General features: G+C 34.4%; 1 protein-coding gene and 1 long non-coding RNA gene across 5 annotated transcripts; one reads left to right on the top strand and one right to left on the bottom strand.

The window, feature by feature from the left end:
* Positions 1-24,955: 24,955 nt before the first annotated feature.
* On the top strand, positions 24,956-60,233 carry LOC113104996 (eyes absent homolog 2-like). 4 transcript variants are annotated; one of them, XM_026266176.1, is made up of 16 exons: positions 24,956-25,212; positions 39,005-39,058; positions 39,135-39,175; positions 39,992-40,111; positions 40,198-40,314; positions 43,181-43,257; positions 43,763-43,943; positions 45,011-45,147; positions 46,078-46,161; positions 49,266-49,355; positions 53,673-53,731; positions 55,059-55,219; positions 56,347-56,461; positions 57,549-57,670; positions 57,754-57,854; positions 58,841-60,233. In XM_026266176.1, exons 4-16 carry the CDS (start codon positions 40,009-40,011, stop codon positions 58,919-58,921), a joined length of 1,428 nt encoding a protein of 475 aa, XP_026121961.1. In that variant the 5' UTR covers positions 24,956-25,212; positions 39,005-39,058; positions 39,135-39,175; positions 39,992-40,008; the 3' UTR covers positions 58,922-60,233. The 4 variants fall into 4 exon arrangements, with proteins under 4 accessions (XP_026121961.1, XP_026121960.1, XP_026121962.1 ...); XM_026266175.1 differs by having other exon boundaries at positions 24,959-25,212; positions 39,997-40,111; positions 45,008-45,147; XM_026266170.1 differs by having other exon boundaries at positions 24,960-25,212; positions 45,008-45,147.
* On the bottom strand, positions 35,163-41,682 carry LOC113105071 (uncharacterized). Its single transcript, XR_003292291.1, has 3 exons — positions 41,369-41,682; positions 37,486-37,588; positions 35,163-35,691 (listed from the first exon to the last, which is right to left on the bottom strand). It is a non-coding gene; the product is annotated as an uncharacterized LOC113105071 (long non-coding RNA).
* Positions 60,234-72,089: the final 11,856 nt, after the last annotated feature.

Below are 72,089 nucleotides of genomic sequence, written 5' to 3'. Positions count from 1 at the left end.
TTCGGTTTTTGACGCCTTTGGAGTGAGAATGGGTTGCATATACTGTTTCAAGGAAGCTTCACATTTACAAACGGGGAAATAACAAAAGCTAGCAAAAATATTATTATTCCTGAATGTTCTCTATATGTTCAAAACATCCTTTTTTTATTTTTTTTATTTTCTTTTGGCGATAGTGTTAAAGACTATTTACACTAAGTGAAAATAGCATATTTTCATAGCAATAGATGCTATTTACATTAAGTGCAAAAAGCTATAGTTTCTATTTACACGGTCACTACTATCTATACTACTTATTGCAAATAGTCAATTGTCTGCACCTCAGTATTGTAGCACATTACAAAACAGTATGCAATAATAACTTATTGAGTGTAAATGATAATTTGAATTCAAATTAGTAAATGGGTGCCACTTTATTGGGACAATACAAGCACTCCCTACACCTTTCCAAACGTACCCCATACTTTATTTTCAACCTTTTTATTATTTCTTTTGATATCAGACTTCCTGACATTTCGTGTGATAGGAGAATAGAAAAGGGAGGGAAAAAAGCTTGGCAAAAGGTGTATTTAAACTCGAGTCATTTGCATCAAAAATGCCAATGGCACACACTTTACCATTTTCACCACTGGAACTGAACTGTCTTTTGTAGTGTTGACTAGCCCAATCACACGCTGGGGGCGGAGTCAATGTAAATAGCCTTTGCCAACAAGGTGGCTTATTTCCACAGTGTTTGTCGTTGTTTTGTTTTTGGTTATATAAACATTAAGGGAGCGTTCCATTTAGTTTTAACATTATAGGAACGTTACCCTGAAATGTTCTGAAACAACTAGTGACATTTAAAAAATGTTGGATGAATGTCTTACTAAAACATTTCATGAATGATGTATAAATAATATTCTTCGTTTCATAAAAGAACCATTTTTGTAGATGGAGATCATTTATGAAATGCAGTGAAACGCCAGTGTAGACGAGGATTGTTTTCATTTTAAAACGCCATTTTAAAATGAAAGTGCACTAGTGAAAACAGTGCCTTAGTGGGAAGAACAGACATTTTTCCACTATAAAGAACCTTTTGATTAAAATTAAAAATTAAATCAAATTTATGCATTTAGCAGACGCTTTTATCCAAAGTGACTTACAGTGCATTCAGGCTATCAATTTTTACCTACCATAAGTTCCCGGGGAATCGAACCCCCAACCTTGATACAACGCTTTATAACACAATGCTCTACCACTTGAGCTACAGGAACACAGGATTAATGGAAAAATTCCATGGATGTTAAAGGTTCTTCACAGAACCATCAATGCCAATAAAAAAACTTTATTTTTAAGATATTATACTAACATTGAGGGAAGTCTCTGAATATAAAAACCTGGAAGGAGGGATCTGTTGACTTGGGCCAGTAAGGAACCACCTAATCACTGTGGTCAAATCTTGCACGGCAAACACTCTTTTTATTTCTTTGCCTCTTCCTCTCGTGCTCTTCGCCAGCACACATTCTCCATTTACTTGAATGCACAGTAACCATAAACTACAGCCAAACTCAAAGAACACAGCAAGCAAACACATCACTGCAGCGAGTGCAGCACAGCGGACACCTCACTAAATCAAACATCTGTCTTTACCAATTAGCCTCAGCTCTCGCCGTGTGCCCTGGAGGAGGAACGCCAGCATATGGGGTTTCATGCCCACCATCACACCGCTGCCGTCCAGCCGCTCGACAGAGAAGATGTCATGGTGGAACAATGAAGAGGTCTGCGGAACTAGACAGCGTGCAAAATTATTATTTTGAAAGGTTTGATGGCCTTGATTTCGGAGAGCCTATTTGCCGCCCGTCTCTCTCTCCCAACAGGCTTTGCAGTTCATTTGCTTTGGCAGTCGTCTTGGGTTTGTGGTTTATGTGTGTTCAGGCTCTCAGGGCATCATGGCTGTGCCATGCTTTCAGAGCGACATGATGCAGAAACAAGCTTCTGAGATGAAGATACAACTTGTAGTGAGTTCAAAATATATAATTAATCAAACAAAAATATGCAAATTCAATAAACATTTTAGCACATGCTATTTAAATGCAAATGCATGCATTTTATTCACTGATCGCCCTAAGACAAATAAAACAAGGTGCTAAAAAGCAGATTTTGGTAGCATCAATTTTCAAATGTTCATGGGTGATTATAGAATGAAATGCATTAATGCAGTTAAATAGTTAAATAGCATGTGCTATATACACATATATATATATATATATATATATATATATATATATATATATATATATATATATATATATATATATATATATATATATATATTAGTGCTGTCAATCGATTAAAAAAAATTAACTAATTAATCGCACAATTTTTTAAAATTAATCGCGATTAATCGCGATTAATCGCAATTAAAAGACTGAAACTTTTTGGATATTTAAATGTAAAATGTAAATAATTGATGTAAACTCAAGACAAAGAAACTATTTAAATTCAAAATATGATTGTTTATTGGAATTTTTGTTTAACTTGTAACACAGATTTTCTCATGTAAACAACATACCTGCAATAAACCATCAATATCCTCCAAATTAACTGTTGGCTTGAAAGCCATATTTATTACAGAAATAAAAACACAGGCATGTAAGTAGCATTTGAATTTCAAAACAATCAATGCCAATAAAAAACAAAAATGATTTCCATGTTGAATTCTAAGTGGACTGCAAAAAAATTCAAAAGTATAGTCATTGCCAGTGCTTTAAGTGGGCCAGTACACACAGGTACTCAGTACCACCACTTCCAAATATAGCTCTTGAGCGTACCGCCACCTCTCCGTGCGCCCAGAACGTGCTTGTAGCGTACCGGTACGCTCATTTGGACATCTGTTTTAATAGAGGTTTTAATCTTTTACCTGCACTGCCGATTTTCAGAGCGCCCTTCACAATGCAAGCTTCCTAATTCATCCCACCCAGAGCAGAAACTACATTACCCATTCACCCTTAAGTTATACAAGTGAATAGCGCAGGGTCTGATAGAGGTCTGATTTACACACTGTTACAGTCATTGTTTTTTTTTATTTTTATTTAAACAATAACATTTGAGTTCATGATTTTAATGTTGCTGTTTCTTGTGGCAGACTAAATGAAGAGTAATGTTTCTTGTGGCAGACTGAAGAGTAATCCGGCAGAGTTTTATACTGAAACTTTCCGTCTAAAAGTCCTTCCTTGGTCTTATCCATATTTCTTTGCACGTTGAACACACATAGGCCACAACTGGAAATAAAAAAAACTGCAACCGCGTTAATTGCGTTATTTTTTTTTAACGCGTTAAATATTTCAAATTAATCGAATGCGTTAACGCGCTAATTTTGACAGCAATAATATATATATATATATATATATATATATATATATATATATATATATATATATATATATATATATATATATATATATATATATATATATATAGTATAAAAAAATTATATATAAAAATATTACAATGAATGTTTACATACTAATAAGAGAAGTGAGTTCAAAATTTGTAATTAATCAAACTCACTAAATGCTTTATTTTAAGTGCGAAAACATGCACTTTATTCACTTATCACCCACTAAATTAGTTTCTTCTGTGCTGATATAGCACAGTGAGTATTTATGTCATTAATGTCCTAAATTATAATTCCTTACTTTTGCATTAATTCATTAAGCAGATTCTTTTCTGGAAAGCAATATACAAACAAGGAATCCAACAAACTAAAATTGCAATTATCTTCTATGTAAATTAAACTAATTGACTGCCCTTATGTATTAAACACATTCAGGCCACCTCAGTTTCCTATTTCTGTTTCTATCATCACATCAACAGTTTAGCAAAAGAAGATCAAATGGAAGAGAAGCGAGCCGGTCTGTAAGATGAGTAACTGTGTCATGTTATCTGCATTCAGCACTAATTTTGTGGGTGTGTTTGCACTGTCACCTGATTTGCATAATTCCTTTAGTCAATAGAATGCTAAAACAACAGACAGCATGAGCAAAACAACAACAACAACAAACACCGCTATTAGATTATTTCCCTCCAAAGCCATGAATGTCAACAAAACCAAACACTCACTTCATGACAGGGCCATTTTATCACTGCATTTTACTAGAAATTATCCTTAAAATATTTCACAGAATTAACATAAAAAGCATTTGCAAACCAGTTAAGTGTTTAAGTATTATTAAATATATTTTTTATTTATTTATTTATTTATTTTGTATATTCATATGTGATCCTGGACTAAAAAAACTGTTTTAAGTAGCACGGGTATATGTATTTATAGCCAAAAATACATTGTAAGAGTACTTTTATTCCAAAATCATTACGATATTGATAGGATATCATGTTTCATGAAGATATTTTGTAAATTTCCTATTTTAAATATATTAAAACTTAATTTTTGGTTAGTAATAAGCATTGCTACGAACTTCATTTGGACAACTTTAAAGGGTGCTTTTCTCAATATTTAGAATTTTTTTTACACCCTCAGATTTCAGATTTTCAAATAATTGTATCAAATTGGTCAAATACTGTTCTCCTAACAAACCATGCACCAATGGAGAGCTTATTCATTCAGTTTTGTGGTCCAGGGTCACATATGATATATATATAAATGTGTATGTGTATATATATATATATATATATATATATATATATATATATATATATATATATATATATATATATATATATATATATATATATATATATATATATATATATATATATATATATATATATATATATATATATATGTGTGTATTATTTATTTATGAATTTAGGTTTATTAAATAAACTTTTTAAATTAAATATCAGTACATTTTAAATGATGTATTATATTTCACGGAATCAGTACAAAGCATTAAGTGTGATATGACGTCCTTCCACTGGGAATTTGATTTTATCCATCAGTGTTTAATTAGAGAGTGGAAAGCTATCAGCTACATTATTACGTAATGTCATTAAGCAGTTTAGGTGGAGAACATTTCATATTTATTTGAAAGAACATGATTTCTTGAATTTGTAAAAAATAATTTGCACTTATGAATTTATTAAGAAAGTAAAGAAGGTCAGTTTTGCTTTTTCATTTCTGTAAACATCTGTGAGGTTCATCAGACGGCACACGCTGATGGCAGCCAGCCTGTTTTCAGTGTTGCATGAAGAGCATTTGCCAGCAGACCATCATCCTCATGGCCTGTGATGTGTGTTCACTAGCTGAGCTCAAGGGGTTTTATTTTTCATCTGATTGTGGACGAGGGTACCCTGTTTTTGGCATTCCACCTTCCAAGGGTGTCAACCCGAGTTTGAGCTGCTACGTTCTTTCAGTTGGCATCAAGACTTCTTCTCTCACATCCATCGATTAATGACCTCACTTATTCAAAAACAAACAACGGCAACTTCCTCCTGGTATTCCAGTCAAAACACGCCAGCCCGGCCGTGTCCGCAGCACCCCGGCAAAATCAGCACCAGATGTCCCTAAAGCAGTTTTTTCTCTTCCACCATCCCTCTTTCCTGTCTGGAATTCCACATTCCAAGAGGACTGGGATCTGCCGAGATCTCTGAGATTTGGTCTGCTGTTGAGAATTAGATGAGATCTTAAAAAACCTGTTACATAGTGAGGTTGTGAAATGAGACTTGCATGTCAGTCATGCATTGCTGCATTAACACATGCATGCACGCACAAGTATTTAAGCATTAAACGTTGCTCAAACTGCCACATTTCTCTTAAACTGTTCAAGACAATAAAGTACACTAACACAAAAAGCACCTGCACCAGGAAGCAATAAACTAATGTCTTCATGCATTGCTGCATTTACACATGCATGCATGTACAGACATTTAAGCATGCGAAATTGATGTGTCAAATATACAATATAACTCATTAACAGACACATTATTAAGCACTATTAAAAATCATTATTAAAAAGCATTATTAAATCTCATGCATGCATGTACAAACATTAAAGTATGCATAGTTGCTCAAACTGATACGTCAAAAATACAAGTCAATATAGCTCATACATAAACACACTAACACAAAAAGCACCTGAACTAGGATGCATTAAACATTTAGTGCCTCCATGCATGGCTGCACGTAAACATGCACACATGGACAAACATCTGCAAAGTTGCTGAAATTGACACGTCAAATATACAAGCCAATGAAATGCATACATATGTATACTAACACAAAAGGTATCCAGAATCGGATGCATTAAATATTTAGTGTCTTTACGGATTGCTGTACTATGTACACATGCACGCACAAACATTTAAGTATACAAGGTTTCTCAAACAGATACATGTTAAACACACATAGGAATATAGTGCATACACACACACATTAACAAAAAAACACCAGGAGGAGGATGCATTAAACATTTAGTGCCTCCGTGCATCAGTGCCATGCAGCTCTTTGAAGCCGAGCACATCTCAATAAGGGCTGACAGTATGCATCAACTCCTGCCAAAGAGACAGCAAATCGGCCCATTAGCCCATCCAAATCTGTCCAATACCCTGCCTGTCGACACACACCATTCACACCGCTCCTTCAGCCAGGAGGGAAGACTAATTTACTTTTCCACTTCATTGCAATAAGAAAACAACAGCCCTGCAGTGCCTAAACAAAAGAGCCACTTGAGAGGTGATAGCAGCACCACTGGAATCTTCCATGCTCTCAGATAAAGCCTATTTAGCAAGAGAGCAAACACATACATGCACTGTCTCTCTTTCTTTCTTTCTCTTTCTGTATGACGGAGTGTAAATAGCTCCCAGTGTTGTTTTTAGGGCTCAGGAGGACCCCAGGGCTCTGTGCTGGACCCATTTAAAGAGTGAATCAGTGCGTTTGAAGTCTGAGACGGGTTGATGGGGCTCTATTTATTGCTGTCTTCATCTCTCCTTACCCCTTTCACTGACATATAAAGAGGCCCTAGATGTCTGTGAGGAGGTGTGGATAGGTTTGTGCTAATAAAGCGGCCTGTAATGTACACATTTAGGACCTTTTAACATTCAAATACTTTTGCTTAATGTTACATAATTTTTAGCACCTATCTTCACCATGAATTGCCTATATGATGCTATTTGTATTTGCACAGTGTACATGTTTCAATGCAATTTATTAGTAAAAATCACAGAACTGATGTCGAATTAGGAAAATGAGTTAAATACATTAATGAATGTGTTAAAAGTTATGGCATTAAACACAATAAATTTATCAAATTACTATACTTTATTATATTTTAAAATATTTATTATTAATAATGTTCACAGAAAATAAAAATTTACACAAAGCGCTCAAGGAGAAATAATTACAATTCAATAAAATTACCATAATTTGTTTTAAATAGCATGGTTTTGGACACCACAAAATGGTAATAAGTGTTATTCTCTTTGTAAAAAATAATCTGAAAATCTAAAATGGGTACTTTTCTTGCATTGGCCATGTAGCTGAATTCTCCCAATTTTATTAAAGTCTTGTCACATTGACGTGAAATCTAATGAATGAATAATACTGCATTGGTCCCTGTATTACTCATCCACACTAGAACATGGGACAGCAGACGAGTCCTGGACGGGACAATGGCAGGGGTTTTGAAGGGGAATCTTGTGGGAAGGAAAAGCTCTCATTGCTTGGGATCTGCTTGTGTAAACAATCGGGTTAATGAAGCTCACCACTCCTAATCCCACCTCCTCCTCCTGACCCGCCCACCCCTTAATCCCACCACACAACCCCAACCTGTCAATCACACTGCCCCGGGGATCAAGGTGAATTTCAGAGCCTGAATCATACTCAAGCCCAGTTGAGGGCAAAGAGGAGCACAAGTTTAATCAACTCCACATGAATGTGTTTCCAGCAGAATGAGGCACTTCGGCGGCGTTACAAATACTTACAACATGACCTGCTGCTCTGGGGCTCCAAATCAAGGCATTTATGGGCTTTATTAAGGGCACATATGAGTTAAGCACAAGCCACACATGATGGCGTGCATGAGGGAGACTTATCACCATATAAGATAATGCAATTATTTTGGATATTATAATAAAAGTCATTGCACATTTCCTATGTGAAATAATATGAAATAATAATTATATATATATATACCTACAGTATACCTAACTGTTTTTTTTTTTTTTTGTTAGAATTATCCTAAAGGTGTTTGCATCCATTATTTAGGAATAAGTACATGGACTTTCTGTTGCTGTAACCTCGAGCAAAACTATTGTTATATAACTATACATTATGGACCCTGTGCCTCTCGTTACCCCGGGGCTGCAAAATGGGTGTTAACCAGCAACACCTTCTCTTCCTAAGAAAGTGTTTGCAAATCTGTCCCCTACTTAAAAACTTAAAACAATCCTTAAGAGCAAACAGAGCTGTGAGATTTAGGAACAGAAACAAATCTGGAGTGTCCGAGGACATTCTTTCCATCCCCAGAGAAATAACATTTATTATAAGCAGAGCAGAACGAGGCGGATACATTACACCGTCATCACTTTCATCCTGCCTGTTGGTTTCAGAAAAACACAAATCATACATGTGCTGTGCAACATAGAGCCAAAGAAATACAGATTACCTTCATGGGATCATGTTGACTTCCGTGGTCATTATGAACTGTAATTAAACATCAATATTAAATATACTGTAAAATCATTTAAAAATACATTTTTAATCATCAGTATCAAGACTCACATTATTTGGTGTTTCTGTGCAGTCTATCTATGTTTTCATACTTCTCTTTTATCTTTTAGTCATTGTGTCATCTTCCTTTCTCTTTGTCTTTTCCTGACATTCATTCAGAGAAGGGTGCATTATTACAGTCAGATTGTTCTGATGATGATGAGTTATGAGTCTGATGTCTCTCTCTGTTTGTTTTCATTCTCATTCATCAGACGAGTGGAGGCCTCTGGCGTGAGGCCCATCATGGCAGACAGACAGACACTTTGAGGCACTGAGAAGAGCTGAAATGCACCAAAACCACTGTTATTTATTCATCATATAAATGTATTAGCACTGTTCACCACCAACAACATGTTTTTCTTTCCTCCTCCCCTCTGCAGTGTCAATATATGAACAAAGTGACAATTAACCTCCTTCCCGTGTCTTGGACAAGGGACCCAAGATGTTCAGCGTGACTTGGCTTCAGAGGTTTATATGAGTCAATTGACAAATTAACTGCAATGTAAGATCAATTTACTACCTAAACAAAAATTACACAGTCATTGATCATGCACCATCATTTTGATGGTCACATACTATGGCACTCTGAAATATATGTATATCATTTGTATACTTACACTTCCAATTATAGCACGCCAGTACCATAGTCCAAAATACCTCAACAGGTACCATGGTACTTGATATTACAGTATAGTAAAGATATCAGATGTCAGACATGGTCATACCATGGTATTTTACTGTGGTATTGAAATACATGTACCATAGCACTCCAATACAATACATGTCATAAATTACATATCTTTCAAAGTGCTGTGTGTATGTACCATTATGTGCAGTACCATATGAAAACATGTAAAAACCACTGTATATTTAGAAATATCGTAGTATGATCATTCGATACATCACTATACCATGGTACTGCTGTAGTACTTTTTGGAAAGATCTTTTAAAATTGTACAAAGTTGAACACACTGTAATTTCCACAAAGATTCTGGAAGCCTCTTACACAGTGAAAGAAATCGCAAATGTATTTATTATGGTTGAACAGTAACAGCTATTCTGCTGGAACCCACAGTTACCATGGTAGACTTGTATATGAGATTAAATAATCTTGTTATCTGGGCATATTTCAGTCTGAATTTAGAGAATTTTAGCTGCTTGTTCATCTGAGGGAGAGAGAACAAATGGAGGTGAGCGGTGAAGGTGAAGAGTAAGGAGGATAAACGGGAAAATAACAGCCCTGAAGCAAGAGGCAGAGAAGCAGCCGTGGTTTGGCGCTCTCCGTGATGGAGCGAGCGAGCTTTTCCGTGCCATACGGGAGTCCTGTGCCCAGATTGCGGAGCGCCGAGGCGCTGACTTCAATGGCATTGCGCCAAAACCAACATGGCAACTTTACCCAAGCCATGCGTTTGGCAGAACCGGGGGACGTTCGGTTCATCCCATCATCCCCTGTGTCAGGGTGGTGACATGGGCCGCCTGGAAGGCTCTGGAGCTCCTTACTACAGGCTTTATGGAAGACCCTGCCGGTTATTATTACTATTACGCGGCGTTTTATTCTGCTCCAGATGCCAGCGCTCGCTCTCCACAGCTGGTTCTGCTCAGACGGACCGTGTTTGCTTTACTTAAGAGCTGCTTTGCCAAATGCCGTTCTGATATTTTTCTTCATCCCCTCTGGTCTCTTCCTCATCCTGTCAGTCTTCGTTTTTGTGTTTGTGGAAGTGATGCCTTTTACCACGCTCTTGTTTGCCTTTTCTGTTTATTCGTTTTTTTTTTTTTTTCAAGAGGTAGTCAAATCATCAGAAATCATCAGTCTGTGGTGTGACAGGTGTTTTTTCTTGTAAAATAAATGAATATTGTTATAGAAAGATGCATTTAAACGAAGAACAAAATCACATGAAACCACTTTTGATCTAAAACATGTTATTATTATTATATTTAAGTACTTTATTGGAATTATTGTGTGTAAAAGTATTATTGTATACTAATAAAAAAACAAATGAAAGTATTACAGTATTACAATAACATATATAGGCTGTCAAAGTTAAGAGATTAATAAAAAAAATATTAATGAGTTAAAATAATTTTACACAATTAACACAAATTACTGAATCACTGAAATTGCATTATTAGTCACGATTAATCGCGATTAAAAACTGTAATCTATTGACAGCCCTATGCCGTAATAAGTGACCCTGGACCACAAAACCAGTCGCACGGATATACTGTATTTGTATCAGAAGCCAAAAAATATATTGGAAAAATCATTAGGATATAATGACGAAAGTTCCATGAATGCATTTGGTACATTTTATAACATAATTATATCAAAACTTAATTTTTGATTAGTTACATGCATTGCTAATAACTTCATTTGGACAACTTTAAAGTTCTCAGTATTTAAATTTTATTTATTTATATTTTCAGATTCAAGATTTTCAAATAGTTGTATCTCAGCCAAATATTGTCCTATTCTAACAAACCATACATCAGTGGAAAGCTATTTATTCAGCTTTCAAATGATGTATAAAACTCAATTAAAAAAAATTGACCCTTATTGTGGTTCAAGGTCACATATAGCCTATTTTAGGATACATGGTACCATAATACATGTCTAGAAATAATCACATTTTCATCAAAAATGAAATGCAATTGGCATGGTACATCTCCAAAAACATGGTATCACTGTGACATTTTTTGCTAGTGAAGCACAAACCTTGTTTTTGTATTCACTCACAAAATCAGTCAAGACTTTTTATGAAACAACAATGGCGCCCACTGACTTTTCACAGAAGAAAGAAAGTCATACCGGTTTAGATCAACATGAGGGTGAGTAACTGATGACAGAATTGTTATTTTTAAGTGAACTGGCCCTTTAAATCATAGAGTCTCTGTAAGTTCTGTATCTCTCATGTAGTTCAAGTAAGCTGATCTTGTTTTAAGGACATTTAAATGTTGTTACAGAAAAAAAAGGCACGATAAGAAGTCTGATGTTTCTGTTGGTCTTGTCTGACAATAAGTTGTTTTGACAGTGACATGTAAAGCTGAACGTTTCACGCGACGTACAGCTGCTGTGATTGACAGGAACATTTAAACGTGGAAAACATTGTAACACAATATAACAGACCTAAACCAGACTGACAGACCTTTTCACTTGACTTCGACCGCAGATTTTTCTCACGATGAGCCACAATTCTGCATTGTTGAGGATGAAAAGTGAGAGAGCAATGAAAAGAAGATTTATGAATATCATATTGAGATCTCTAACTGTTATTGCAGAATTTGGGATTTTGACAAATCTGAGCACATTGTTGAGATCTGAAACTTTAAAGGAGATACATACGAGACATTTCCTCATAAGTCTCCATTTGTTCTCCATTGAATTTCACTGCCGTCTTGATGAAATTTCTGCGATCTTACAGAATTTCATGTGCGATTGTTCTTTCCTGTGGGTATTTTCCCAGTCGCTCGTGTTGTAAAACATATTTTGTGTGTTTGGGACACTGCCAGTATTCTGTGTATGACAATATAACAATGGGGAAATTCCCCAAAGTTTTCTTTCCGGACATAATGATAGTCACCCGAGGAGGAGGAGGAGGAGGAGAACAGCAGAACTAGTTAACATCAACCACAACTAAAACGAAAATGCTCAAAAATACTGTTTTGGGGGGCAATGGACAGTAAAAAGTGCACTGGGAATGAAGTGTGCAGTGAAAGATTGTTCAGTTGTATCTGCATGAGTCCAAAGGATAGTAAACATCAAAAACCTTTTGTTTTGTTCAATAACCACCCAGAATTCAAGTCTTTCTCCATCTCAGGGCTTGAACTGCTCAGGGGTCGTAGGTGAATAAACATCTCCACTGAGATGATAACACTCCACCCTGAAATCTCTGTTTTTCTGTCTTTCATTCTTTCTTAAATCCACATCATCTCTGCACTGTCTCAGACTTTTGCTCATTTTGGAGGAGGATAAAAAACACTGGTCTCATTGGAGTTCATCAAACTCTGCAAACACTCTGGAAAACAAAGCTTTACTAGCTGTGAACTGTGGTCGAGAGGTCGGTCAGACTGCGTCCACCAGCCGCTTCGTCTGGCAGACAATTAAAAGTTGTTTTGATGGTTTGGACCTGATTGAACTCATACAGTAACAACTTATTGTTATGTCTGGAGCAAAATATGAAAATAAGCCGTCTTTGAGGAAATTAAATTCACTGTGAAGCCAGAAAGGCAAGGGCACTCACTCCCTTTGTGAGCTCATCAGAATGAAAATGTCTGCTGTGGTAACGTTTTCAGTGGGAAACATGAAAAATACTAGTTAAGAAAATGATTTTTACTATATATAGACCGCTATTGTACCTTCTAAGGGGGCATCCTAAGTAGGGAACTTGTAATTATTTGCAGTAGTTACAATATGCAGCAGTGTTACTGTTGTTGTTAACTAAAATAAAATTATTAAAATATTTTTTATTCACTGAAATAAACATATATTCGATGAAAAACTTCAAATAATAACAAAATGTATATTAAGAATGTAAAAACAAAAGACAAATGAAAAAAGTGCCTGTGCATGTGGCCTGAAATAAAAATGTAAAGTTTAATTACTAAAATGACTAAAATCAATTGCATTGCTAAAAACTAGAAACAAAATTAAAATTAAAGCTAAACAGTAATATAAAACAACTAATAAAAATGACAAAAATTTAAATGAATAGTGAAAATATAAAAATCCACAATATTAAAAACTATAACAGTATATAAATTATATCTCAAATACATAGCACACAAAAATAGTGGGTTGTGATTTATTATAATATATATTTTTTTTACATTTATTCATTGCTATTTTAGATATTTTTAATTAAACTATTTTATTTAAATATAAACTTTAATTGGAATGTCTTTGAATGGAATGAAATGAATGATCATTATTAACACTACATGCAATATTGACATAGAATTCGTCTGGTTTCAATCAGAAGTATACTAGCCTGTTTACACCATGGAATAGCTTTATTATTATTTTTTTTTATCTTGCAATTTTTATTTTTCTGTTTTGTTTTGTCCATGAAAAAAATAAATAAATTTGGGACTGCCTTCATGTTGGAAAGCACATATAATGCCTATAATATATATGCAGCTTATAGTTTTGGGTTCAAATCTAATGTTGTCAATACTAGTGAATATGTCAGAACCGTGGGTCAGTTGGGGTGAAAGGTCACATGGAGGTCATTAGCTTAAAGCATTAATATTGATCTTAAAAGCGGATTGGAGAGAGTCAGGGGAGTAAGTTGATTTCTGACAGTGTCTTATAAAGAAGCACGCCTCAGGTGGTTTTGGCACGAGTCTGAGAGAAACTCAAGGAAGGGGGAAAGACAGAGACCGTAGACTATTTTTGTTCTCACACACAAGGAAGGGCAGGGCAGGTGAGGGGGTGTTCGACGCTTCTCTACGCCCGGGGTCACGAGAGAAGACAGAGGTGTGAGAACAAAACAAGAAAAAGACATTCTGTGCATTTCCTCTCCTGTTCGCCAACTGGCTCTAGGCTGAAGATTTCCCAAACCCTGCCCCTCTCTCTCTCTGGCCTTTGCTTGTCACTCAAACCTATGTGAAAACTCCTCCCACTGAGGCTTCTCAACGCCTGCACACCATGAGAACCTGTGTCAGGTACTTTCTTTCTCCTCACTTTCACCTGCAGTTTGCAGTATAAATTTTTCTGTCTGTATGTAGAGCATGACAGAGTTCCCAAAGTGAAACTTCCATTCATTGTCTCCATAAATAACTCAACCAAGAGCTCGGAGGTTATTAAATGATGATATACGCTTATGCAAAAGACACAAGTCAATTTATTTCAACTTAAATAATTAAAAAACGTTGGAATCACCAAATTCCCAATGCACAGGGCAAAAAATAAAAATTAAAAAATTAAAAAACGTCTTGCTCAGTATTTTTGACTTTATTTACAGTACAAATATGTAAATATTTTAAATCAATACATTTATTTCATGCCAAATTATGGCAGATATGTGTTATTGTTCTAGCTATTAATTCACTTAATAATTATATTTGATTAATAAAAAAAAAAAAAAAAAAAACACTTATAAAAAATAAGAAAGCATGATTCGGATACATGCATAAATAAATTTAGTTTATTGTTTCCATAGCCTACTTATAATAAATAAGTCAATAGTTTTATATTACATCATGGTTTTTATTTGATTATGTCATCGACAATACATGTTGTGAGGAAGAGGAGTTCATTCAATTGTAAAATATGGATGGAAAATTATGATTCAAATTAAAGATTTTTTAAGATTGCGATCAGCTGATTGGTTCAGTTGAAGTCCTAAAACCTTTTGTTATGGGTTTGTTTGTTAGTTTTGTAATTCCTATGGAGAAAATGAATGTAAAAAAAAAATACTGGAACCAAAGCCAAGTAAAGTGCTCACTTTATTTTCCAAATCATCCTTCAGATACTGTATAAAAACGAACGATCCCAAATAAAAAATAAAAGAAACAAATTACATTGGCGTGCTGTTAAGCTAGCACAAATGTGGACAAATACAGCATTTGTACCTTTTTGTCTGAAGGTGTATATAACAAATACAATGATGGGTAAATTGGTCCATATATGTAGAAAATGTACATTCAGACATTAGAGTCATGGGTGTAGTTTCTGAGCTCCATGTTCAAACACAGTTTGTCCTTTGAGCTTTAACAGGGCATGCGTCTCCAGTAGAGCTCTAGTCACGCTCTGTGACTTTATATGTGTGTGTGTGTGTGTGTGTGTGTGTGTGTGAGTGTGTGTCAAACCACATGTAATTAGAACAAGACTGCCATGACCAACACATCTCCAACCCGATTTATGATTTCTTTCAAGTTTATCTTATTTTAAGATTTTCCCTTTGTTCCTGGGTTTACCACACATCTCATAAACGCCATCAACCCTCACACAGAAGATTTAATGAGAGCAGTCAAACATTATATTTTATTGTCATTTATAAAGAAAGTGGGGAGTGTTAACATTGGTCAGACCCTGACTTACATCTACTAAAATACATATTTCTTATTATTATATTATTATAATAGCACAGAAATACACAAATAAAAATTTTAATAAATAATAATAATATAATTCAATAACTTATTTATCATTTATAAATAATATATAATACATCAAAATATTTTTTTTATTATTACACATATCTTGATAGTAAAAAAAAAGAAAGAAAGAAAAAGTGATTCACTGCTGATTCAGCCCACTGAAATTGAAAGATAATATAAGTTATGCTAAAATTATTTTTGGAATATATGAGAAATTGTGTATATTTTTCAGCTCTGATGATTGCTTAATTAAATTGATAAATGTCAGAAGAAGTAAGTGGCAGATGAATTAGCACCAGAATATGTTTTTATTGGATGCACAGCTGCACATTGGTAATAAATGATAAGAGAAGTGTCTTCTCCTCCCTTTGATGTGATTCATATTGAAGGACTGAGAGATTGTTAACAAATGAGAGTCTAGGTTTACATCTGTTTCCAGCTGCCAGATGGGTGATCTATTATTAATAATTCCCCAAAGCTGATAGGAATCCAATAACTTATCTATCATTCATGACACTGTAATCAGGCTAACTTAATTACAGGACTAGTTAAAAGGTTTAAAGTGTCCAAGTCTTTCTATTAATGCAGTCAGATTATTGATACGCCAGAAGGATGCTGTGCCAAAGATCACCGTAGATCCACTGATGATAGAGGCTAAAACTATTTTGAGGGAACAATGTGTGATTGATCAGCACTGAAACTCAGATTGAGTCCAAGAAACTAAAAACATTTCTCATCTAATGATTCTACATTCATATTACAGCTCTGTACTCTTACTAGATGACACTTATTGTCTCAGGTATCTAGTTTTGGTTCTTTTTAGGAATTTTATTTTCTAGTTAATCATTAAAAATCAAACTGATAATCGATTATGATATTATATGACATAAGTTGATAATTTAATGTTACATAATGGAGTAGTAAAAGACCAACCTCTGAGTACAATTCTTTTTTTTTTTAAATAAAGTCAAATTAATAAAATAATACATTAACTATACATTAAAAAAAATTATAATAAATAATTTTAATTTGCTATGCGATACAAATGTTCAGCATAAAATGCACCAACAGTTTATCATAACATTTATGTAATTATTAATGAAATCATAGAATGCATTATACTCTGTATTACAAGGCATCATTTTTCAAATGGATCAAAAATCAAACTGATTATTATAATGTATAATAAATAAAATAAATAATAAAAATACAATAGATAACAAAACATTTTATATCTTAACTTTCCATGTGATCTAACTGTTCATCATAAAAATGCACCAACAATTTATCATAACATATATCCAGAATTAAAACGGAGTTGCATTAGCGTATTAAATAACAGTATTTGTGAGAATAGATTGCGAGCTCTTAAATCCAGGTTTCCGTCGCAGGCCTGCGCTGCTGCTGCTGTTGTTTGGCAGCTCTTAAACAGAGACGTGCGAGTGTATTGTTTGGTTAACAATGCTTCAGCGCCTGTGGCCAGCGAGACCAGAGACCCTCCTACCTACACGCAGCTTACACTGGGACAAACAAACAGAAACACAGAGCTATTGAGAACAGCCTCTATTCACTTCCTAACAGTCGCCTCTGCCCGAGGTATGATACAGATACATCCACACACACACACAAAATAAAGATTTCTTCATCATTTATGCCCCCTCTTGTGCAATGTCTCTAACTAACAATAACATTTCCATTAAGTTACGGTGTCACATGGATTATTTTACCGATGTCCTTGCTATGTTTTTGGACCTTGATCGTAGTAATTACATTGCTGTCTATGGGAGTGTCAGAAAGCTCTCAGAATTCATAAAAAAATACCTTAATTTGTGTTCCAAAGATTGTCTTAGGTGTTTAGAATGACATGAGGGTGAGTTATTAATGAGAGAATTTTTGGGTGGACTATCCCGTTCGAAGCAGAGTCAGATAACTTTGAATGAATATTCTTTTAATGTTCTTTTTACGTTGCCTGATTGTTCTGAAAACGTTCCCTGTTAGCTGGTTCAGTGTTCTTCATGAGGAACACAAAAGGTGAAGTGAAATGAACACACTACATTATACAAGACTGGAAGGCATTTTTGGGTAAACTGCTCCTTTAAAACAGACAAAACTGTCTATAAAAAAAACACACATCCACTGGCGTACAGAGATATCTGTGCTTCTATGGACAAATGAGACAGAAGATGTGTTTTACTGAGCCCCACACACACATATCTAATCACGTTGCCTGATACTTCATAATATCCAGCAGCATAATGGAGACAGTAAAGCATGCATTAGTCACGGCTGCTCCTTTAAGAGCAAAATATTTTTAAAAAATCCCCCAGTACATGAGCCCCGGGGTCAGGTGCATTTTTGACTGCCATGGGAACAACAAAATGAAATGTGTGAATGTATCCGGGCTGGGAAAAGAGAAGAGACGCGCTGTGAAAGACACACACTCACACTTTCACACAGTCCTGATCTGTCGGAAAGCATTCAGACTGCTCGTGGCCCGGCTTTATTACAAATCATCTGGGGCCTGTTCATTTTAACAGGTGCCAATCAAATGTTGTTGCCAAAAAAATGTGAAAAAAAGACTAAATGCTTAAATACAGAGCCCCAAACACAGCATGTCGTTCCCTCGTTTTATAAATTGTGTGCACAATTTACTAATTCATTCTCTCGATTTGCTATATCGTGCACACGAGAGAACTAATAAGTGAATTGTGATTACAAAGTAGTAATCATGTGCACGTTTTAGTACATTGAGGGAACAAATTAGTAAATTCTGCGCACAATTTATATTTTGTACGGGCTCCATATTTAACAAAAAAAATTTTTTTGCATAATTTTTTAATATTAATATTATTCTAATTGCATTATTTAATTGTTAAAAATAGATTTAGAAAAGTTTATTAGAAAAGCAAATCCACTTGAAGGACCAACAAAGGTTAAGATTGATGTCTGACAATGATTAAGGTTTTAATTTTAATCATTTCCTGCGTCATTAGTGTCTGTTGTGGGTGTCCTTGTTTTTTTACAATGTTTCATTCCAGAATGGCATTTTCACATCATTCAACAAGACAAGACTGAATACTAGTTCATGGGATAATAGTGCTGTTTGTATCAAATACCTTCCTGCAAGGCACTGTTGAATCTGTGCATATTTGACGGAACATACCTGGAAACATTTCTTCCGTTGTTTTTAAGCTGCACACACCGGAAGATTTGGACACACCTTTCACTCAGATTTCTGAGAAAATACATTTCCTAAATGAACAGTTCACCCAGAAATGTGTACTCAGCCTCAAGCCATCCAAAATGTAGATGAGTTTGTTTCTTTATGGGGACAGATTTGGAGAAATGTTGCATTAATTCACTTACTCACCAATGAATATCTATGAAAAGTCCATCCTGTTGTCTTTCACATCAAAATCTATCCACATATTTACATTTATTCATTTATTCATTTAGCAGACGCTTTTATCCAAAGCGACTTACAGATGAAGACAGTGGAAGCAATCAAAAACAACAAAAAGAGCAATGATATATAAGAGCTATAACAAGTCTCAGTTAGCGTAACATAGTACACGTAGCATGGGATTTTAAATAATATAATAAATAAAAAGAAAACAGATAGAATAAAAAAAGAATAGAGCAAGCTAGTGTTAGAGGTATTTACACACACACACACAATTGCATAATAAATGAAAAGAAAATAGAATACAAAAAGATTAGAAAGGTAGTTATATATTTTTTAAGAATAGAATTAGAATAGTGAGTGTTAAAGTTAGAGGGTCAAATAAAGATGGAAGAGATGTGTTTTAAGCCGATTCTTGAAGATGGCTAAGGACTCAGCTGCTCGGATTGAATTGGGGAGGTTATTCAACCAGAAGGGAACATTTAACTTAAAAGTTCGTAAAAGTGACTTTGTGCTTCTTTGGGATGGCACAATCAAGCGACGTTCACTTGCAGAACGCAAGCTTCTAGAGGACACATAAGTCTGAAGTAACAAATTTAGGTAAATGGGTGCAGAGCCAGTGGTAGTTTTGTAGGCAAACATCAATGCCTTGAATTTTATGGAAGCCAGTGCAAATTGATAAACAGAGGTGTGACGTGTATTCTTTTTGGCTCATTAAAAATGAATCTTGCTGCCGCGTTCTGAATTAATTGTAAAGGTTTGATAGAATTGGCTGGAAGACCTGCCAAGAGAGCATTGCAATAGTCCAGCCTGGACAGAACAAGAGCTTGAACAAGGAGTTGTGCAGCATGATCCCAAAGAAAGGGCTTGATCTTCTTGATGTTGATATATTGGGATAGAACTGTTTTTGCTTGTAAACATGGTTTGATCTGTGCAGATTTCTCTGCTGATTCAGACCAGATTACTTTTTCACTGGAGGAAGCAATATTATGGATTATGGACTTAACAGTTTGAATTTAAAACTTTTCGCTTTCTATGTCATTAACTGATGGACTGGAGTGGTGTGGATTACTTGTGGATTATTGTAATGTTTTTATCAGCTGTTTGGAATCTCATTCTAATGGCACTCATTCACTGTAGAGATGTAATGCCAAATTTGAATAGATTGTAAGCAAATTTTCACTTTGTGTGTACTACTCCTTTAACCCCATTACAAGAGCATTTTAAACTCTGGGTTAAGAAATGTTTCACAATTATATTTTTCAAGGCTTATGAAGCCATTCTTTAGAGTTACAGCTGTGCAAACCCAAATCACAGCGTGCAGGTTTTTTTTAAAGGTAAAAAACAAACATGCAAAAATTACTATTTTGGAAAGTGTAAGTAAGCTTGGCTTTTGTTGTGGCGGTATGTAGTGAAGATGGGCCTGTCGGGTCAGTGAGGTCTGCGGAGAGATTGCTTCTATCTGAACTTTATCGGCTGAAACATCTGTTGTAATTTCTGTCAAATGAAACTTTTATTACCTGATCATTAAAGTCCTGGCGATGGAAAAAACAGATGTCGGCGCTGTTCTTATGACTGCTGCGTTTTACGGTGTTGGTGAAAATTGAACCAAAGGGAGGCCGCCCCTCCACCTCCATTATAAAATTAAGGGGGAAATGATTTCCACATTCCACGGACAAGAGGGGCACTGGTGGGGTGCTGAGAGACGAGCGGCCGGTGTGTGACGGGTTAGCTGAACTACTCACAGAACCACCACAGACTGAGAGTTTATTAGTGCTGGGAAGGACTCTACTGTGTTTATTGGTGCCGCACCGAGACTCGACTACATTAAAAGAAATCTGTTTATGACCAACTGCAGTCTTGTGCAAAACCTGCCATCATTTTGCTAGGGTGTTGCTATGTGGTTGCTAAAGTGTTCTGGGTGGATTGTACAAAGCAGGCTATTTGCAATTCAACACTGAAAATCAACACTGATATAGGTCATCTACTTGAGCTTTTACTGAAGGCGAAGTCGTCAATGAGCTCATCATATTATAACTAAAACATCAATGAACGTTAACGTTATTTTAATGTCAAAAAACAAAAAAGTTTCACAGGATTATGAACATACCTGAAAGGGATGCACAGGCTTCATCTTGAGCATTTTTACCTTTACCTTTTCGGCGCTAGACTGCTGGCATCTTTTTTCCGGGTGTAGTTGTCCATCAGTTATGATCATTTGTAGTCAGCTGTGAACATGAGGTGAATGCAGGTGTAGATGCGAGAATGGCGCATTACATGTGCTTTGCCTACTGCATTCACCGTAAAATGAATTTTTTTATAATTATGTATATATGCTAATTTTATTTGTATTTATGTACTGTACATGCAATATTAATATTAATATAGAATAAGCAACTAGGATGGTACCCTATGCAAACTGTGTACTCTGCGTATAGGGAGCAGTGGTACTGTTGCTAAGACACAGAAATGTGATTATTATAGTATTGTGCTTTTCTGTTACCGTACTTGGATTGTGGCTGCACTGCCAAGTCAAGTCAAGTCACCTTTATTTATATAGCGCTTTAAACAAAATACATTGCGTCAAAGCAACTGAACAACATTCATTAGGAAAACAGTGTGTCAATAATGCAGGATGACAGTTAAAGGCAGTTCAGCATTGAATTCAGTGATGTCATCTCTGTTCAGTTGAAATAGTGTCTGTGCAATCATTTGCAATCAAGTCAACGATATTGCTGTAGATGAAGTGACCCCAACTAAGCAAGCCAGAGGTGACAGCGGCAAGGAACCGAAACTCCATCGGTGACAGAATGGAGAAAAAACCTTGGGAGAAACCAGGCTCAGTTGGGGGGTCAGTTCTCCTCTGACCAGACGAACCAGTAGTTCAATTCCAGGCTGCAGCAAAGTCAGATTGTGCAGAAGATTTATCTGTTTCCTGTGGTCTTGTCCTGGTGCTCCTCTGAGACAAGGTCTTTACAGGGGATCTGTATCTGGGGCTCTAGTTGTCCTGGTCTCCGCTGTCTTTCAGGGCAGTAGAGGTCCTTTCTAGGTGCTGATCCACCATCTGGTCTGGATACGTACTGGATCCGGGTGACTGCAGTGACCCTCTGATCTGGACACAGACTGGATCTCGTGGTCACAGTGACCTCGGAATAAGAGAGAAACAGACTAATATTAGCGTAGATGCCATAGGGTGGTGCTATGCAGTTGACAAGGTGTCCTGTGATGTTGGTGGTGCATTTCTATATGTTTCTAGTTTTAAGCAAGTTGCTATGTGGCTGCTAGGGTGTAGTGAGTGGTTGGGATTTATACAGTATGTGGTGCCTTAGGTGTCCTGAGTATTTTTAGGATGTTACTAAGGCATTTCCAGGCAGTTGCTAAAGCGTTCCAAGTGCTAAGTGGCTGCCTCAAAAGTCGAAAATGTCCTCAAGTTGAAAATCATCTGAAAACGAGGTGAAAGAGTCACATTTTGGTAAAGTAACAGAACAATTACTGTGTGTCTGGTGTACAAACACTACAGGATGACGCAAACATTAGACTTTATTGCCTAGTGTTAAAGATTTCATTAAAATATGAGCAATGAAATGTGATGCTCAGTTTTCCCCCTAAATATATTCACTACCGCTTCATGGTTTTAATATTAGTATTGGCATCAGCTGAATGCAGACTTAAATAGAAACGAGCTTCATCTCTTTTGGGGAATATTTACATGATGTTTTGGAAATGGGTTCTAGTTCTTTGATTGTGAGGGATGGCAGACAGATCTGAATAGAGAGGAAAGTCTCCCTGATGTCTTGCTGTTCACAGCGTGTTTGACCGGCTCAACAAAACTCCAAGAGAGGAATAAAGATAAAGACAATGGCTGCTTTTATTTTCTTCATTCCACAGAAAGCGTAGAGATCGGCCACCCTCCTCGGAAAATGAATCACGGCCAGACAAATTCGTTTCTGGGTTGCGTTACTTAACTAGAGTCATAGGTAAGGTTACCAGATTTTTCCTCATCCGTGATCTCGCTCTCCTGCATTCAGACTCTTTCTACCTTTCTGTCTCGGCAGCCAGACTGTTGCCATCTCTGGAAAGAAATCAAATCTACTAGCATATCACACACACATCTGATTCACTGCTTATTGTATCCAGATGATGGTCACCGTTGTAATGTTTCTTTTAACATTAACGAAGTGTGAACTTGATTTGACCCCCAGATGTAGAGTGTTGCTACAACTACAAGTACCACAATCTGATATCTGATGCTTTAATTTTGATTGCAATAATAGACGGACCAGGGTTGGTTGTCACATTTTTTCTTTAAACCCGCAGACACAAAAGTTAAACTCTTAACTGCAAAAACAGATACAAAACATCAATTACGGAGTCCGAACCCAGCACAGTGTGACAACTAGCCCTGTCTTCCTTTTGTATTTCCTTTTGTAAATGCTTCATTCAAACATCAGCTTTGTGAGAACTGCCGACAGAATAAACATACAACATACAGTACAGTATAACAACAAGCACATTACTGTTTGAGACGCACACACAAATCTCTTATCAGATTATAAGAAAGAGGAAATGTCATTAACAACTTGATTAGCCTGAATGTTTTGTTTGCATCACCTATTGTTTACGTAACATAATATCTGCAACAAAGAATACAAGTTAATAGATTTTTTTATACATTATCTTAAAAACACACAACATTTTATGATGCCTGTATTCCCCCCAGGGAATAAAATGATAATAAAAAAGGGAATTAAGTTAATTGGTTATTAATTTATAAAGAAATCTCTTTACAAACACAGAATTGCGAGATGTAAATTTGTTGAGTTAATAGCTCACAATTCTGACTTTTTATTCATGCAACATCCACATGTAGGTTAGGTTCCAATGACAATATGTATTTTATATAGAATACAATTTTTAATTTTGTATTTCATAATGAAGTTATATTTGCATTTAAGTACATATGATGAACATGGGTTTGAATGAGGATGAACATGAGTATAATGAAACACCACTACCCTTCTAATGCAAATGAAATGTACACGTATACTGTAATACCTTTTAAAATGATCCTTTGGAAACAAACTGTCACTGATTTTCAAAGGAAACTAGCTTGCTCTTAAAAAAGTGAACTCTATAAAAGAAGAACAAAAAAGGTCTAAACTATTTAAATTTGTATATAAACTAAACTTCTATTTTGACTACAGGTCATTGTTTACATCACAGTGTGAATGTAAATCTGCTGAAACAAACTATGAACACTGTGCCTTCATAATGAAGACATAAAACATCATTTAAATGTGATCATCAGCATTACTCTATAAAACATACATGAATAACTTTTCGTAGAGACCACTGAAATAAAGTTTCAGAAAGACACGTTTGTTGTGTTTTCATACTGAACTAAGTAGCCTATATTCTGTCCCAGGCCCTTAAACGCACAAACCTTCTTGTAATCATACATTTCGAGTAAGACATTATTTCGTATGTTTTTGAACAATGTATTCCTTTTTATATTTTTTAAATGATAAATACATTATACATATGGCTGATTTATAAAGCATCAAAGAGTAATTAAAATACCCTTTATGCCTGTTTTTCACGTTTCGCTATATTTGTCAGCTTTTAAACGCAACACAGACAGGCATAGATAAATGCGCGTGCACGCGCACACAGAGCAGGATGGTCATTGTGTTGGAACTACGCGCGCGCGTTGAGGACTGAAGCAGTAGGAGGAGGAACTTCAGTCGCTCATTTATTGAACGTTTCTTCACATTAGTGCTCACTCGAGTGCGCCACACACGCAGGGAGCGAGACACACACTGCAGAGCTCTCGGTCACAGCGCGCGCAGCCGGATCGTTCCAAATTTAAAATTCGAATGTAACAGCAGCGGCGGGATGCGACATTATATCCGTCTGTCGGCGCTTTGATCAACGCACTACCCGAAGGATGGAGAGGAAACTTTGCTGAACTTACAGCTGATTTTTCATTTACTTTGCTTCAGACATGGTGAGTGCATCATTTCCTCACTGATATTGTCTTCTTACGAGCCGCTTATATTTCCTTTCTTTGTAATATAATGCATTATTTCTCCTCCATACTATGAGTTGTGTCGTTAGAAAATTTCTTTAATCGAGGACAGTGCAGGAGGACGCGTTTGTTAACATTTTGAGAAGGTTTAAAGGATGGTCAAAGATGCAGAAATCTAAGTACATTTTTAAAAAATAAAACAAGTTTAATTTAGGTTATAGTGCTATGTCATAGGTGAAGCTTTTTATTCTTTTCCCTTCCTTGTGCATTAAAAGGATCTGAAGAACCAATAAAGAAACATCACTATTTTAGAACCATATAGAAATTCACGAACCCTGTAACCCTCTTTGCAGATAAAATAAAACAAGACATACTGTATGTAGTGCATTGAGTGTTTCTGTTTTATGTAAGAACAGACACATTTTCATTATTGTTTGAATTCATATTACATTTTGCATAACACCTTAATCAAACAATATAGAAATGCCTACGTTTATTCATGCTATAGTTTGAACTGAATTAAAAATTCTACTTAAGATTATTAAGTTCATACTCTTTAAAATAAAGATGAGGCTCTTGAATAGTTACTAGCTTCAGAACTTTCTGCTATATCAAGAACTATATTTGGCAATGTAGGGTCAAATAAATGTAATAGATAGATGAATAAAGCTAGAAAAAAAAATAGATAAAAACTAAATCTAGATGCATTTTTGCATGTGATTTAGATCAGTTTTTTGCTTACAGAATTCCAAACACAATGTAAAAAATAATTATTTGCCAGTCACAGTTTAGACAAATTTAATAAACAAAACATTTAGCTGTTAAGTGAAATATTAGTTCTCCAAATCTGGTAGATGTGTATTTTGTATTTGTAATAATTTGTATTAATGTAGTACCTATTTTTAGACTGAAAATGAAGTATCACACTGACAAAATGCACAAAAGAAAAAGAAGAAAAAAACTATATGTAGACTTAAGAAATTATAAATGATTGTCCTTTGTGGCCTTTTTCCATCAAAACTAAGGTGTGACTAACTGCAATGAATTTTTTTTTTTTTTTACATCATGGTAAGCTCGACGTGATTAAAATGCTAACATGATTGTAACTAATTCTTTTGGGTTAAAGTGCAGTGAAATCTTTTTTTCTGATCACTATCTGACCTTTAAAATGCAGAAATTGAAATGTCCCCTTCTATTATTTAAAAACCAAATACATTTTAATTAATGCTATTCAGAATAATTTTCCTAAAAGTGTAGAAGGTCTTTTTAACAGAATACTTTGTTTTTCAGATCTAAACATCTGTATCATTCTTAATTTAATGAATCTACATTGCTTCACTCGGTACCATCATACTGAGTAATGAGTTTTACTCTCAGGTCTTAGTTTATGCATACGTCTTTATTCACACGAGCAGCTTTTTATTAAAATAGTATGTCTGTTTGAACTAAATCAATGCTGGAGTTCACAGAGCTGGATGATTACTCTGAAATCGCTGAGGCGATGTTTAAAGTCAGGAAGCTAATAAGGTAATTTTAGGGTGCCTTGCTAAGCATTTTTGAAAGAGAAGCATTCATCGTCCTTGAGAAGCTCTCACAACCCCCTGCTCAATACATTCAGCGCTTTGTTTCACGAGAACGCAGGTCACTGTTGCACAATTCCAAATTATTAACAATCCAGGTCCACAGAAGAGACCAGGAATCAGACACAGAGATCCAAAACCAGTTGCAGATGTAGTACTGATCCTAAACGCCAATGCTTTCTTTCCCAAATGCAATGATTCTAACGCCACTATGACTTTGCAACTCCAAAACAAGTCCAAGAAATATTGACTCATGCACGGCAACTTTTTTTCTATCTTGACGATGATATAACATCTGCACAAAAAACAATGCAACTATTTTTGTCTTTGGTAACTTGAGATATTGTGAAAAACATTGTAATATGATGAACTTTTATCTGGTGTTGGTGTGTGGTGTAATTCCTTTTTTTAAAGAACCAAATTCAGTTCAGTACCACTGGATTTAATCAAATTCAGTTGAAGTGGCCACTTCAAATTCAAACGTTTTTAAAAATGTATTAGTAAAAATGAACCCCTCTGTCTTTGCATTCACATTTTACACGCTTTGAAAAGGTCAGATCTCTTATTCTCAGTGTCTCAATGTAGATTTTGAGGATGTGCGGTACTCCATTTTAAAGTATGCAGATATTTTTTCTTAATTTAATTAAAGCCTTTTGTGGATACGTCAGATCACAGATTAATTAGACTGAAATCAGACATAAATGCAGACTTATTTCAGTTATTTTTGGAAAATGTTGGATGCACATCAGAGGTCACGTGCACAGGGGCAAGTTTGATTTAACGCTCTCGTTTTCAGTGTATAATAACATCAGGTCTCATTCTGAGCTCTCTTTCCTTCATGGTTCTGATTACTAACGCTAATAAATTGTGAATAAGCTGCACAATTCCTGCTCGAGGAGGCAAAGCGAGGCCCGAGTTCCCCATCCTGAGACCCCCTCTCTTAAGAAAACACAAATTAATTCCTAAAGTCCTCTGTAGCCAAAGTTTTCTGGAATGATAAATATTTTCATAGGAAGCACAGCTCTTCCTGAGTTTATCGGCGCTCGGTTCATTACGGCCCAGCCCACGTTAACCCCTCGGTTTTAGGGTGAGGCTGAAGGCCTTGAACTCCGCTTCTGCTTTGAATTGTCAACTGATCCTCTGCTTCCAGATGGAAGATGACCTCGCTCGTAATGAGCAAAATATTTAGCTAGCGCCCATAGAGGGATTCCCGAAAGTCTCGTGAGTCTTGCACAACTAAATGAGATCGGTAGCGAAGAGTTTAACACTTTGCCACATCATCATCAGTCGGGTCTGTGGCTTGGAGTCAAGGCCAAGGAATTTTTCACTGCTTATGATTAAAGGTATGAAAAGCCTATAATGCAAATATAGTAAAAGAAGCTTTCTGAACAAACATGAATTTTACTAGTGCAACTTTCTTTATAACACAAATAGCATCAAAGCAAGCATCACTACTATTATTGATCATACTTGGAGAAAAATTTGCTTTGAATTTCTATTCAGTATTTTCCCAAAACAACTGTTGATTTGAGTCTACATGAATGCTTTAGCAGCACAGTTACAGTCAGAGGCCCAACGACAGCGAGCTGAACTTCACATAAACTCTTCGCTTTGATCAGACGACGCTCGTACAGTCTTTGATTACAACTTCTTTTGTAAAGTGAAGAAGCTGGTGTGCTCAAATGTTGAATATTTTGGGTGATTTGCATTACTTTCAAAGGTTTAAACACTGACTGATGATCATATTTGGCTTTCCAGAAAATAAAAATCAGATAATTTAAAAATTGTGATCGGGAGGTCCTTTCTGTTGTGAGTAATATTGTATTCTGAACTGTATATAGAAAAGCAGGATCAAAAGGTATATATAAAACAACCAGCAAGATAGTTTCATCTTGCGTCCAAATTCATGTAAGTCTGTTGGTTTTTCCACATCAATTAATTTGTTCAGATCATTAACCAAAGACATGGTCAACACTGATAGTAATGCTTGACTTCACAAATGATAGAATATAGTTTGGAGAGATTCTGTATGTTAATGTGAATAGGAAGCAACGCAGTTTTGGTAGTTCCCTTTCAGTCTGTCGCTCTCTCTCTCTTACACACACACACACACACACACAGTCATCCGAACCCCTCCTTTTCCCTACAGTCTCATTCTTTCACCAAACAACAGCTGGTTCTTCAGCTATTGCCAACCTTATCTTATATCTTAACGCACACACATACACACACACACACACGCACACACACACACACAGACAGCCAGTGTCACATGCATCACTGTCATAAAGCAAACTGCTGATTATGTGTGATCCAGTGCAAATGAAAGGTGCTTGATCTTATTATTTTCCTGTTTTTGTTTGGAACTAACTTTATGGATGCAAATAAAAAAATAACAAGCATGCAAGTAATGAAGGATGATATAAAAATAACGTCATTACTGCTGATTGTCTGATAGCACCCAAGCAAAATTGCAATATTTCTACCATCACAAAGTATATACCGTTATACTCTCCAGCACTGATGCAAATAATGTTTAGGCCTATATTAGGGTTCTTTATGACTCTAGCTCATAGTCAAGAACAACAAAACTGAAAACTTCAGTCAAAAACTCAACATAAGTCAACATGTGAACGATTAAGAGATTTCATAAGATTAACTATATTCTCTCTCTCATAATTGATTTCCAAAGGTGGACCGTTCCAAACTTGGACCGTATACAATGTAAACAAATTAGTTCTCTTGAATAAGCTGCAATGTTCCTCGTCTCTGCCACTCAGGCGCGTTTACACATGCTAACCGCCCTCAGGGCAAATAAGCAGGAACTTTTTCTACAGGTTTCTTTGATAAAGTCATATATCTTTCAGTGACTGTCCAAAACAATGTAAGGCGAGGATGTTAGCATTTGCAGCTACCATGTTGCAAGGTAAAAAGTTCAAGCCTGCTAACTGAATAAACTACTTTGTCTTCCTGGATTGGGCATACATAATGTAGACGTCTGTTTTGCAAGTCATGCGAAAGCTCAGGGTTTTAAATCCAAGTCAAACAAGCAGCAAACTCAATTTCAAAGGAATATTCTTGGATAAATACAGCTTAAGCTCCTTTGAATAGCATATACTTAGGGTTAGTGATTTGAACAAAGCTTTAAACCAAAGTATAGCATTTTTCCTAACTCATCCTGCATCATGTGTGCCAGGTACTTGAGGTGTGCATACTGGCTGATGGTTTTCACCTAAAACTGGAGAAAAACTGAATACCATAGAGACTAGTAAGGGGCTAGTAAGAAACCACCAAATCTCCACTTAAACCACTTTTAATTAAGTAAAACCACCCAGACAACCTTAGCAAATGTAATGCAACACACTTGCAACGTGTTTCGAGTTTTGCACATTCAAAAGCCACTTAAAAACTTCATAACTAATGAAAAGTTTGCAAGCCTGATTGATATTTGATTATACCCTTGAGAAAAAGAAGTACACTTCAGCATATGTTTTAAAAAAAATACTTATATAAATAATATACTATACATTAAAATATGTTAACTTAAATGTTTGAAAACTTCAATGCGTTATTTACAATTAAATGAAAATGTATTAAATGCAATTACATCATGCATTATGCAAAATTATATTAAATTAGTTGACTGCCCATAAAATAGGACTAAAGTATATATTTGGTATGTAATTTCATAATACCTTCTGTTGAATTGAAATTTGGTTAAAGTGTACTCTCAAATATAGACTAAACTGTACTTAAATTTAATTTCTACTGAAACCTGTATGTCATATATTTAAATATATTTAGAATTTCAAATATCTAATAATAAAATTATACTTTTTGAAATTTAACTTTAATGTTATATCAAATAACACACAAGTCATGTGTCTCAGTACATCAAAATAAGTTTGCTTCTTTAAAGTGCGGAAAAAGAAAATAATAATAATATATATTTTTTTAAAGTTAAAAGATAAAATTGTACATTATTACAGTTTGGTTTGTTTTTTTAAGTGTGCTTACGTAAGTGTGTTATATAACAGTTGTGAAAGTGTACTGTGGCCTTTAATTTAATCTGCAAGTACAGTTTACATAATTAAAAACATAGTTTTTTAAAGCATCAGTGGTGCACATTTAATACAATGAAGCACACTCCTTTTTCACAAGGCCAGTCAGTGAAATGGTATCCTAGAGTAGTTGCTCTTTCGTTGTGCATCTGATTTGCATGCTCTGAAAACACGCAGCTCTCTCTCTCTCTGATGCACTCGAGCGGGTTTAATGCAGTCTGAGCCTCCTGACTTCAACAGGCCAGATGTGTTACCTGACCGATCCCCTCATAAGACGGATCCTGGGAGGTCCACCAGCTGTCCCCATCCATGACCCACGCTCCGGGGGTGAAGGGTCCAGCAGACCTGGAGGCTGGCGGCAGTAGGGACGAGGGGGATGGGTCTGATGAGAAATTGGGAACCGATGGGGCAAATGTCTGAACGGAGGGGGTCGATTACACATAAGTCGGGGGTTTTTGGGTGGGAGAGGGGATCCTTCCATACAAGCTGGCATGAAAGGTGGCTTTCTCCTCTTGGAAGCTGTCATGTGGAAAGCAGAGCCCACCATGGCAGGCGGTTAGTGTTACACACAAACATGGTGGCCAGGAACGTGCGGCCGAGCCTGGGCTGGGCTTTTTAATAACAGAAGCCAATAAATTAAAAGTCTATCTGCAGGATGGAAAACTGATAGCTTTCCGAGGCCTTTCTGCACTGGATTTTGTCCTGTGCTCATTTGTTTTGCACTGTTCTTTGCTGTATTTTCTGGACAACAATTTCTGAACAACTATAGAATAGATTGTTTTTTTCTCAAACAGAATTGTTTGATAGTTTATATCGTAAAATAGTAAAAATGTGTAAATATATACTTTCCATAATGTGTGCATGCTAGTTCCTGTTACACTTTAATTTCTTCTCTTTGTTCTGGCTGATTTACAAAGAGGAACTTGGAAAGAATACAATGTTTTAGAAAGGATTCAGTTTGAATACAGACTTGTATTATAGTTTATATTACAGCATACAACTGTAAAAATGTATAAATATGTATTTTGTGTGTGTGGAACCATTTGTTTTACTGTATTTTCTGGACAAGTGTTGTCATGATTTGGCTGAAAAGCAAAGAGGAACTTGAAAAGAATAAAATGTTTTAGAAATGATTTAGTCTAAATGCATACTTGTACAACAGTTGTGCAAAGGTAAAAACTTAAATATAGATTTTCTGCACAACATTTTGTGCATGCTAACCTGTTTAAATTTGTTTCTTTGCTGTGTTTTCTGGACAGAAAGTATTGTCATTATTCTGAATGGAAAGAGAAACTTGGGAATTACACAAAAACTATGCAAGCCACTCAGCAGAAAATTTTTGCAAGGAAAAATATATTTGAGCAAAGAATAAATTTTTTAGAAGCAATTCAATCCGAACACAAAATGTCACAACAGTTTATATAATGCGATGGCAAAAATTAGTAAATATGGACTTTTTGCACAGTGTTTGGTGCGTGCTAACCTACTTTACTCTTTTCTTTGCTGTATTTTATGAGAGAAACTTTTGGCAAACTCTGGCACAACAGAAATGTTTTGCAAGGACAAAATTTTTTTATTAATTATTCAGTTATTAATTACAAAAAAGCACTGATACAATAGTTTATATTATGCAACAGTAGAGATTTTGCTATAGAAATATGAGTAAATATGGCATAAAGTGAAAAAACAGCTGCTTTATCGTATCAGTTTAACTGTTTTGAGTCACGTATTGCATTAGATAAGTGGAAACTGTTTCAACACTAGTGTCAGAATTTGTTTTGAATAATCGTATCTTTTGGTTTGCGTCTGTCAAGTTCCAAATAAAAAGAGAAATTTATCAAAGCGCCTTTATTTGAAAACACTCTAATTCACCAGGTTTTCTAAAAATAGGGGATTACTCTACAGAGTTATGCAACACACAAACCATTTCAAATTGAATTCCCACCATCTATCGTGATTTACATGGCATTATCGCTCACCTCTATATCATGCATTACATCACTGTGCATATATGTCTTCGTCGAGTCTGTGCAACACTTATCAGTGTTCCCATGCTCTGCTGCGCTCCAGCATTGATGAAATCCCTGGACACTGATGTAAGCACCGCCGCATCTCAAGAGACCATTACTAGGCTGTTACAGCCCCCCCATCGCTCCATTAGCGAGCTAAAGAGCAGACGCGTGTGGCCGGCCGGCTTTATTTACGAGAGTCCGAGTTCAAAGGCTGCAGAGAAGCTTGAGCCCCAAAGGCAAGCGGCCGCAGACTTTGTGTGCGCTTCAAATTAAAAATACGGCTTAGTGCATCAATTGCAAAAACTCCCACAGCATGCACAGAAAGAGGCCTGAGGTTCAAAACCGTGTAGTGAATTAGCTTGATGTTTGGATAAGACTATTTATCAAATGTCAAATGCATCACTGAACTATAACGAAGTGAAGTGTGAGGATGAGAGTCTCACCGACAGTCACTTTTCATGAGAGTTTACACTACGAAACTACTGATTTCAGTGGAAAAGTTGCATATTAAGCATATACAGGAAAACTGAAGAAAGTTTTTTAAAGGAAAAATGAACAAGAAGGACTAATCGTTGTGCATGCAAACCTTTAGGTATTCACTAAAAAGTAACTTCATCAGCAAGCAAGAATGAGTTAAATGTTTGGATAAGACTATTTACCAAATGGTAAATGCATCACTGAACTATAATGAGGTGAGGTGAAGTGTAAGATGAAAAGTGTTAAAAACAATCACTTTTCACTGGTTTACTAAAGCCATTTACACGGAAATTAAATAAATAAATACAAATATTTCAATGGAAATCGCATAACAATGATGTACAGGAAAAGTTCAATAATTGCTTTTGAATGCAAGATGTTTCTCTTGGTTTGTTTCCACTGCATTTACAGCAATGTATCAGCAACTGTTGAATTTAGGCACTGAGATTAAAACATTTTGAGCAAAAAACATGAAACCAAACTCAAGCAGAAAAGTTTTGCAAGGAAAACATTTTTGAACACTAAAGAATTTTTTTTTGTGGATGCAATAAAAGATACAAAACAAATTTAGAAAATGCATAGGGAGTTATTTTGTGTCTTTATTGTAAAATTCCTCAGTTTAGTTTTTTTAGATTGACCTTCAAACACATGCATACAAGTTAATTCAAATAATTCTGCATATTAATCTGTGACACATGAAAGAATTGCAAAACGTGCCTACTTTGGCTTCAATCTTTCAAAAACAACATGGGAGATGGTCCTATTTTAAATAAGCCCTAATTGTTGTAGTTTCCATTCACCACTATAGAGTTGTAGCCAACCGTGACGAACCTTGGATATGTGAAAAGGCTCCATATTTAACTAGTGCTCATTTGTTGAGTTGGACTACCTGTTCCGTTGATCCCTCAGTCAACCCTGTGTGAGTTCAGAGGAAATGAAAGGGCAGATGGCTGCTCACAGTCTGTCTGGAGTTAGCTGGAAATACGAGGGCTGCAGAAGTGCTGCATTGTTGTAGTGAGGTCACCGTGTCTCGCGGTTTCCCTTCAGGCGGAGCAGCGGTCACCCGCAAACCTGCGTCCAGCACCATATGGGACGTAGCCCTCAGCTATCGGTCAGAGAGCAGTTTGGTGGCTTTGATTGAATGGTTTAGATCACGGTTTGGGTTGGAGAGCTTGCTGTAGATCAGACAGCCATATGGCAAAGCTACAGCTCATGATTTGTTTCAAAGACAGACAACCTGCTCTCTTAGTCGTAATGATCCTGTCAGGACATGCAGAGTACAGCGCAACAGTAAAAATCACATTCATTTTCTGGAAAGAGGAACTGATTAATAAAGCATTAAATACAGACCTACTGTGAGCTACGAGCTTTTTCATTGGTGGCATATGATTTTGATGAACCAATCAGCCTGCATGATTTCAGCTTTTTATAATAATAATAATAATAATAAGTATTTTTCCATTTTTAGTTTTCATTTAAAATGTTTGTATTTTTTATGTCCATTAGTCATTTTATTTTTATTTTTTAATATTTTTTTTTTTGCTATGTATAGTAGTTTTCAGTGTATTTAGTACTTCAACTAAGTTTTTTACTCTAATATTTATATTTCATGATATTTTAATGAAATATTTTTTTAATATATATAATTTCAATTTCAATTTCAAAAAATTTCAATTGTAGCTAACTATTTTAAATAATTTGGAGAATTACAACAAGTATTTTGTGCCAAACACACACACACACATATATATGTATATATATATATATAGTTAGTTAGTTCATGGCTTATACTTTTTAAAAATCGCAATAAAAAAATAAATAAAAAATAAACTTCCGGAACCAATGCCACTGAAAAAGTGGGAAGCAACTGTTGAAGGCTTCGTCATGTGATCAGTTGTTCCCCAACTGGTTTAGCTTCATTACTACATTCATGCTGGGTAAAAAGAGATATAGATTTGACAACATTCGCTGATGTATGATGTAAGACATTGTGTGGAATATGATAGCCGTGAAAGACGCCGATGCTAGCAGAACAGCGTGAGGCCAGGTGAAGTGCTCTGTCCCGGCCGTGCCCCGTCCCGGGTTTGTTTAAGCTCAGTTTACCGTTGTGGAAGGGGGCAGAGCGTTCTTTCCCATGCCCTCTTGCTCATACCAGGAAACACACTGCGCATCACAGGAACTCTGGGAGGAAGTCAGGACTCTGCTGGGCGGCCTGTGCTTGCCGTCTCCGTTCACGTTTATTTTCTTGGGAAAGGTTTTGTGAGGAGTGGTGCCTCAGCAGGTGTGAGAAAGCCATCGCTGCATCTCTGACCTGGAGAACCACTCTTTCTGTTTTCAGAAAACAAGCAGACGTGTGAGAGAGTGTTTATATGAGATTAAAGGGATAGTGGACTCAGAAATGAAAAATCAGCTACTCACCCTCTTGTTATTTAGAATTTGGGTTGTTGTTTTTATTTTTTATTTTTTTTGTGTGATACAAAATGGGATATTTAATATAATGTTGACACCATTGTTATTTCAGTTTGTTATTTTAGTTATTTGGTTAAATGTTTAGTACCTAAACTTTTTTTTTTTTGGTTGCTAAACCAGTTTTTCATCTAAATATTACATTTGTTACTAATTATTTAATTATTATTATTATTATATTTGTATTATTATTTATTTATTTGGCTTCCTTTCATTTGATGATTTTGAATGGTTTTAATTAAAACACAGTTATTTATTTTTGTAAGACACAAATGCATTATTTAGCATAATTGTTGACACCAGTGTTGTTTTAGGATTATCTAGTACTATTACAGTATTCAAATTTTTTTGAGTATTTTTTATTCCTTTTTTTGTTAATATTTCTAATAAGTTATAGATAATTTTTATAGCAGTTTAAGTAAATTTTGTACTTAACAGTATATATATTGTCAGTAAGACTTGCACACTATTTTCCAAGTATGATAAGCTCACAGTCTTGTTCATGCTTCCAAATGATCACTATATATTACCAAGAAGTTAGTGAAATATTAAATAAAACAATAAAAAAAGACTTTAAGCTCAGCTAATATAGATTTAAAAACATTAAACGTGCACTTTTTAAGTCTTCATACTGACTCCAGTTGGTGAAAATTGTTTGGTTTAATCGCGAGTATACACACACATATACAGTACAGACCAAAAGTTTGAAAACATTACTATTTTTTATGTTTTTATATCAAAATATTATATTTTTTTCTGTATTTTTGATCAAATACATCTACGTCTTTCAAAAACATAAAAAATATTAAGCCAGATGTTTCAAAACTTTTGGTCTGTACTGTGTGTGTGTGTATATATATATATATATATATATATATATATATATATATATATATATATATATATATATATATATATATATATATTTATAAGAAAATTCTCCTTGCATTTCCATGTATATATTTATATTAATATAATTGATATTATATATCAATATTTTTCACATAAATAGTATGTAAACAAAAACTTTTATTACGATTCGTTTGACAGCACTATTTTTGTCGCATTTGTGGAAATACAAGCCGATTTATTGTCTAATATTTAATTGATAAGCCCAGCCAATAACCCTGCCCATGGTTAAATATGCAAAATAAACTTTTACGCCCGTATTGCTTCACATTTGTAGTATGTTTATATTGGCACAATATTGATGACATCATCGGCCATCGAGAAACTCGATTTAATCCAAAAAAAAAAAACATCATTCATGCATTTCTTAGGAGCTAAAACTTTTGGAGTGGAAAAGTTTCACCTTTAACACTTCAAGCGATAGAATTACTGCAGCTTTGCTGTCGTTATGACAGTCACATGATATGTTTCTTTAATCATAAATATGCTGTACGGTAGTGTCGCAACTGTTTACTGAGAAAACAGAGCGAGCTGCAGTGAGACATTGTCTCTGTTTGTTTTAAGCATTCGCTGGGTGCCGCCCGACCGCAGCAGCCAAAACATCATTCACCTCGCTGCTGTCTGAACTGTCAGATTAATTAAAAACTAACTGAATCTGGCACGTCACGATCTGCGTTTGAGGTCACACACGTACAAGCCCTCTCTTGCGTTATTGTACGAAAGCTCTGGTTTTGGCTCTGATTTCACCTTTTGCTGCCCTTCCTTTCCATCTTTGCTCCTGACAGCAGCTGCTCTTGTGATGTTGCTCACATCGAGCATCTCTCTGCTCCGTCCGACAGATGGAGGAGCCCTGAGGGAGGAATGGGGAGAAGTTTAGAGCAAGACAACAGCTTTCTGCTTCTTTTTGTCAGAAACAATCTAACAGCAGGCGTGTGTCTTCATCAGAGTAACAGGGTTATTATTGTTAATAACATATATTGTTAATAACATAATAAAATAACTAAAACTAAAATTACAACAACAACAACAACAAATGATATTTTGAATCAGTATTTATTTTCATATTTTCTATGTTTCTTTTCATTTCAGTTAAAGTTTTAGTAATTTTGATGTGTGTTTGTCTATAATTCGTTATTATTTATTTCTTTTGTAGTTCCACTTTAGTTTAGGTTATTTTAGCACATCTAGTTAAACTTAATTAAAATAACAAAAGTTTTTTGGTAAAACTTTTTTTTATTTATTTATATATATTTTTTAATGGTTTTATGGTTTTAGTTTGAACTAAAATAACTATATTTTTTTTAAAAAGAAGAAAAAAAACATGGAAAAAAAACAACATACCTCAACTAATATGTATATAAAATAAAACCAAAATACTCAAACAATTATAATACTCTATCAGTGATACTAAAATAACACTGTGCTGTAATTTTTTTTTTTTAAAGAAAATGTAATATAAAAGCAAATATTATCATATTTCTCAGACAGCAATGAGAAAACAAATACAGACGTTATTAGAAGACGAGCACGGATGAGACGAGTCATATTGCAGTCAAAAATCAGATCTCAAAGCAAACTCAAAAAAAAAAAAAATCTCATCAAATACAAATTAATGGCTAGAGCTCTGCTCTACTCATTTCTCCTAAGGTCTGAGACAAGGTTACAGCAAAAACTAAACATAAATGAGGAGCAATAAAAAAAAACAGGTCAAGGTTACGAGGTCATTCGAGGTGTTTAACCCATATCGTCTCTCATTTGTATTTATGCAAACTATACCCACAGGTATGCACTGCACCGTGCCATTACCAGCCCAGAACAGAACAGGGATGGTTGCATTTCTTACATCTCATGCACAAGAACAGCCAGCCTTTTTCACCCATCCTGAACTGTTGGCACGCAGTTCTGCCTGCGGTTTGCGATGCCAAATTATGCCAGGTTGAAAAAGCAGGTTGCACATTGTTCTGTTCCAGGAACACAGTCCTACCGAGCCGGTTTATACAAACAAGCATTTCACTGTTGTCTGTATCTCAGAATTCTAATTATGTGTGCTTTTGGAAACCGCAGGTGCCTCGTCATTCAGAAATACTGTCCGTTCACCTTTTTTTTTTTTTCTGTGTAAGACACGATTAGACATGAATCGTGCTTTGTGCATTTTTTATGTTCTGGTTCCTTCTTCATATTTTACTTTCGAGATGCATGCTGTTGGACCAAAGCCCGTGGGCTTTTTAGGTAACATATTTCTGACAAACAGGTCTCTCTTTTTCAGGAGAGCTGACAGCTGAACGCGTGCAAGCGGAAGTACGACGACAGACAGCCACAGGTCTGCAATGAACTTCCTCTAGTGTGTTCATGGTGATTCAGACTGAAAAGGTTTAACGTGTTCCTTTAATCCACAGGAGCCACTAGATCTACACATCAGGCGACGCTTTTAGGCCATGTGAGTGATATTACAGACACTTCTACTTGCACTGGGCTCCACTTCCAATTAAAACAAGATGCATGCACTTAAGGAGCAAAAAGCGTAAGATTAAACTATTTTTGAGAACAAAAGTGAGCAAAGCTAAATTTCTGTGCTAATTCTTCATAAAACATTCAATTCAAGGTGACAAATTTCATATGCATGGTTTTACAGTTGATTTGGAGAATTTTAATTAATCAGTGTATAGACATACATATAATCCTTGTTTTAAAGTGTACAGTTATAGAAATGAGATTCATGATTTACGAAATCCACTTAATGGTTCTAAATGATTCCAGTTATGGTAATTTAAATACTTATGAGGAGTTTGAGAATGACTTGTTTGTTTGATTCATAAAAAAGAATCGGCTCATGAGAATCGTTCGTTCTTGAATTTGATGATTCAGAATCCCAAACGAATCCATTAAGCATCTTGAACTTTTTAATTCAATTCATAACTTGAGACTGATTGGTTTGTCGGATTCATTAAAAAGAACCAACCCATAAGAGTCATTTTGCTTCTTAATTATATTCCATTTAATGATTTTGATTCAGTTCCGCTAATGATTCGTTGAGTACTTTTGAAGAATATATCGAATCATGAAATTAAAAATGTATAAAATCTAAAGTATATTAGACTAATTAAAATGAACAACATATGTCATTTAATTATAAATATAAGAAAGAACCCAAAAGAACCGATTCGAAAGAGTCATTTGTTTATGAATCAGTTTGTGTTAATGCAATAGGAAGAGGTTGTCTGTTGTTAATATCTGGTTCTCTGACTACATCCAGAGCAGCTGTCCTCAGTCATGGCTGCTTACGGACAGACGCAGTACAGCCCCGTGTTACAGCCGGCCGGTCCGTACACACCGTACACACACCACACACAGAGCTACAGCATGACGCCCTACAGTGAGTGATATTTCACACCCGCCCTAAATAGTGCACACCACAGCTGACCTGACAGATGATCGTGTCTCTTTCTCTCACCCGATCAGATATTAAAACAGAAGATGGCCTGAGTCATTCCCCAGGACAGAGCAGTCTGCTGGGATACACATCCAACTTCAGCGGCTCTCCACCCGCTCAGACGCTCTACAGTTACTCCACACACGGTCAGTGCCACAACCTCTGACCAGACCAAACCAGAAGTTTAATTCTTCCGTTTAATTCTGCAACCGAATTGCAGTTTTGGACTTTGCATGCAGTGAATATGTGGAAAAGCGGTGTTCAGCTGAACCTTATTCAAACTTATTTATGTTTTTGAAAAAAAAACAAAAAAGTGTCCTCTTATCACTTTTTTTTTTTAAACCAATTGTGAGATGTCATTACAATTTAATATAATTGTTTTCTATTTCAATATCTGTTAAAGTGTACTTTATTCCTGCGATGCACAGCTGTATTTTCAGCATCATTCCTCCAGTCTTCATTGTCACATGATCTTTCAGAAATCATTCTAATATACTGATCTGCCGAGTTGTGCTGCATCATATTTTTTGTGGAAATTAATTTTCAGGATATAAAATAGAAAGTTTTTAAATGGAAAACATTTGTAACATTTAATGTTACTGTCACTTCCAAACTATTCGGTGCATCCTTGCAGCATAAAATTATTCATTTTAATGAAAAATGTATATAGTCAACCAATCAGTATCACAGGAAAATCTCAGACATGAGATCCGGACTATGGTGTGATACTAGTACATCCATGTAGGAAACAGTTTAGCATCATTATACATATTTGACCACTGCAATTTTTACAAATACAACTTCACTTATTAACAAATACACAATTATATTTAACAAATACCTACAAACACAGATTTTTCAGGTGGAGTCTGTAGTCGATCCCTCCAACACACACACACACGTTTGTTTTTGTGTAATGTGTGTTCATCCCATAGGTGTAATGGTTTTTATACTGTAGAAACTGTATATTCTATCGCCCTTCACCAACCCTACCCCTAACCCTAACCCTCACAGGAAACTTTGTGCATTTTTACTTTCTCAAAAAAACATTCTGTATGATTTTGAAGTGTTTTGAAAAATGGGGACATGGGTTATGTCCTCATAAGTCACCCTCTCCTTGTAATACCTGTGTCATACCCATGTCATTATACAGAGTTGTGTCCTGATATGTCACAAAAACAAGAGCACACACACACACACCTGTTCCCCATTATGCGCGGTCTGGCTCCTGGCGTCAGGCGTCTCTCTGCTCTCTCAGGAGGTCAGAACCTCTCTCTGCTACACGCCGGCCTCTGGTGGAGCGTGTTAGTGTGGGAGTGAGTCTCAGACGGGATCTGAGCATCGGATCCTCTTCTGCCCGCAGTCCTGATTTTGGCTTAGCAGTGTGAAATTGACCGCTCTCAGTCAAGGTCAGAGGTGAAGTGGCACCAGGCACGTTTTCAGTTTTAAAGGGACAGGATTATTTACTAGTCCTCATCATTTACTCACCCGCTTGGCATCCCAAAGCCTGATGAGGTTTCCTGCATGGAACACAAAAGGAGATGCTTTGAAGAAAACTGAAGGGTTTTTCCGTGAACTGAAATTAGTTTGAGCACTAAAATGACTAAAAAGAAATCAACTTAAAACCAAATTGAAACTGAATCATAATGTTATAAAAATAATAATCATAATACAACAACAAAAGTGCATACAAAATGATAAATAATCTAATGAAAATTAGATAATAATAATAAAAAAGTATATAAATAATACTAAAATTACATTTGTGGGAGGATCAGGAATTCATTCTTCACTAAAATCGTCCTCTTTGTAAAAATTGGTACATGCGAAAAGGTTTGGTTTCATTTATTTCTAAAACTATTGACATGCCAAATGTGTTAATGATTTTCAGTGAATCCTGATTTGAATATCAGTCTATTCCTAACACAAAACTATTTTCAACATTGATAATAATCAGAAATGTTTCATGAGCGTCAGACCAGTATATTATTATGATTTCTGAAGAACACGTGACACTGAAGACTGGAGGAAAGATGCTGAAAATACAGCTTTGATCACAGGAATAAATTAAGTTTTACAAAATATTAGAATATAAATAATTTATTTAAAATTATAAAACTATTTCACAATATTAATGTATTTCTAGTCAAATAAAAGCAGCTTTGGCGACTAGAAGAGACATCTTTAAAAAACATTAAACTCTCACTGATCCCAAAGATTTTTCTGTTCAGACATTCAAAGTCATAAAGCACAAGACATCTACTTCCTGTCTGTCTAATTAGCGTAATCAATGAGTTATTAGTGCTGTGGCAGATAATATAATCTATAATGTATGGGAGGGATTTGCGGTTATTCATAAGCATCCCGAGACATCATTTACTGTACAATTGTCTGCTTGTGAAATGGATGGATTTCTAATGGGTCTGGGAAAACGCACTACATCTCGCCGGTCTCGTTTGATTTATAGACGAATTCCAACAGGAGACCCGCTGTAGCATGAAATAAATAACCCTTCTCCGGGTGCCAAAGGTCCTCGCGTTTCACCGCTGTGGAGAAAATCAGAAACACGGCCCCGGCGTTCGCCCACTTCCCTCTCTCCGCCTTTGAAGGCTTTTCGCTTGCTTCCTTGGAGATTTGGTGCTGTTTTGACACACTCATTTATCTAGGGCGGGTTTCAGAAAGCCAACGAGCAGGAATATGAAGAGAACGAGACAGAAAAAAGGGAACTAGACAGGCCTGGAGAAAGACATTCAGACTCTGAAAGTCCGATAACGGAGACGGATTTGCTCTGGGCTCCACACTGCCCTTTCTCACCTCAACTGTTTTTCTAGTCATATATCAAGCAGACTTTCTCTGGGTCTTTTTAACATGTCTATATTTCACCAGACGTTCCTCGGCCACTGCCTGTCGTGTTTCCTGCGTTGTGTTTGTGTTGGATCGTGCGCTTTGGAGTATCTTTACCACAGTCAGCTCGATGTACGCTCTTAAACTAGCTTTGTGCTTCTTTTCCAGGCGGCAGCATTTCTTCTGGAATTTTCCAGGGTGCGAACAGCATCACAGGCTCAACACCGTTCAGTCCTGCTCAGCAGGTGGGTCAAATTAGGAAAATGCATCACACAGCACCTTTGCTGATGGACTACAATCACCCTTGGAGACTGATATATGTTGTATCCAGGGTTGCCAGATTTGCACTACAAAACCCCCCAAATTGCTACTCAAAAATAGCCCAATCACATTTTGAGCGGTCCACTGGTAGAAATCATGCTCTGGGGGTAAAATTAAATATTTTTGAAATTTGCAGCACCCTGCAGCAACAGTGTTAAATTAGCCCAATGCCGTGGGAAAACTGTGGACTTGGCAACACTGGTTGTACCTTTGCCAAAAAAAAAAAAAAAAAAAAAAAAAAAAAAAGCGGCATGCCTTAAATGATAAAACCATGGCATTTTGAGTACATTATAGTCATATATAGTCTTCCACTGTGTATTAGCCAACCATCAATGAATGCTGCAGTGGGGTTTAGACAAAACAAGGCATAGAAAGTAATTTGTAGGCTAGCAGTATGAGATGATTCATTCATGTCATTGTCTCCATCAGGACTTCTCAGCGTATTCTAGCTACAGCCAAAGTCAATATTCGCCATACTACAACACACACTACAACAGCCCATACATCACAACCAGCAATATCACACCCTCAGCCATCGCCACGGCGATACCCTATCAGCACACAGATCATCCCGCTGTATCGACCAATCACAGCCCGGAATCACACACAGGTGAGCTCTATGGGGAAAAGTATGAAGCTGATTAACAGTGTGTTATTTTTATATTAGATATAGGGAGTATTTATTAAAAATAGTATGACAAATATTATGAAAAATATTTAAAATATTATGAAAAATTAGTATGAAAAAGTATATGAAAGTTTGAAAAATTTCAAAAAAAAGGTATGTGAAATATTTATATAAATAAAGTTGAAATATCAATTATTGAAATATCTGATTTACTATGTTTTCCTCAAAATGTACTCTGAGTAAAAAATATTGAATATTTATGAAAATACTATGAAAAATATTATGAAAAGTAATATGAATTATATTTCTGAAAATATTTTAATTGGTTTGAAAAGTATTACTATCCGTCTGTCTCTCTGTACAGTATATGCAATTTGAGTATAAAGCAAAGCTCAATAGTATGAAAATAGTATGAAAAAGTTATAGAGAAAAAGTTATATGTGTGTATACATATATACACAAAACAAATAGTACACTTTCTAAAACAGACTTCAAAAAACATTTTTGAAGTTGCTTTATTATCTAGATTTAATATCTAGCTGAATGTAGGGAATACTTAAGAAATTCCAATGCAAAATAGTATAAAATGCTAAATATGTAGAAAAATGAGTATAAAAAATTGTCTGAAAAAAAAACAATAAATACTATGAAAAGTGGCACATATATTTAGAGTGCCAACTTGCAAAATGGAAACATTTCTATGAACTATAGTCTGACTAAAGTTTATATAGTCTATATATCCAATCTATATCGAGTCTATATATAGAAAAATGTCTGTCTATATACGTAATTTATAGTAATGTAAAACAAAGTTTTAATGTTACAAAGATACTACAAAACATTAAAGTAGCCAAATTATGCTATATTTGAAAAATAGTGCAAAGTATATGACTTATTATGTGTGATGTACTTAAGTATTTAATACAATAGTGCTAAAGTGAAACTTTCAGGACTATTTTCCCTGGTATTGAAGTATTTAAAAGGTTGTATGTCTGTATGTAAATGACATGTCATCACATGCACGTGTGTGTGTGTGTGTGTGACAGCAGAGTACCGTGCTCCCACGAGTCCTCCGACTCCAGGAAAGGAGCAGGAAGGCGCTCCAGCGAGACGCAGCTCTGATGGGAAGCTGAGAGGCAGGAAGAGGGCCAATGACCCCGTCCCCCCTCTGGACTCTGACATTGAGGTACAGACGCTGTGTCCCTTTCATTAAGATTCCTGTGCTTCGGCACGAAGGGATTACTCTCACAACCAACCCAGAGTTGTGTAATGATGTCTGACAAAAACCTCATTCAAACGCTTAATCCATCCAAAATAAAAGTTATTGTTTACATAATATATGAGCGTGTACTGTGTATATTTATCAGGCATATATGAATACAAACACATGCATGTTTATATTTAAGAAAAATATGCTATGTTTATATATTAAATATATGTATATATAATGTAAAATATAAATGAATGTACGCGTAAACGTTTTCAAAATATATACTGTATGTGTGTGTATTTATATATGCATAATAAATAAACACAATACAAATACATATCAGATGTAAACAAAAACTTTTATTTTGGATGCGATTTATTGTTTAAACAGACAGTTCACCCAAAATGAACATTTTGTCATTATTTACTCACCCTTATGTTTCTCCAAACCTGAATGAGTGTCGGATGGATTTTTAGCAGAATGTCTGAGTTAATCTTCTGCATACAATAAACAAATAAGAGCAATAAAAGCTTCAAAACTCTACTAACTAAAAAGGAGACTGAAGTAAAATGATTAATTTAAATAATGTATTCTTTGCTCCATTGATTCAACTCCATTTATTTTTCAATGCTTTATATTAAAATATTGATATGGGTATTTGATTACCAGACAAATAAAATGTAAAATGTTTATGAACAATGGATTCAGAGCGTTGCCTGTCTGCCCTCAAACTGTGAAATAAGGCTGAACCTATTAAGATTATCAGCAATTATTATCATGAACACAGCACTGAGATAATGTGCAGTGTTTTGGAGTAAATACCTTTCTTGATGAGTAAGCAGATTATATTTGTGCTCATTCTCATCATGTGTGTGTGTGTGTGTGTGTGTGTGTGTGTGTGTATAGAGAGTGTTTATTTGGGACCTGGATGAGACCATCATTATTTTCCACTCGCTCCTGACGGGGACATTTTCCACACGCTTCGGCAAGGTACAAACCAGTTCTTCCACTCACACAACTCAACTTCACATGGCTTTAGTTTTGGAAGAAAAAAACGAAAAAAATATTTTTGGGTGGCAAATTTGTATTTGTATTAAATCTGTAATGTGGTTATGTGTAATTCTATTTAACAATAACAGTACTAGTTTTAAATTCAAACAAAAATAGCATATATATTTATAACTATATATATATAATATTATATATCATATTTGTATTAAATATAACATTATATATATATTTAATACAAAATTTGATTTAATACAAAATATAAATATTACGTAGGAATCTGTGTTTCACCTTATTTACAATATCATTCAAAAGTTTGGGGTCAGAAAGCTTTTTAATGTTTTTAAAGTCTATTATGCTTACAAATGTTGCATTTATTTGATCACAAATACAGTAAAAACAGGAAAATATTATTATAATATAAAAAAGCTAGTTCATGTGTGAATATATTTTAAAATGTAATTTATTTCTGTGATGCGAAGCTGTATTTTATCAGCTGTATCTATATCATTCCTCTAGTGTTCAGTGTCACATGATCTTCAGAAATCATTCTGATTTGCTGCTCAAGAAACATTTTTGATTATTATTATTAATGTTGAAAACCGTTGTGCTGCTTCGTATTTTTGTGAAAACCATGATGCATTTCATTTTGTCAGTATTTTTGAAAATTAAAATTTAAAATTTATTTGAAACAGACTTTTTTTAATCAATTTAATGCATCGCAACTGAATAAAAATATTAATCTTACCATCGCTTGGTGGTTTATATATCATATAAACAGCTGAATAAATTTCAGCAAAAATTTAAATGCGTACAAATCACATTTGTTTGATTTGAATCCATTTAAAGCCCTAAAAGTTAGCAGCAACAAAAGTCCCTCATGATTTCTTTCATAATAAATAAATATGTTCCACAGCTGTTCCACAGTAACGTCGTCAGCAGACAGTAAATGCAGAAGAACTAAATGAACAGTGAAAGATATAACGACGCTCCTTCGGCTGCAGACGTTTTGGTTTGATTGACGGCTCATGAACTTCTACGCAATCTCATGCAGGCAGCTGATGGAGAAACAATGGTCATGTTTCTTTTTCTTGGCCCGCAATCTATTTTGAATTCCCACGATCCCTTGCGGATTTGACGTGACACATAAGAGACTGAGAAACTCCTGGCCGTCTCGAGCACGCAGATCTTTGGACTTTTCTTTTTGAGGATTGCAGAAATGTTGCCGTGACTAATGTGTCTAATTTCAGATCCAGGAAAAAGGCTCCGGAGTAGCTTATTACTGCGGCAGGAATCCACTGGAGATAGCAAATCAAAGAAAACATCCATATGAAACTAGAATTGGGCTTGAGTTAAATAGGAACAAGTTTGATGTGTGTCATGACAAAGCCGCTTACAGACAGACAAAGAGACAAACATTGCATTGGCTCAGATTTCGCATCTTTAAGTAACAGGATATTTAACACACTTTTTTATATGTACTTTATGTCAAAGCCATAAGCTCATCACTGTTTGGACTGATTGGCCAAAAGCGAGACTCGACCTACTGAAAGCAGAACCTCTCAGGGTGATCAAAGACACCCGTTTGCTAATTTGTGTTCATTAACACAGTTTAGTTTTACTTTTTGTTTTTGTTTTGAAAAGCGTTTTATCTTTGCTGTTTACCTCATGTTACGCTATGGAGGCTTTCTTTAATTTTTTTGTTGTTTTATTTATTTAATTCCTTGGTTTTCTAAACATTCTTTTACTTTGTCTTATTTGTTTTTGTTAATAAACGTTATGTAAGCTAGTTTGTCAATATAGCCTACTGTTTTATGGTTGTGCTTTTTAATTAAGAATAACAATAAATTAATTTTTTGTTGTAGTCATAACAAGTGGAAGGTGTATGGATTTAAGCAAAACAGACTATTATCTGTTCTTGTAAAACGTGAAACCAAGATTGCAAATTCGATATAACACACGGCTTATAAGACAGCAAAAGAGGAATTCCCATTCACAAAACTTAAATTACAAATGCTACCCTAAACCACAAAACCATAAATAAGGGTATTTTTTTTTCCAAATTGACATTTATAAATCGCATGAATGCTGAATAAATCAGCTTTCCATTGATGTATGATATGACAACATTTGTCTGAGATATAACTATTTGAAAATCTGGAATCTGAGGGTGCAAAAAAAGATCGAAATATGGCGAAAATTGCTTTTAAAGTTGTCCAAATGAAGTTCTTAGCTATGCATATTACTTATCAAAAATTGTTTTTATATATTAACAGTAGGAAATTTACTAAATATCTTCATGGAACATGATCTTTATTTAATATCCTAATGATTTTTGGCATAAAAAAATAATAAAAAAAATAACCCAAAATATTCAGGAAATTATTCAAAATTATTAATTCAATATTTTTATAATAAGAAAAGATAGATAGATAGATAGATAGATAGATAGATAGATAGATAGATAGATAGATAGATAGATAGATAGATAGATAGATAGATAGATTTCATATTTACAAATGCATTTCATCCCAATTTTTTTTTTTTTTTTTTTTTTTTAATAGCATATGTCGTAACTTCACTACAGTCCTTCCTAAAAACCCATTCTCAAATGTTCATTCGTAATTCTAAAGTGGTGCATCTATTATTCTGTGTTTGACTGCCCCCTGTAATGAAGTCATCCATTCATGACGGCAGATTACAGGTTATTATCTTAATTAAAGCAGGACAAACTCACAGCTCCTGTGCTGACAATGATTAGGCGAAGAGGAAGAGCCGTTTCGTTGTTAATCTGACTCTAACCTCTGGCTGACACCTACAGCTTGATCCGCTGCCAAACGGAGGAGTTAGAGGCTAGTTACGCAGCTGGCATTGAGCCGCAGCACACAATGCATTAGCTTATGTTAGCTTCACCTACAACATGAAGAGAAAACAAGAGAAGGAGACGTAGTTTGACACGCTTCTGATTGAAAGCACAGTGATCTGCATTCTTGTTGGACAAAAACCTGTTGCACCACACGTTCCCTCTCTGACTGAGAGAACGCAATCGTCACCTGTATTGATGTGCTTTCTGTGTTTTGATCCAGGACTCTGGCAAGGCTGTGTCTCTAGGCTTGTGGATGGAGGAGATGATCTTCAACTTGGCCGATTCACGTCTGTTTTTCAACGACCTGGAGGTGAGCCGAACATCAGAATCAACAAAATCACTTCTTTTTTTCATTTTATGCCAAACACTCTTATTTTGGACTTCAGCATTGGATGTGATCGATAGATATGAGACACGAAACTAACACAAATGTTCAATGTTAATTCATAAATAAAACTGGCCAATCAGAATCAAGTAATCCAGATAATGAACTTCTCTTATTGGTAGGAATTGTCTCCTCTCACGTCACCATTTCTTTAATGTGTTTACTAATTTGATGTCGTAGTGCATTATAATTCACCATATTTAAAATAGTTCCTGCTGTTTTTTTGTTGTTGTTGTTGTTTGTTGTTTTTTGAACTCCATGAGTTGACACATTCTTGTAATATTCCTCACATTAAACCACCCAGACCAAAATATGAGGAAGAAATCATGATGTGTCCTTGTGTTTATCTGATAGCTGTTGAAACTGGCTGTGCTTTTTTCACAATTATGCATAGAAACAGCTAAATAACTCATCATAAAGACTACTTAAAAATATGTACATTACCATTTAAAGATTTTCAAAAAGAATTGTGTCATTTTATTCAGCAAGGATGCATTAATTTAATCAAAAGTGACACTAAGGATATTTATAATGCTATACAAGACTTCTATTTCAAATAAAATGCTGTTCTTTTCAACTTTACATTCATCAAAGAATCCTGAAAAATCAAATGCATCACAGTTTCCTCAAAAACAAGAAGCAGCATAACTGTTTTCAACATTGATAATAATCAGAAATATTTCTTGAGCTGCAAATCGGCATATTAGAGTGATTTCTGAAGATAATGTGACATTTAAGACTTGAAGAATTATGCTTTGATCACAGGAATCAATGACTGTTTACAATACATTCAAATAGAAAACAATTATATTACATCGTAGTAATAAATCACTGTTTTTAAAGTTTTGCTAATCAAATTAATGCAGCCTTGATGAGCAGAAGACTTCGGCAAAACACGTATTCATAGCTGATAAGAAATATGGGTAACACTTTATAATAACTGCACACTATTAATCATTAATTAATCATTAGTAAACAGATAATTCATAATTTATAAAGCATTAATAGACAGTAATAATCAGTTTATAAATACAGATATAAATGCTTTATTCTTGATTTAAAAGCATATCTATAATGTGTAATTTCATACTTTATTCATGATCAATTTATCATTTCTCAATGTTTGAGAAAATGCATTATTTACAAACCAGTTATTTAGGAGTTGCCAGTGATTCATTAAGATTACAAGAAATGTAGTAAATTCAGGTAGTTATAAAGCATTTAGTAGTGGTCAGTTAACTATTTATGTGAGCTCGTCTAAAGTGAGGACTAGTTATGCCTTGTAAAGCATTTATAAAGGATATTTAAAGGCTCAGTTATCTTCTAAACAAAAAACAGAAACAAACACAACACAGTGATACAGAACATAGAAATATTAACAGCCTTTAAATCTCATTTGTAAAAGCTTTACAAGGCATAAATAGTCCTCACTTTAGATGAGCTCACAAAAATAGTTAACTAACAACTACATGAATTAACCCTGAATTACAGTAGAAATACATGTTAATAAACCATTTATTAACACTATAAGTAACTATTACTATAAGTCTGAATAAAAGATGTATGAATGCACATTTAAATAGTTTATTAATCATTTACTTACAATTTTTAAGTGATCTTATGAACCACTGACAACTCCTTAATAACTGGTGTGTAAATAATGCTATACTTAATTTAGAAATCATAAATTGATCATTAATAAAGTATGAAAAACCAATTATTAAATACATTATAGATATGCTTTTAAATCAGGTATAAAGCATTTATATCTGTTTTTATAAACTGCTTATAAATGTCTATTAATGCTTTATAAATGATGAATTAACTGTTTCCTAATGCTTAACTAATGATTAATAGCATTCAGTTATTATAAAGTGTTAGCGAAATATGTATTATTTATTTCAAAAGTGAATTTAGAGCTGTTTATGTGTGTTTGTTGAAAAGTAATGCAGAGTCAGTGTGTGAAAGACCTGGGTTTGCCCTCTGCGTGAAGAAAAGAGGGATTAGATTCTCTAAAAGCTTTGGAGGGGGTGCAGCAGAAACCCTGACAGCACCTGAGGTCTTAATTAGGGGTGTGTGGCTGCCACTGAAAAGAAAATTTGTCCCGGGGAGGAACAACAACCCACGGGTGGAGGGCACACACACCATTATTTCTTGAGCAGGTTTTAATGTCGGCCCCCTTCCCTCTTGTTCTTTAATTGCCCTCAAATAGTCCAAGCATTCAAACACTGAGAGTTCAGTCTATTCAAACTTGTCATCTGGGGAACTGAATGACTGCACAGGGGCAACAGCTTAGAACTACACATCATTAATGGCCTAACTTGGTCATTTAATGCTTTAATTAATAATAAAAAATAAATAAAAATGAGGTAATGTTCGGTAGAGAATAGCACAATTGTTCAAGAGTGACCACGTCTGTCAAGCATTAAAAGAAAAAGAACAACAACAACAAAGCAATGGAATTATTGTATTATTATTCTTTCATTATGTTATTTAAATGTATTTATTTTTACTAGAAATATTCTGACAAAAAATAATGTTTGGTAGACAACGTATCCAACTAAAACTATAGCTATAATGAAACTTTTTTTTTTTTGGGCGGGGGGGGTAAATTAATATTTTTTATTAAGGACAGACACTTTAAAGTGGTTAAAAGTGATACCAAAGAGATCAATAATGTTTAAAAAAAATTCAACCTCAAATAAATATATTTCTTTTATTGACTTAGTTTTAGTATTGCAATTGTTTTAAATTACTAGAAACATATTTTATGAGAAAACTTAAATTAAGGCAGCATTTATTTCCACTAAGTGTAAATAACAATGGATTCTATCTACACAGTGGAAAGAGCAGTATTTTTTTGTGATATTTTATTTACACTAAGTGCAAATAGTTATAGATTGCAACTAATTGCAAATATTGGCAATTATTTACACCTCAGTATTGAAGTGCATTATAAAACAGAATGCAATAATGATGTACTGAGTGTAAATTATAATGTTATTTCAAATGATTAAATGGATGTCACATTATTGGTACAATGGTCTCTTTTCAGAAGACTGTGATGATGCATTTAAGGGTCATCAGCATCGTAAATCGTAAATATTTTTTATTTAACACTATTCTTTGTATTATATCATCTTTGCATCAAATTACAAAAAAGAAAAAAAAAAGAAAAATGCTAATGCGAGAGTGTTTCTAATGCAGTGTCTATGGGAGGGATGGTAAATTTGACATCAATCTCTCTTCTCTCGTCTCATCAATCTCTCTGTTTCTAAGATGGAAAACATTCATCACTGGAAACAATCAAGTCATCTTTTGTTGTGTTGACAAGCTCAATCACACGTTAGTGGGCGGAGTTAGTGTAAATAGACACTGTTAAATTAATGTTTGATAAAGTGTAGAAGAGAAGATAGAAGAGGAGTTTTTTTTTTATAAATATTTTTATTCAGCAAGGGCACAGTAATTTGATACCAAAGAAATGTATAATGTTTAAAAAATATATCATATTTCAAATAACTGCTCCAAAACGTTTTAATAAAAAAACCTTTAAAAAAACACAATGAACGTCTACTTCTGTTAAAAAAAGCAGTGTATATAGAAATATATATGGTGTATGTGAAAGTCTAGTTCTGTTAAAAAAAAAGAAAAAATGAGAAAATATAATTAAAGTATTTAAAGAACAACAGAAGTCAGTGGGAGGTCGGCAACATGATATTATTAAGATAAACATGATGTGTTGAGTCATATCTATGAAAATATGAAAAACAATAGTTAGAGCATGAATGTGTTTTGTCAGGGCTGAAGGCTGAGCAATTGTTTTTGTGAGTTCGAATCCAACTTTTTATCAAATTTGCATATGTTGCTAAAACAGCACGCTAGATAATGATCTGGAGAACAGAGCAGATGTTCAGCTTATGCGTCGCACAACGCAATTAGTGTGTTGGCAGCCGTACGCACAAACCCAGCCAAGACAAAAGCGTTAATTAACATCCAATATCATGTTCTGTCTGCCATCTTTCTGATATTTTACCCTCCGGCGTTAAAGGCGCCTGGATGTCTTGGGTCGCAGTGGCCTGTTTAAATTTTTCGTTGTTTGTCTTTTTTAATATTTCACTCTTGTTCTCACCATCGTTCCCTGAGGCTCGGCGGCGGGTGAACCTGTCTATACACAGTACATCACTTTACACGGCTGTAACGTATATCCGCCTCATGCGTATCTGCTTTCTTTTCATTTCCCAGGAATGTGACCAAGTTCACATCGATGATGTGGCCTCGGATGACAACGGGCAGGACTTGAGGTAGAGTATGACTTCCTTCATCTATCTCGAGCAACAATATGAGCATTCCCAATAAAACAGATATTATGTGCCATAAAGGGATCCTGTAGTTCATGCTGCTGACATATTGAGTATTAAACCTGGTTGGTTTTGATCATAGTTTTGAGGCAAGCCCTCGCTCTGCTTCCAGACGTTTTATGATGGACATTAATCACACGTTTAAGAGCACGTCTACAGAGTTATTAAATGAGCAGTCCTCTGAAAAATACATTTCTGTCATTATTTACTCACCATTTTAATACTCAAAAAAGTGCCATAAAAGCAGTCTTAAAATAAGCAATTTTGTGAATATCCTTTATTTATTTTTTATTTTTTTTAAATGTTCGATTTTTACTCAAAATTTATTTTTGGTCCTTTTTTTTTTATTAATCACTATAAACTGATCCTATATGAAAAAAAAAGAAACAGGAATATTTGTAAAGTTCGAAAAGGAGAAAAAATACTCAGACAATGTATAAAAACAGTCTACTCTATATGATTTTGTTATTTTAAATTATTTATTTATTGCAATTTATTTATTTACTATGAATTGATCCTATATTAAAAAAGCAACAGGAATATTTTGTAATCGCTATTTTGTAAAGTACAAAAATACTCCAAAAAGTAGAAGCAGTCTTTGATTTATTAAATGTTATTTTAATTTATTTTAAATTATTTAATTGATTTTAGTACTAAAATGTACTGAATATTATTTTTTACATATTAAGCTCAGTTTATTTTTTCATTTTTAATTGGTTTTACTGAAATTTACTGATTTTATTTTTTCAATTTATTTGTGAAAAAACAGCAATATTTTGTGAAAAAGTGTAAAAATTTTGTAAAAATAACAAAAACACTTTTTTACTGTTTATCCATAAACATATTAAATGATGTAAACATTCTATTATTTAATTTATTAAAAAATATATTTTATTTATTTAGTTTATTTTTATTTATTTTTTACTTTACAGATTTTTTCCTCCTATTTATTTATTTGCTCACTGAAGATGAACTGATGCTGAATATGAAAAAGAAACAGGGACCTTTTTTTAATCAAATCTCCTGATAAATTGTATTTTTAGTTGAGCTATATCTTTAACATAATGTCATGAAGACACACTGGTTATCAAACATTATAGTTTCTTATCAGAGTTTGTAGGCAGACTCTCTCTCTGCTTCCAGACTTTTTACGATGGATATTAATCAGACTTTTAGGAGCGTGTCAGGAGAAACAGTGCTTGGAGTTGTGGAGCGGATCTGAAGCTGACCATGTGTGTGTGTGTGTGTGTGTGTGTGTCTGTACTTGCAGCACGTATAACTTTGGCACGGATGGCTTCCAGAGTCCAGCAGGTGGAGGCACGCTCTGCCTGGGCTCAGGTGTTCACGGCGGGGTCGACTGGATGAGGAAACTTGCCTTCCGCTACCGTCGAGTCAAAGAGATCTACAACACCTACAAGAACAATGTAGGAGGTAAGAAGAGACCCCTGCAGCGCTCCACACCCCTGCTATGAGTACAAGCATAATCAGGGCCAGAAAAGACTAGTACACAACAGACAGATCCTGTTCTCAAATCTGATCGAATCGTGCTGGGAGCCGTTGTAAAAGAGCTGAAGTACACACAGCTGTAAACCCGTATCAGTTGACTTTTATATTAATGCATCAAACATAAACACTGTACAGTTAGACCCAAGAACCAGCTGCAAGAACCACCCAGTTATTATATATATATATATATATATATATATATATATATATATATATATATATATATATATATATATATATATATATATATATATATATATATATATATATATATATATATATATATATATATATATATATATATATATATATATATATATATATATGGAAAATTGGGTGTTTAAGTTAATGGCTTCTTTGGCAGGGTTGGATTTTAGAAAATAAAAACTGTATTTAAAAAAATCTATATAATTGGCCAGTTGTAATTTGTAACAATCTAATGCAAATTACATATTTAATAGGTAAAACATTTTTATATGGATTTTCAGTTCTTTGAAATGAAGTCAAAATATATGATGAAGCCATGGTAAAAAGTTTTAAATGCACTTTTAATTTGACCCTTATATGAAATATAATAAAAGGTTTTGAATTAAAAACACTATAAAATAAATATTAAAATTAAAAATTAAATCAAAAAAAGAAGTAAAAAAAACACTATAACAAAAGTGCCTCTATTTAAAAAAATTCTAATATGATTTAATATTAAAATATTTTGTATAAACCTAAGTATTTGTTGTAAATCATATTATTGCCTTTTTTATTTAGAAGAAAGAAAGTGTCTGTATTTCATGAAAGTCTTATTAAATATGATTGAATATTAAATTATTTAGAAAAAAAAAACAATTATTTGTACATCAGTTTATTGTTGTGGTTATAAAAGCAGTAAGTCACTCAAGACTATGTGTTGTTACACTGGTGCCAAACAACGCTGTAAAATCACTGGAATTCGTGGCCAGCCGGTTACTTTAGGATTCTCAGAAGCAGCATTCATGAATTGGTTTGATGCATGAATCTTCAGTGCGATGATCCGCTGGATCTTGGTTGTTTTGCAGGTTTGTTGGGCAGTCCGAAGCGGGAAGAGTGGCTTCAGCTGAGGCGGGAGATGGAGGTTTTGACGGATCTGTGGCTGACGCAGGCACTCAAAGCGCTCGCTCTCATCAACTCCAGGTGAACACATCACACATACCATAACACAGACGCTCATTACTGCACTCTTCCAGCTTAAATAAACAAGAAACTACCTTCTGTGGTAATCCACAGCATGCCACTGATACTGAATCTGGAATATTCCTTTAACAATAGACTTACTTTACAGCAAGTTACAGCAGTTTTGTGTCAGTCAAACATAATGGGTTTTGGCAAGAGAAGCGCACTGTCAGCATCAAAGATTGATGACACTGACATATGATGATTAATAGCACTCCATTTGCCAACACATTTCTGTCTCATGACTTATTTTACTTATTGACGTTTAGCAGATCATCCGAGCTGCTTTTTAATGAAATCTAGGTAGTGACCAGAACCTGTCAAGATCCAAAAAGAGCTAAAAGCCATCGTAAATGTAGTCCATAAGAACAGTGCACTGTATTTCAAGTTGTCTGAAGTCATACGATAAAAACTACAGGAGTTTATTTTCACCGCAGGATAATAAAATTCTGCTTTATCTGCTTTGTTTTAGAAATCTTAAATCTACATCTCATAATTTTTTTTTTTTCACAATGGAATAAAAAAATTATAGCTGTTTTTGTTGTTGTTGTTGTTGCAATTCTCATTTTTATTTTATTTATTGCAATTGCAAGTTTACATCTCCCAATTTGGACTTGCAATTATGAGTTTATATTTAGCAATTATGAGATTAAATCTTGCAGTTTTGTTATGTTATGTGTTGCGATTATGAGTTATATTTCACAAATACTGTATGCGATTACTCTATATCTTGCAATTATGAGTTTGTATTTATGCAATTTAGTTATATTTTGCAATTGTTTATTTTTTGCAGTTTTAAATGCAGTTTTGACTTTAAATCAAACTATTCTGAGATTATATTTTGCAAATGTGAGTTTATTTCGAAATTAAGTTTTTCTATTTTTATTCCATGGCTGAAATAAGCTTCCATTAAAAATCATCCTTTTTTTTTTCTCCATCAAAGCTTTGTATGTTTTTACAGAGAAACAGCTAAACTAAATCCAGCCCAGATTTGTTATTTATGACTGCAGTATTCCTTTAAGAATCCTTCATCTGCTTCCTCTCACAGACCGAACTGTGTGAATGTGATGGTCACCACCACGCAGCTGATTCCAGCGCTCTCCAAAGTACTTCTCTATGGGCTCGGAGGAGCTTTTCCCATCGAGAACATCTACAGTGCCACCAAAACAGGTTGGCTGCCTCTTCCAACGCTGCATTTCAGAAAGTTTTCCTGATCTAGAAACTGAATTGTTAGCGTTGTGTGTCTGTGTTAGGTAAAGAAAGCTGCTTTGAGCGCGTGACCCAGAGGTTTGGTCGGAGAGCCGTGTATGTGGTTGTAGGAGATGGAGTCGAGGAGGAGACGGTCGCCAAGAAGGTATGAAGGAATAACGGCAAAACACACACTGAATGAGTGTTATTAAATTAAAAATAAATACAAAATAAACATGTCCTCTTTTTACTAACAATACTGTTTCTGGCACCACCAACAACAAAAAACCATATACATTTGAAAATAATAAAGATCTATATATTATTAAAATATTAATATTACTTTTAAGGTATTAAACATGATATATTTAGATAGTTGTATTTGTAATAATACTAGTTTTATTTTCATAATTCAGTCACTTTTATTAGAATTAGCTATTATATTAATTTAATTTTAATTCGTATTATATTAATAACATTTTAATAACATTTTTAATTATAATTCAATAAATTGTTATACTATTCAATATTATTAATTTTAAAATATTAAAATATATTATATAATTCAGTCACTTTTATTAGAATTAGCTTTTATATTTATTTAATTTTAATTTGTATTATATTAATACCATTTTAATGACTTTTTAATTATAATTCAATAAATTGTTATACTATTCGATACTATTAATATGTTAAAATATTAAAATATATCATTTATTTATATTAATTTGTATTATAATGATTTTATTTTGTAATATTATATTTTATTATAATTTCTATTAAAAATATGTAAATATAATTTATATTAGAATTTATTTTAATATTCAGTTTTTATAAATATTTTTATAATATTTAAACATCTATATTTATATTAAATTGTACTTGTCTTGTACTTGTATCTTTTTATTATTATCATTTATATTGCAATTCACACACAATTATACACTAAAGTCCTTATCCTTTTAAATATATCTTTTTTTTTTTTTATAAGTAAAAAAAAAAAAGTATTTAAAAAGTGGGAATCCTTTAAATACAGTACATCCATACATGCATGCATAAACATATGCCCTTACATGGTTACTTTTTCTGTAATATCATCTACTGCTAGGTATCATTAATTAAACTGTAATGTTATTTTGTGATGTCCTGCAGAAGAACATGCCGTTCTGGAGAGTGACGTGTCGGGCGGATCTGGAGGCGTTGAGTCATGCACTTGAGCTGGATTACCTCTAGAGGGCAGCATCTGTCCATCTGCGCTCTCCCCACCCCACCCCCCGAATCACATGACCCAGCCAAGAACTGCAGGACCAATCAGCAGGGAGCAGCAATCTTACTGGAAACGTTTGCTTCAAATCAATCCAAGAAAAACGCTCTTGTCTTTTTCTCGCGCTCCACCTGAGAGGCTCAGCTCTTTCATTCACTCACTTTTCCTCACAACAGCACTGCACTGAAAACAAAGACCCTTCAGCGACTGATTCAGAAAGCCTGTGTTCGGAATGACATACTATCACACTACTCATGCTATTTCTGCAGTATATACTGTATATATACCGTGCACAGTGTGTGCATTTTGTTTGTGCAGAAATCCAGATGAAAGTGGAACACAACGCATGGATATCCCAGAATGCAATGCACTTGACTTTTTACAGCTCATCTTCCGACTGCTAAATAATGAAAATCATTCCCACAAAAAGTCATGGTGACAATAATGCAGCCAACTACTGTTTGAAATGTTTATCATAATGCAAAATGTGTGCTATTTTTTATAGTAAGCAGTATACAGTGTAAAGGGTGCAGTATGCTGGAAAGTTTGTTAGTATTGTTTTCTGAACATAGGCATTCTGAAACAACCCATTTTGAGGATGAAAGGGCAGTAAAAATAGAAGATTTTAGCATAAAAAAAAATACGATTTACAATTCTTACCACATTAAATCATGTATGAAGTACAGAAACGTGAAGAGAAAAATAAAATAAAAGATTTGATCATTTTATGTAATCAGAACTGAGATTTTTCTTGCAATATCATACAAAATTTATTTAATATTGCACCATACGCAGGAATAATCCAATATATGTTAATTAAATAAAAATGCATTAAAAATAAGATTTGTACTAAAACTGCAGAAAAACTAACCCCTTCACTTTTTGAGTACTGAGTACTGCAAATCCACTTATTTTAATGGAAACCCCTGACGTGATTTAAAAATGAACTAACCATTAAATTAGCCCAAGTATTGTAGTAAATGATACTGCTACTGGTACTAAAAAGAAAAGACATGATTAACTTATGAATGTCAGTGTCCTGTGAGTTTCTGACTTATCTTCCTCTTTCTCTCTGAAGTTTGCCTGAACATCATGAGGTTTGTTACTGATGTATATTTGTTACTTTTTTCCAAATTGATATACTGTACTGTACTGTATGTGCCGCTCTGACCTGCATGTGCTCTTCTTACAACCTCTTCTGTTCGCTATGATTTGTATATAAGGTTTTATTGTTGATTATTTCTGGGCTTACTATACTAGAATAAAGATAAATTAATTTCATTCTCCAGTCTCCTCCATAAAGCGGCTTTTGCCTTGTGTTAAGTGGAATAAACAGTTATGCATCACTATGTCATTTTAAGGGCATGAATCTCACAAAGAAATATTCAGCTCAAAATTTCACTCTAAAATCAAAAGGAAAATTAAATTGTATTTTGCCTAAACAAAACAAAGCCTTTTTGAAAACTGAAAAATCTGTAAATGCCATTTCTATAACGATTAAGCACATTTAAACACCTATTTTTAATTATAAGACATACAATACAACATTTATTACGTAAATGTAATATTTATATATTAATTTATACAAATATTTAATTTGGAAAAAAAATAAAATATATACACACACTTCATGATAACATTAGTTAATATTTTCAAATAGATAGATAGATAGATAGATAGATAGATAGATAGATAGATAGATAGATAGATAGAGATTGCTGTAATTCGTTTTTTTACATTTAGGTAATGTGAATTTAGGTTATAATGTGCTTAGATTTCATCATATTGCAATGTAAACAAATCTTGATCTAAGAAAAAAGGGCTTAATTTTCTTACTGCAAAAAAAAGAAAAATACTTCCTACTTGTTTCTCTTTTGTTGTGATCAAATATGGTACAGACATTAACACTTTTTTTCTGTCGCATGACTTCATGCATGTTAGCGCACCAACTTGGTGTATTAACAGATAAAATATACTTAATAAAATAAAAGGCAAAGCAATAAACACAGAATAAATATTTATGACACTCTACTCTATATCTAGTCTTATCAGCCCTCTAATATACAGAGACATGGAGCAATAGGTTCAGTACAGTGGTAAAAATATACAATTATTAAGTGATTATATGTAGCAACCAGGGGCGGATCTACCGCGGTGGCATAGGGTGGCATTTGGCATAGGGTGGCAGTAACGAATTAAAGGTTATTGCCAATTTGAAAATTTAAGAGCGCGAATCTTTCGTGATTTGTGATCCCGCTCGGAACTCCCGAACTGATTCAAATGATTTGCGATCCCCAAACTGACTCAAATGATTCACAAACCCGCTTTGAACTCCCGAAATGACTCGAACTATTCGCGAACCCGCTCCGAACTCCCGAATTGACTCAAATGATTCGCGATCCCGCTACGAACTCCCGAACTGATTCAAATGATTCGCGATCCCCATAACTGACTCAAATGATTCGCGATCCCGCTCCGAACTCCCGAACTGATTCAAATGATCTGCGATCCCCAAACTGACTCAAATGATTCGCGAACCCGCTCCGAACTCCCGAACTGATTCAAATGGTTTGCGATCCCCAAACTGACTCAAATGATTCGCGAACCCGCTTTGAACTCCCAAACTGACTCAAATGATTCGCGATCCCGCTCCGAACTCCCAAACTGACTCAAATGATTCGCGATCCCCATAACTGACTCAAATGATTCGCGATCCCGCTACGAACTCCCGAACTGATTCAAATGATTCGCGATCCCCATAACTGACTCAAATGATTCGCGATCCCGCTACGAACTCCCGAACTGATTCAAATGATCTGCGATCCCCAAACTGACTCAAATGATTCGCGAACCCGCTCCGAACTCCCGAACTGATTCAAATGGTTTGCGATCCCCAAACTGACTCAAATGATTCGCGAACCCGCTTTGAACTCCCGAACTGACTCAAATGATTCACGATCCCGCTCCGAACTCCCAAACTGACTCAAATGATTCGCGATCCCCATAACTGACTCAAATGATTCGCGATCCCGCTTCGAACTCCCGAACTGATTCAAATGATTCGCAATCCCTAAACTGACTCAAATGATTCGCGAATCCACTTTGTACTCCCCAACTGATTCAAATGATTTGCGATCCCCAAACTCTAATAATTTACAAAGTATTAATATACTGTAATATTTTTGTTGTTGTTGTTGTTGTTGTTGTTGTTGTTGTTGTTGTTGCTATAAAATCAGACCTAAGCCATCAATAGCCTTTAAAATGGCTTAAAATGCATTATGTAAAAAAATAATGAGGCAATAATGATTGGTTAATAATAACTCAGTTAAAATACATAATGTAGGCAAATACAAAAGAAACAATTTATGTACATGTTATTACAAATGCCATGTGATTGCTGCTGTTACACTTACAGGACAATCAAATCCTTGTTTAGGCTATGGACCATACCTTTCATTCAAATATTCACTAAATCTTTCATTTTTGGCCACCTTTTTGCTATAGATGACACAGGCTTAATTTCTTCAACAAAAAACGTGCATATCACAACCCTTACAAAAATAAACCATGGTTTTATCATAGTAAAACTGCTTAGTTTTCTTTTGCATGATTTCTGAATGCTTGAGACTATAAAATAAATTAGAGTCATAATAAAGTTATAGCCACAGGTAAATGTCGAGAGCTACAATTGTGATTTGTAAATAATACAATTTATTCATTTAGTTTTTTATTTGATTAAAGTAATTTTTTCACCCCATAGTAGTTTTTTTTTTTTTTTTTCATCATATTTGAGGAAGGGAGGCACAACAATAAATCCTGCTTATGGGAACCCTTAAGGTGTTGTTATACACGTCTCTGGGAATGTGTGCTCTACTACACACATACACACACACACACACACACACACACACACACACATACTGAAGCACGCAAGGTGTTTTCAGCTCTTCACTATATTGATGCATGATCTATGCTACACATGTGCACGTCAGTGAGCTTTGAGAGGATTTCACCATTTCATTTGATAAAACTATCGTCATTCATTCGTATCGTATACACAGACTGACAGAAACGGCAATGTCTTTATGACAACCTGTCAAAATAAAATTTCTGTATAACTTGAAGAAACTCAAACAGAAATATAGTACTATTGCACAGTAGAGTATGCTATACTTCAAGTATTAGCATACTTGATATGCTATACTTCCTATTAGCTAATAATAATAGTTCATTAAAAAACACAGAAACTCTGGTTACAACCCACCAAAATAAAAGTTTGGTCTAACTCAAAGAAATTATGTAAGAAATTGCTTAGTAAAATATACTTAAAAAAAAAAAAAAATATATATATATATATATATATATATATATATATATATATATATATATATATATATATATATATATATATATATATATATATATATATATATATATATATATATATATATATATATATATATAAGTTTTAATTTAAGCTTGCCAAAACAATAGCACCATATTTAAAAAAAAAAAATTCTAAAAGTACATTTGTATTTGTGCCTATAATGTTTATTTATTTATTATTATTGTCAGCTAATAAACCTATGCTTCAGGGACCATATTCATATAACATAAGGCTAAATGTAGCTCTTGACTGGTTGAGTTAGATGATGATTAACACTAAACAGAAGAAAATCAGTTGAGTCTCCCCATCTTTAAATGTCATTGGCTCTTAAAATCTTGTGTTTCTTAATAATAATAAATTGAGATATTGATAACACTGAACCTTTTATAATGCTCTTAATTACATGTTGATGCATACTGTATGCATTAGTGAGTGTGGTGGGGCTTATGGGGTATGGTCACTTATTCCTTATATGTTTGTAATGTTCAAATTATAAAAGGTGGTGAACTGAAAAAAAATCCTGAAAAAGACTCAATGAACTGCTATAACACAAGATTTGCTGTCATCTGCTGGAACTTCACCTCAATTACATCATCTTATCTTAAATAACAACTGGTTTACCTAGCGTATTTGTACAAGAGTGTATTTTTAATGGCCCTTGATGACACTTTTACCATCAGTCCGCACCTCATGTTGTTGTCATTGCAACTTTGCACCTTGAGTCCGGGCCACAGAGTAGAACAGAGACTCACCTGCCCCAGATCAGACCAGATCAGATCACAGCTTGTGTGCTCAACACTTATTTGATCAGCTCGTGTTGACAGGTCAGAGCTAGTGCTCGTAAAGGAATGTTTGGATGAGTAACTCGGAGCTCCGCGGCCCCTGAGACCCCTTCACTGAGTTTGATCTGAAGGCAAATGTCAATGACGTTTTCTGTTCAGTGTTGGGGAGTAACTAGTTACATTTAACTGAATTAAATCATTTAATTACAAAATAAATGTAGCCTAACTCTAATCTGTTATTAAATTAGTTATTTAATAAAATGTTTAAATGATCACATCTTAATATTTTCACACACATACACAGATTTAATTGATTCCTTTCCCAAATTGCACTGACTGCCCCATATGAGACACCAATGATCACGAGCCAGTTGTTCAAAAGTAATCTGATCGATTTTTGGCCATCGGAAATGGGTTGTTCAAAAGGAGAAATTCTGAATTCGTTTTAGATCACAAAATCCAATCTTGGTTCCTCAATTTGTATTGTTCAAAACGTTTTAGTAAGACTGGGATACGTTTGATCCAGAAAAATTGGATTATTCTGATTTCAGGGACACAAATGAAATAAAACTTTAAGCCAGAGATCATTTGTTCAAAAGGTTTAATCTGGATCAGAGTGATCTGGATTTAGAAATCCCATTGAATTTACACAGATAACAAAACAAATCAAAAACTTTAAATGAAATATATATAATATTGACAGCCGTTTGGGGATTTGGCTTTATTCAAACGTTGTAAAAGAGTATAATAATAAAAATTGGATTTTCTGATCTAATCCGAATTCAGATTCCTTTTTTTTTTTGCTTTTTGCGTTTGAACAACCTATTTTCAAGATTTGATTCAATCAAATGGACAAAATCAGATCTGATTACTTTTGAACAACTGGCCCATAATCATTCTGATCCAGTTTTTATTATCCAACAATCTGAATATGGAGCCTCATTGACATCCCCATATCTCTGGGACTGACCAGTGTTAAACCTTGAAAATGGAGATTCCAAAAGAGAAGTTAATTAAGAACTAGAATCTAAAATCATATTGGAAAATCTTTAAGACCTCTTGAGTTATAAGCTCGCAAACTTTGGAAAAAGAATAGTCATGGCACTTAGACAGGTTCAGTGCAGTTGTTAGTTTCAACATTAGTTGTTCTTCAGGCATTCCTCTTTAAAAGAAAAGTAGTGACATATTTTTGCAAAATGACCCACATTTGGTTTTTGACCATTGAAAATGTGTACTAGCTATTTAACCATTTACTCCTGGAGCAATAATGAAATTACATTATCTCTGGAACGGAACCAAAAAGGGCCAGAAGGAAAGATTGTTAAAACCCAATATCTAAAAGAACATTAATATATCTTTAATAATTTTTGAGTTACAGGTCTGCAAACTTTGGAGATTGAAAAGTGGTCTTTCCCCATTTTTAAATGGTCACCATTGGCATATAATGTAACAAAGATTGGTAAAGTCAACATATTTCACTACAAGATCTATCTCAGGGTGAATATAACATTGTGATGCTGCCATCTTTCCGAAGACATTTTTACCTCCCTGTAATTTGGCTCTGAATTTCAGGTGAAAACTGCCCCTTCTACAAAATAGTGGATTACTCAGGAAATATTCATCCATTGCATTTCATGTTTTAGTTTTCATCACTATGTTTATTTTGCTTCAGAGAAAATATTAGCAAAATCTAAATTTGCGCTGGGGACCTCTGGTTGAGCTGATACAGAATGACCCATGAACTTTTAGCAAAACACTTGATCAATGATGATTTGAACACATTGTTTGTTCATTTGTTTGTTTTGGCTTAGATGTCATTATAATAAACTATGTGAATGTCACTGGGTTTAGATCATCGAGCACAGGTAGATTTATCTGCCAATGCTTTTAAACCATTTACACGTGTTTGATAAAATCAATATTAACTTAGAACATTTGATTATTTACTTTTTTCTCCCCCCTTCTAAATACAAAGATTAATCCGTTTTTTTTTTTTTTCTCTCCTTTGTAGATAAACTGTCTGAAGTGATTTGAGAATAAAGATTTACAGATTTTGGAAAAATAAAGATGTTATTTTATTTGTTCTATGGCATTTTAAATTAAAAAGACATATATATTAAATGCATTGTGATATAAATGAATTAATTATATAAAAATAGCATTTGTATTATAATTATATATATAATTATGTAATAACAACTTCATTTATTAATAATAAATATTTATAATATATTATAGAAAATAAATATATAAATTGTAGGCAATTGTACATAAAATAAAGTAAAATAAAGTAATAAAATACAACAACTGATAATAATAATAATGATAATAACAATAATAACAATAATAATAATAATAATTTACAATAATAAAGAAAGTATATTCCACTGCATTTTTACTTTCAAATACATATGATTTTAAATTTGACTGTGACAAATTATAAATTATAAAGTAAAACAAATTCATAAAGAATAATTTTATATAAATATATAAAATGATAATGATAATGATGATGATAATAATAAATACTTATTTAATAAATTATATTATAAAGATAAAATATGAATAATGTTAAATAATATTAAAATATATTAATTAATGTCAACATATGAACTATTTAGGGTCATAATATAAGTTTATTTTAGTATTTAAAAGCAGAATTGTAATGCAAATTATAACTATAATACAAATAATATAATAAAATATAAATGTATTAATAATGAACAAATAATTCTACATAAGTATCTATATATATTATACAAAATAATACTGTAATAATACAGCATGGATTGTCAATAATAGAAAAAAATAATTTTAGTTAACCTAAAATGGCATATTTAATATCTAAATTAGTATTATTTTCAACAGCCAAATTACATCTGAAATTTTTTATCAAACACGTTCTTCAATTTTCTGAGGACAATGAAACAGTTCTGTTAAAACTCTTATTTGCAAAAACCGCATTTGAACCGCACACTGACTTTAACTTGTTTATTTGTCCCGATGTCCACTAATAACAGGGGATCAATTTTGCCATGCAAAGCTCACGTAATCAAACGCACAAACTTACACAAGTCGCTCGCTCAGCCCGGCTGTTGACTCATCCAGCTTTCAGCATAACAAGTTTATGGCTACAAAGTCTACTATGTTCCAGAGTCCAGCCCAGAGAGACTTTGAGGAGTCGCTTCAGAGAGAGACGGAGGGGAAGCACAGAAACATGGCATGCAGAAGGGACTGTGACCTCGAGCGTCTGCTGATTACGCAGCCACACGCCATCAACATGTAAAAGCAGTGAGTTCACTCACTCTAGTGCCCTTGATGCACTGACATGTACCGTGATACAGCACTTATCACCTCACACTCAAATTAACTCAATGCTGCACAGCCTCAGTATTCAGATTAATGACCAATTAATTACTTTACTCAGCTTTATTCAGTCCCTTTGTGATTTAAATCAATTTGAATTAGTGCACAAAAGATAATTTATCTAAACTGAAGTATTTATAAATTATAGCAGCATTTGCTGTACAGTCATCAATCACAATCATCATTGAAAAAAAAAGATTTGTTTTTTAAAAGTGTGAATTTCTCATGAAATGAGTGGCTATTTTTGTATAAACATAAATTAATAAATAATATTAATAATAATACACAATGAAAGATTGAAATGTGTAAGTTTTTTATGCATGAAAAAATTGTTATTATCAAACAAGAAGCACTGGAGAAAAAAACATGGAATTATGAAAAACTTCTAACACAAAGTGCTTAATTGTCATCAAATCAGTGGTCAGATTATCTGATATTGTTGGAATGATTGTATATATGTATAATTGTTAATTAAATGTCCAAACAATTTTTTTACAAAATAAAATAATGTTATTAAAATTCAAAATATTTTAAAAATATATATATTTGGATTTTAGGGTGATTTTTTTAAAATGTATATATATATATATATATATATATATATATATATATATATATATATATATATATATATATATATGTTGGTTCAGATTAGTTTTGGACCAATGTGATTGTTTCAATCCCCAGCCTTACTTATGTTAACTTGAATGCTGTCGCAAAACTGTGGCTAAATTGTCTCATATTGCTGTGTATTGTTTATTAAAATAAATCAAGTATTGTCAAATTATTAACTTTACATTATTAGGCTTTTGTTTATTTATGCAATAAATATTTAGTATTGCATTAATAAATCATTTCTTATTGCATAAAAGAAACCATTTAAATAATTTGTCTTTTTTTATTCCAGGATTAAATGCAAATGATTTTGTGAGATTAATAAATATTCTGAACTTTGATGCCATCACAAAGGTTGTCGCATCGTGCCATTTAATTCAAATGATGTAGTGCACATACATCTTTCTTTGATTTAATGCTGAAGTGCAGAGGTTGTTGTATGATTCCTGTCATTAGTGAAGAGCGGTGTGAGTGAGATGCGACAGAGGTCATGCGGTGCACGATGGTGATTGAGTGTGTGGTTGTAGCTGGAGTTCAGCACACAGAGCACAGCCTGAACCCGAGCACTGGCACCCATCCAGCAAACACCAACGCAGACCTCCTGACACACACACACACACACACACACACACACACACACCTGCTCCTGAACGGCATGGACAGCTACATTACTGCATGTCCCAAACAAGATATATGGGAATATACTGGAAAATAAAGGGAAAGAGAGGACTATATTTTTTCAACACTGCAACATAGTGTATGCATGGTTTGTCACGGTGTCGGTCTGTGATTCCCTGGGTGTCCACTAGTGGTCTCACTTCCCCGTAGGCACTGCCTTTCCCACAAAGCCTTGTCCCTTCATCACGGTAATTGCACACCTGTTAATTGCTCTCAGGTGTCTTCATGTTCATAGTCATTATCCCGTCTATTTAAACCGGTCTGTTTTCTGTCTGTGTCATGGAGCCCTTATTTTCCGTCACCTGGTTTCCTCGCGTTCCTTGTATTTAGAGTTCTTGTTCCTGTTTGTTTGTTTGTTTTTGGACTGATTTTTGGTTATGACCCCTTGCTTGTTTTGATTCTGATTTCTGGATTACCGAATAAACACTCACTGCTCTTGGATCTCTCGTCTCCTGTGTCCAGATCGTTACAAGGTTATACTGTATATTGACTTTATTGATAGAGAGAGAAAGAGAGATATAGAGAAATAACAATTAAAATCTGCACTAAATGTTTACATATAGCTCATTCATATATTATAGCTGTCCTCAAATGTAAACAAATTTCGTCATTGTCCTTCATGTGTTTTTGGCTATTGCTTCAAATAAACCCAAGTGACTTAAGACTGCTTTTGTGCACCAGTGTCACATATAATGTTCAATATATTGTAATAAATTTACACAATATTATTCTCCATATTTTCAATTTAAAAACTTCAATTCAATTGCTAAATATTTAGATATCCTCAAACTGGCTGCACAAGTCATTTAAGTAAAATTAAACTGACTTAAATTGAGTTGAATCTTGTAAAATGTAATACCTAAGGTTACAGGAAGATAACAAGTCTTAATTATACAAGTATAATATAAGTGTCTACCTTAGCAAAGACTAAGTCCCTGGCATCACTAAAACATATCTGTTGTTCAAATGTAGAGAAACAATCCCCGGGATACAGTTCCCCCATCGGCTTTTATCAAGCGGAAGAATTTGTGGTTGCACAACATACTCGTAAATTTACGAGATACACTCAGCGGTAACAAAGCGGTAGGGAAAACAACTGGCTCTATAGAAAACAGGCCTGAGCAGGTCATTGAGAGCACTCAGATACTCGTGCAATACAATGAACGAAACAGAGTTGAAATCTGTAGTTTCCACCAGAAGCTGAACAACAGGGAAAATGCGGTCGGGTGTTTGTAACTTCACTGCTGCTCAAAAACAGCCATTACAACCTTTCTCCCAAGAGCTAGCGTGCCAAAGTCATGCGGGTCTGGCGTGGTTTGAGGGAACACTCGATGCTTTTAATTAAACTTGACCATGATGAGGAGAGACAAACACTGTGCATATAAAATACATCAAGCATCTGGAAGTCAAGGGACAAATTTGTATATTAGTAGCATTATGCAACTAATATAACAATGAGTCCCTTGACTTCCAGATATTTGAGGTACTGTTTTGCAAACATTCCCAAATATATAAATGTTTGGTATAGCGCACATCACTATAACTACTGCTCATACTCAGCTTCATGATTTGCTCTGCATAGTAAAGCCCTAGAAAACACCTATGAAAGTCCAACCAACAACCTGTGCAAAAATGATTTAGAACGCCCTAGCAATCACATACTTTAGAAAATGACCTATGATAAAGGCTTCAGTGAGAGCTGAGTGATTCAAATCAATAAGTAGTTGTTGTAGCTACTTACATGCTGGCCAAAGATCAAGAAATATTAAGCAATCACTGCGAAGGACTGTCACTTATACAACACCCATCATAACAAGCAGCGATGAGCTCATAACAACACCGAGTCACTTCTGAGGGACAGCGGAAATGAGTAGCAGGACATTTGGAAGAGTTTACGGCACGGTCGTCCCAAAAGGTTAATGATCCTTCCTGGAGACATGTGGCTGTAATAAATTTCCTGCATCTGTTGGGTGCTGAAAGCATTATATAAATAGCGCTGAGGCTCAGTGATGGTGGTCTCCTGCGATACGATCGACACCACTGATGGTAAACCGGAGGGTGTTGCCAAACGGCTCATTGGGGGAGCCCTGAACGGCTCGAGTGACGCGGTCAACACCCATCAGATCTAATGCAGGCAAACAGGCTCTCTGATTTGTCTATTTATTCTACTACTTTCTAAGCAAGTAAATAACCTCCAAAAATACCCCAGCAACTATTAAAAACACAGGGGAGCGTGATTTCACAAAGGACAACATGTTCCTGGATCAACATCCCAGTCAACCAATCAGAATTGAGATGTAACTTTTCAGGAAATATCTGTTTTAGGCTTACAATCAGGATTATGTTCTTCTACAACCTTGTTAATCTGCTATCATTTCCCATTGATTTGAAGAATACATTATGGGTAGGGTTAGGTTTAGGGGTAGGGGTAGGGTTAAGTCTATATTTTTGGACAATGAGGTTGATCCAGGATCATCAAAAGATGTTGACTTGGCTCATCGTCTGGACTTATTTACTCTGTTCAAATTGCTACCACTTGTCTGATCTGCACAGTGTTCGAATGCACAATGCAGTTATATCTATCTATTCATTTAGTTTAGCTGTCAAATGGCTGGAAATGGATTAAAGAATCTAAATTGCAAGTAATTTCACTTCAAACTGATCAATTTGTGGGCTCTTGAGTTCTCAAGTGACTGATTTGTGTAGGGTAATGTGCAGGCTGACGTTTTCTGTGCTCCTGTTTGCTTACTCATAACATAAGATAAGATAAAGCCAGCTGGATTTCTACTTGTTTCCGAAAGGCTCTGCACCCTAGATAGGGTTTATGCGCCCTGCGGTACACAGTATCTAAGGTCAAGAGCTTCAGCAAATTTACCTGAGACTTTAAGTAGCTTGGTCGGTGTCATGGGGGACGAGGGGTTTCATCACCTGTGAGTCAAGCAGTTCACTGGCTCCATCCGTTCGCTCGGGAATATGAGTATTGACTGTGTGTGCTTTGTTCAGAAATCAGTTTTTTGGTGTTTGTGACAAAAAAAAAAAAAAAAAAAACACTAAATAATTTTCAGTCAAACTGAATTTCAAGTATTCAAACTCATCTTTTGCTCACTCTTTCCACATATAGTAAATTATTTTAGTATAAATCAGCACTGTATACATGAATATATACAAATAAATTGCTGTCAAAAAGTGTCTTGGCTTTGAACTATGACAAAAGAAGTAAATCCATCAGATGTAGAAAGCCTGTCAGAACAAACAAATATAATTTCAGCACTTATATTTAAGGTTTCGTAGAGGTTTGTTGCAACCAAT

The sequence above is a fragment of the Carassius auratus genome, chromosome 6 (genome assembly GCF_003368295.1).
Source record: "Carassius auratus strain Wakin chromosome 6, ASM336829v1, whole genome shotgun sequence".
Classification (NCBI taxonomy): Eukaryota; Metazoa; Chordata; class Actinopteri; order Cypriniformes; family Cyprinidae; genus Carassius; species Carassius auratus.
This window is presented reverse-complemented; position numbering and strand designations above follow the sequence as displayed.

What these genes read in the sequence shown, in the direction of transcription:
- LOC113104996 (XM_026266175.1), top strand. Translation starts at nt 40,009, where the DNA reads ATGGCTGCTTACGGACAGACGCAGTACAGCCCCGTGTTACAGCCGGCC. An exon ending in CTACAGTGCCACCAAAACAG is followed by an intron (nt 57,671 to 57,753) that starts GTTGGCTGCCTC and finishes TGTCTGTGTTAG; the next exon opens with GTAAAGAAAGCTGCTTTGAG. An exon ending in AGGAGACGGTCGCCAAGAAG is followed by an intron (nt 57,855 to 58,840) that starts GTATGAAGGAAT and finishes GATGTCCTGCAG; the next exon opens with AAGAACATGCCGTTCTGGAG.